At 43.3% G+C, this 72,089-nt stretch overlaps 1 protein-coding gene across 2 annotated transcripts; it reads left to right on the top strand.

Annotated features, from left to right (window-relative positions):
- The first annotated feature begins 233 nt into the window (after window positions 1–233).
- EPN3 (epsin 3) lies at window positions 234–47,974 on the top strand. 2 transcript variants are annotated; one of them, XM_056549429.1, is made up of 11 exons: window positions 234–305; window positions 392–495; window positions 22,341–22,932; window positions 24,677–24,789; window positions 30,162–30,242; window positions 31,639–31,743; window positions 38,705–38,837; window positions 41,351–41,530; window positions 44,096–44,191; window positions 44,289–44,501; window positions 47,448–47,974. In XM_056549429.1, exons 3-11 carry the CDS (start codon window positions 22,422–22,424, stop codon window positions 47,825–47,827), a joined length of 1,812 nt encoding a protein of 603 aa, XP_056405404.1. In that variant the 5' UTR covers window positions 234–305; window positions 392–495; window positions 22,341–22,421; the 3' UTR covers window positions 47,828–47,974. The 2 variants fall into 2 exon arrangements, with proteins under 2 accessions (XP_056405404.1, XP_056405405.1); XM_056549430.1 differs by lacking the exons at window positions 234–305; window positions 392–495 and adding an exon at window positions 3,753–3,839.
- The last annotated feature ends 24,115 nt before the right edge of the window (window positions 47,975–72,089 follow it).

Consider the following 72,089-nt stretch of genomic DNA (forward strand, 5'->3'; position numbering starts at 1 on the left):
CCTTTATTTTTCCCCATTGTGCTGATAATCATATGTGGCTGAAGTCACGGGAGAGCGTGAGATCTCTTGTATAACTACCTGTAGAAACTCGCCTGTGCTTAAAGTGTTAAATGTGGGCTGTATTAGCGTCTGACCTGCCTAACTGGCCCAACAACTTCTAGTCAGGGTGACACATTAGAAAAAACACTGACTGACAGAAACCATTGGTAAAGACTCCCACAGACCGGCTCAGGATACATCCGAGGACATTACATCGGGAAAGACCACACAACTAACTAAAAGGAGACACAAAGATACAATGACAAGTAATCACACTATAGCCAATGGAATTCTATTGCTTTAACGTATTGTCCTGTATGAGACATTTCTCGTTCTATATTACTACATCAAGGTGTGTTCATCCGTAACGTATTGAGGATTCAGACAGACTTTGGACTGTGGAGTTATGGATTTTAGCATTGATCCTGCATATTGACGAAGACTGAGAAGGAACAGGTAAGGAACTTAATATAGTTTTATATATATATATATATATATATATATATATATATATATATATATATATTCAATAAAGTCATTGACTATAAAATAAATATTTATATATATATATATATATATATATATAAATATAAATATATATATATATATATATATATATATAAATAAATATACAGTGGTCCCTCGAGTTACAATATTAATTGGTTCCGGGACGACCATTGTATGTTGAAACCATTGTATGTTGAGACCAGAACTCTATGAAAACCTGGTAATTGGTTCTGAAGCCCTAAAATGTCATCCGAAAAATAGTAAAAAGTGAGGATGAAAGAAAAATAAGTAGATAACTAATATAGATAAAGCAAATCCTTATATATAAAAGTAATAAAGATCTGCTGGGAGCTGTAAATCACTGTCTATGTCAGTGTTTCCCAAACAGGGTGCCTCCAGCTGTTGCAAAACTACAACTCCTAGCATGCCCGGACAGCCAACGGCTGTCCGGGCATGCTGGGAATTGTAGTTTTGCAACAGCTGGAGGCCCCCTGGTTTGGGAAACAATGGTTTATAGAGAGGACAGGAGCTTCTTCAGGATCCTATACAGTACACACAGTGTCCCAAATGGAGCCGCCCTTACTTGGTGTCCAAAGAAGCAGCTAACCCTGGCACATGTAGTTCCCCCATGTACTGTAGGGGGCGCTACCAGTCACCAGTCAGTGCATGCACTTCAGTAATACAGGTGATTTACCGGTAAAATGCCCATTCTGATTGGTCAGTTCCTCCAGTTGTGACATGTTTCACAGATCTGGACTGTTTGTAGTATTGTATGTTGAGTCTGGTTTCAAGTTACAATGGTCCAGAAAAAAACATTGTATGTTGAAACTATTGTATGTAGAGGCCATTGTAAGCTGAGGGATCACTGTATATATATATAAATTAGTATTTGCATGTTGTGTCTATGCTTTCCTATGGTATCCATTATAATTGATCAGGCTATTTTGATGACTATAGTATTGGTAGGGAATGGATGTTTGTCTGTAGAAGTAATGGGCATATGTATTATGAGTAGTGACTTAAATGTGCACTGTCACTTTAAAAAAATTTGATGTGTGGCAGAGACATGTCGAAAGTTAGGGTCTCAGTGGCCAGCCCCCAGATATAGTCAGTGATGTCCGAGATGGACATAGAAAGTCTATGGGACCGTCTCCTAGGCAGGAGCAACGCTCCACCAGGTGGTCTCCTCCTTGTTCTAGCGATCAATGGGGGTCTGAATACCCAGGTTCCCACTGATCAAAACTACTGACATGTCTACAACAGTGGTCTCCAAACTCAGTACCTCCAGCTGTTGCAAAACTACAACTTCCAGCATGCCCGGACAGCCAACGGCTGTCCGGGCATGCTAGGAGTTGTAGTTTTGCAACAGCTGGAGGTCCACAACTGAAGACCACTGCTCTACAGCATAGTTTTTTTTTAAAAGGGACTATCTTATTGTATTTGTCGTCTTTACTGGTCACTAGAACAAAGTAGCCGCAGTTTTAGGAAAGCACCTTGAAACTTCGTTACCCAACAGCTTTCCATATGGGCCGACCATTAACTTTAGGGTATGTTCACACGGGCGGATTACCTGCTGAATTTCCGCAGCGTATTTGCTGCTTAAAATCTGCAGTGTATTTTGCTACCATTGACTTCAATGGGTCAGCAGAAAATCCGCAATAGAGGCAGATTTGCAGATTTTCCTTCAGACCCATTGAAGTCAATGGTAGCAAAATACGCTTCGGATTTTCAGCAGCAAATACGCTGCGGAAATTCCGCAGGTAATCCGTCCGTGTGAACGGACCCTTAAAGGGAGTTTCCAGTTTGGAAAATACATTTTTAAAACTAATATGAAATCTTAAGTAAGTGGGAGGAGCTTTAGAGCCCAGGAGGTATCTCTAGAGGATCCAGCCCTTGCTCTGTGTGTGCTTTGCGGACAACCCATCAATGGGCGCTTTATGTCGTTCTTAAAGGGGTACTCCGCTGGAAAAAAATAATTTCTTAAATCAACTGGTGCCAGAAAGTTAAACAGATTTGTAAATGACTTCTATTTAAAAATCTTAATCCTTCTAGTACTTATCAGCTGCTGTATGCTCCACAGAAAGTTATTTTCTTTTTGAATTTCCTTTCTGTCTGACCACAGTGCTCTCTGCTGACACCTCTGTCCATTTTAGGAACTGTCCAGAGTAGGAGCAAATCCACATAGCAAACCTATCCTGCTCTGGACGGTTCCTGACATGAACAGAGGTGTCAGCAGAGAGCCCTGTGGTCAGACAGAAAGGAAAAAAAAAAAAAAAGAACTTCCTCTGTAGTATACAGCAGCTGATAAGTACTGGAAGGATTAAGATTTTTTTTTTTTTTTTTTTTTTTTACTTTCTGGCACCAGTTAATTTAAAAGAAAATATTTTTCAGTGGAGTACCCCTTTAATGGCTCTGCCAATTCCCCCCCACAGATTACAATGAATGGCTGGAGCATCATTGTGTCAGACACCCTGTCATGAGCTTTCGGTTTTGGGGGATCCTTTTATCAAACAAGGGTTGTCTTAGGAGAATAAACACTTTTTAGTGAACCTTTTTAAAGTTTTGCAATATCTTGACCCTCAAAAGTCCGTTCCCCGTACTGGCATTGTATTGGCACCCTACAGGCATTGGTGGTGACTGTGGTCTGTGGAATTTCGGTCCTTTGCAGGGTCAAAGGTTACATAAGGGAAATAAATGATGTGACCTCATACATCCAATGAAGGAGGCAAATATAAAAGCCAGGGTCCCTAGCAGGAGTGACTACAGTAGGTAACCAAATCCGAGGGCTCCTCCCTTCATTGTTTTACCCCGTAAGAAAGAAAGTAGTTCCGTGAAGTCAGGGATGTTTTTGAAGTATTTGGGTCACATTTTGTGTGGAATTTCTTTTTTTTAAACTTAACTAAAGAAATGGCCTAGCCCCCCGATTCTGTTTCGTGCCGACCTACTGTACCTTCACTCACCTCTGGTCCCTAGTAGTGATGGATTCTTTCGTAGTTTGCATGTGGTTTCTGCACATTGGGGAAGATTTATCAAAACCTGTCCAGAGGAAAAGTTCTCCAGTTGTCCATAGCAACCAATCAGATCGCTTCTTTCATTCTTTCACAGGCCTTCCTAAAAATGAAAGAAGCGAGCTGATTGGTTGCTATGGGCAACTGCACAACTCTTCCTGTGCACAGGTTTTGATAAATCTCCCCCATTGCGAGAAGCTTTCTTTTTAATATTTTTTATGTTTTTTTCCACTATACTTGCCTTCATTTATTTTTCCTTGGAGTGTACAGACCCCGTAAAATAAGGTATGGCCTCTAGGAACCGCTATAGGATCGAGACTATAGAGCCCAGTGGAGACATGGAGGTCTGTAATGTGAACCTGAAGCCACTACAGGACCCGCCATTAAGGTCCATGTACAGAGCGTTACCCATATATCACAACCCTAATAAATGCTTGGCCAGTGGTCTCCAAACTATGGACCACCAGCTACAAGTTGGAGACCACTGTGCTAGGCCATAAGGTCGTTCTCCGTCATCATTCTAAAGAAGAGTTCTTGGGGTATTTATGACATAATTTTGAATTCTAAGCACACTGGGGGAGATTTATCAAAACCTGCCCAGAGGAAAAGTTGCTGAGTTGCCCATAGCAACCAACCAGATCGCTGCTTTCATTTTTAAATTTTTCAGAGGCCCCCACTGTGTGTGCTTTTCTAGATACTGTTATAAGAAATAAGGAAAAGAACAGTCGTGGCCTCGTGAGGTAGAGAGCAACACCTGAGAAAGACCAGAGCACAGCGCTTCCTCCCGTGGATATACGTAATGTCTAAAGCCGTGCCTAACTGTATAAGCCTTTAAAGGAGTAGTCCAGTGGATAGGGGACTAAGGATAGGGGATAAGTTTCAGATCGCGGGGGGTCCGATCTCCTGTACGCGGGAAGGGGGTGTGTTGACCACCGCACAAAGCGTTCGGCTGACATGCCCCCTCAATACAACTCTATGTCAGAGCCGGAGCACTGCCTTCGGCAATCTCCGGCTCGGCCATAGCACTGTATTGAGGGGGCGTGTCGGCCGCCTCTTCGTGCGGTGGTCGACACCCGCTATCTGGGCAGCAAGCCGGGGCCCCGTACAGGAGATTGCGGGGGACCTCAGTGGTCAGACCCCATGCAATCTGAAACTTATCCCCTATCCTTAGTCCCCTATCCACTGGACTACTCCTTTAAAGGCTTATACAGTTAGGCACGGCTTTAGACATTACTTACATAATTAGGATAAGGGATAAGATTTTCAGCACTGGGCTACCCCTTTAATGGTCAAACAGCAACGCGTTTCGAATTCACAGGGAATTCTTCATCAGGCTGTATGTACTGCTTTGGGAGCATTTTTTATGTGCTCAAATATCTAGATACTGATATGGACAGACTTGGCTATCACTATTGAATCCACGTGTTAGTATGTGAATGAATGTTATCACAAATAAAAAGACTTTCAAGGTGAACAGCAATGTTCCACTGCGGAGTTCTGCTTCCAGACACCTTATCTTCATGTGGTTCCTGCCTCTTGTTAGCCGCTTTGCTGAATGTAAAACTCTTATCTATCAAAACATTTTACAAACATCTAACATAACCATTGGCTCATTCTGCCTAATACACTGGTATTCTTTGATTTATGAGATATTACAAATGAAGCAAAAATCTAAGGCTGGTTATACACATTAGATCTAGATGTCTGAAGCCTCCCAACTCTCACCCAACTCCAGACATTGGGAAGAGAAGGATTGGATGTAAACATGCCCAATATTTTTAGTACTTAACCCCTTAAAGGGGTACTCTGCCCCTAGACATCTTATCCCCTATCCAAAGGATAGGGGATAAGATGTCAGATCGCCGGGGACCCACTGCTGGGGACCCTCGGGATCCCTGCTGCAGCACTCCGCTATCATTACTGCACAGAGCGAGTTCGCTCTGCACGTAATGATGGGCAATACAGGGGCCGGAGCATCGTTACGTCACGGCCCCGCCCTTCCTGACGTTACGGCCCGCCCCTTTCAATACAAGTCTATGGGAGGGGGCGTGGCGGTCGTCACGCCCCCTGCCATAGACTTGCATTAAGGGGACAGGCTGTGATGTCACGAGGGGCGGAGCCATGATGTCACGCTGCTCCGTCCCCTGTAACGCCCGTCATTACGCACAGAGCGAATTCGCTCTGTGCAGTAATGATAGTGGGGTGCTGCAGGGGGGATCCCGGGGGTCCCCAGCAGCGGGACCGCAGCGATCTGACATCTTATCTCCTATCCTTTGGATAGGGGATAAGATGTCTAGGGGAGGAGTACCCTTTTAAGGACTCAGCGTTTTTCCGTTTTTGCATTTTCATTTTTTCCTCATCACCTTCTAAAAATCATAACGCTTTCAATTTTGCAAATAAAATTCCATATGATGGCTTATTTTTTGCGCCACCAATTCTACTTTGCAGTGACATTAGTCATCTTACCAAAAAATCCATGGCGAAACGGAAAAAAATTAATTGTGCGACAAAATTGAAGAAAAAAATTTCATTTTGTAACTTTTGGGGGCTTCCGTTTCTACGCAGTGCATTTTTCGGTAAAAATTACACCTTACACCTTTATTCTGTAGGTCCATACGGTTAAAATGATACCCTACTTATATAGGTTTGATTTTGTCGTACTTCTGAAAAAAATGCAGGAAAATGTATACGTTTAAAATTGTCATCTACTGACCCCTATAACTTTTTTATTTTTCCGCGTAGGAGGGCTAATTTTTTCCGCCATTTTTGCACTGATCTGACTTTTTGATCGCTTTAAATACACTATTTTGGACTTTGGAATTTTTTTGCGTATACATCATTGACCGTGCGGTTTAATTAACAATATATTTTTATAGCTTGGACATTTATGCACTCGGCGATACCACATATGATTATTTTTATTTTTATTTACACTGGGTTTTTTTATGGGAAAAAGGGGGTGATTCAAACTTTTATTAGGGAAGGAGTTAAATGACCTTTGTTAACTTTTTTTTCCACTTTTTTTTGCAGTGTTTTAGCTCCCATAGGGGCCTATAACACTGCACACACTGATCTTTTACCCTGATCCCTGCAAAGCCATAGCTTTGCATGGATCAGCGTTCTAGGGGCACGATTGCTCAAGCCTGTAGCTCAGGCTTGGAGCAATCAAACGCCGATCGGACATGACGGAGACAGGTGAAGGGACCTCCACTCGCGTCCTAGCTGATTTTATCGCAATAGTCCCAATCAGCCCGACTGAGCTGCCGGGAAGCTTTTACTTTCGTTTTGGATGCGGCGATCAACTTTGATCGCTGTGTCTGAAGGGTTAATAGCACGTTGCACAACGATCTGTACCGCACGCTATTAGCCCAGGGTCCCGGCTATCATTAGCAGCCAGGACCAACCCGGTGTGATGTGGGGTCACGGCGTCACCCCATTTTAAACACCGGGACTGGGCGCGGGGCGTACAGGTACAATCAAACTGATTTGTAAATTACTTCTATTAAAAAATCTTAATCCTTCCAATACATTTTATGAGCTGTATACTACAGAGGAAATGCTTTTCTTTTTGGATTTCTCTGATGTCACGACCACAATGCTCTCTGCTGACCTCTGCTGTCCAGAGCAGCATATGTTTGCTATGGGGATTTCCTCCTGCTCTGGAGAGTTCCAAAAAATGGACAGCAGAGGTCAGCAGAGAGCACTGTGATCGTGACATCAGAGAAATCCAAAAAGAAAACCATTTCCTCTGTAGTATATAGCCCCTAAAAAGTACTGGAAGGATTAAGATTTTTTTTAATAGAAGTAATTTACAGATTTGCAAATTACTTCTATTAAAAAATCTTAACTTTCAGGCACCAGTTGATTAAAAAAAATAAATAAAATAAAAGTTTTCCACCGGAGTACCCTTTAAGACAAATTCTGACCCTGTTATCAGGCAATGTTTTTCCAGTCTTCCATTGTCCAATTAAGAAGTGCCACCTGGTGTGGTCTTCTGCTGCTGTAGCCCATCTGCATCAAGGTTGGATGTATTGTGTATTTAGAAATGGTATTCTGCATACCTTGGCTGTAACAATGTGTTGTTTTAGTTACTGTTGCCTGCCTTCTCAAACCAGTCTGCCAATTCTCCTCTGACCAACAAGGCATTTTTATTCATACAGCTGCCACTCACTAGATATTTTCAATTTTTTCAGACCATTCCCTGTAAACCCTAGAGATGGTTGGGCTCCAAAATCCCAGTAGATCAGCAGTTTCTAAAATATTCAGACCATCCCGTCTGACACCAACAACCATGCCACATTCAAAGTCACCTAACTCCCTTTTCTTGAACTTTAGCAAGTTGTCTTGACCACGTCTATGTGCCTAAATGCAATGAGTTGCTGCCATGTGATTGGCTGATTACCGTATATACTTGAGTATAAGCCTAGTTTTTCAGCACAATTTTTTGTGCTGAAAACGCCCCCCTCGGCTTATACTCGAGTGAACAAAAAAACGCTTCTGGCTTAGCTGTCAGGGGATGGGCCAGGCCATCCATCTTTGGCCATCTATGCTGCAGGGACCGTCCGGTGGGGAGGGTTAGTCGTTCTGGGCTGTCCATCTTCACCGGGAGGCCTTCTTCTCCACTCCGGGCCGACTCCAAACTAGTGACGCGGCATTGACATCACCACACAGGGATGTTCATGCGCAGGGACGTCACAGACGTCTGCTGCGCATTGACGTCCCTGCGCGTCATCGTCAATGCAACGTCACTAGTCTGTGGCCGGCCCGGAGCCGAGAAGAGGGCCTCCCGGTGAAGGTGGACAGCCTGGAACGACTAACCCTCCCCACCGGACGGTCCCTGCAGCATAGATGACCGACGATAGACGGCCCGGACCAGCTCACCCTTCCTTCCCACCGAGAAAGCAACCACTGGGTAGGTGAGTAGAAAACAAAAGGGGGGTCTGGATGATGACGAAGGGATTGACAGACGGTGATGATGAAGGGGGGGATGATGACGAGGGGGATGATGATGAGGGGGATGATGACGAGGGGAAGGATGACAAGGGGGATAATTACAGGGTGATGATGACGGGGTGATAATGACAGGGCGATGGTGATGATGACAGGAGTGATGATGACGGGGGTGTTAATGACGGGGGTCTGGATGATGACATGGGGGGATAATGTATTTCCCACCCTAGGCTTTTAGTCGAGTCAATAACTTTTCTAGGGGGAAATTAGGGGCCTCGGCTTGTATTCAGAACGGCTAATACTCGAGTATTTACGGTAGTTATTTGTGTTAACAAGTGATTAAACAGGTGTACCTAATAAAGTGGTGCTTATTGTAATGAGTTCCTTTATACTAGCACAGTCGACTTTCTATCCTGATAAAACTTTGAATGTTGGCCCTAGACATTATTGAGGACAGGGTGAAGTCACAGTAGCCGCAAAGAACTTTTGCCATTTATGCGTTTTATGTTATTTTATGTTAACCAGTTCCTGAATGTCAGCAATACATCTAAATAGTGAAGCAATAGTAGATTCCTCCTCACTGTGCAAATACGGATGATAATTTGTGGGTTGTAATGTCCTCCCCGACTATTTCAGATACACACCTAACACTGTCTTACCCTTAAGTGACTCATCGGGGAGGAAATATAAAATATATTTTACCTATATTACATGATACTTAGTCACAGGATCACATTAGTACTCTAATTGAAAAAAAAAAAAAAAAAACTTTCTTTTATATTGTTGTTGAAGTACAGTGTTCCCTCAAAATACGGTGGTAATTGGTTCCAGCAGGACCATCGTAAGTTGTAACCATCATATGTTGAGGGAACACTGACACTATACATGGAGGCACACAGATAGGTACTCAATGATACTCACTTGTCTCCACCGCTCCAGCCCGTCAGCCCCTCCTCTGCTGCCGTATCACTTTGTCGCCGCTGCCCTGCGTCGTCGCCGTCATCACTTCTCCCCTATTGGACAACGGGGCGGCATGAATGGTGATGGAGAGGGGCGGTGCAGGGCAGCGGCAGCAGAGGAGCGGCGAACTTACAGACCAGAGCGGCAGGGACAGGGCTCAAGTCCTGCAGGAACTCGTGGGAACTGAGTTCCTGCACTTTTTTCACAGTAGGAACACCGTTCCCATTACAGGAGTCCTACAGGGCTAGCCCTTGGGTGGAAATCTTGGGTGAGTTCCCACCCTTTTTCCCCAGGACTTGACCACTTTGGAGGGGAGGACTTGTGAGTATCATTGAGTGGGGCACATGGGGCACATTAAATGGCTATTTGGCGGTAGCTGAAGCTGTCAGTGCTGCCGGATAGCTGTTTTTTTGATGGCCCCGATACACAGAAGCATCATATGTTGAAACGATAGTATGTCGGGGGGATCACTGTATTAGATCAAATGTTACTGATATCTTTTTGTTAGTAGTTTATGTGCTGTTTTGAAAAATAAGTGTGCATATTAAAGGAGATCTGCAGCGCTGGTACCTAAAAAAAAAGGTTACCTTATGTAATTGGTCTTGACCTATCCAATGATGTGTCTTAGGTCCAAATTGGTCCAACCATTCTCCCGTTATTGCTGCCCAAAAGAGTGAGAAGCTACGTCATAGAGTTTACTTCCTGTAAGCTGCTGCCCTCCAACAACACGCACTCTCTCTGGGAGCCGGGGCCCCGTTCTGGATATTGAGAGGGGAGGGGGTTGCACCCTCTGTGATCAGACACATCCCCTCATCAAATAGCAAGCAAAAAATCAGGATTATAATCAAATCAATCAAAACCTAGAAAATCTAGTCCCTAAGGCTAGGTTCACACTGCAGAATTTCTGGGCAGAATTTCTGCCGGAGATCGTGACGGCGACGCTAGGACCGAGCAGACTGCATTGCTGCCCCCATAGACTCCGATGCATTTCTGGGTTGATCTTTTGGGAGATCTGCTCAGAAGTGCATTGCCATCTATGGGAACGACAATGTAGTCCATGCAGTCCTAGTGCCGCCGGCTAGATCTCCGGCAGAAAATCTGCCCAGAAATTCCACAGCGGGAACCTAGCCTAAGGGTCTATTCACACGGCAGAATTTCCACTTGCGGAATTCCACCTCAAATTAAAGCCCATAGACTTCTATGGGATTCCGCACTCCCATCCACACTTCTGAATTTCAGCCTCAACTTAAAGCCCATAGACTTCTATAGGATTCCGCACTCCCATTCACACTTCTGAATTTCCGCTTGCGGAATTCCGCAAGCGGAAATTCAGAAGTGTGAATGGGAGTGCGGAATCTCATAGAAGTCTATGGGGTGTTATTTGAGCCGGAAATTCTGCCATGTCAATAGACCCTTACACAGTAATCCACAATGTCAACCTTAAAATGAAACAATACAATTTAAACTATGAAAACAACTGCGATAGGTAGATAATAAAATCCACAGACAATGGAAAACGCCAAGAAGGGACGATAGTTCAGAACTCAATACATTAAAGTTATTCCTCGTTCATTGGTTACAATAAGAGTTCTAAATATTTATAACAGCCAAATAACACATAACAGGGCAACATACTGGAAAACGCATAATACAAGGCAGAATAATTATTGGATGTTTACAGATAATAAAACAGAAAGAAGCAAAGGGTCACGATGTCAGGGACTGGAATGTAGCCAGCCATAAGAAGACACTAGAAGGCAGATGTTTAGCCCTGTGGACATGAGTGTATACTTACCTAATGAGAGGGGATCAACACTACAGTATAATGGCTCCTCCAAAATCCTCTGAAGATCAAGAAAGGGCATTGCCTACACTCATATGTGTCACACTCCTTCTATTCTCTTTGTCAGGAGTGGTGTCTAGGACATGTATTATCAGAAGTCCCTGTATTATCGCCTTTAAAGGGGTACTCCGATGGAAAGCTACTTTTCTTTTAAATGAACTGGTGCCAGATTAAACAGATTTGTGTATTACTTCTATATAAAAATCTTAATCCTTCCAGTACTTATCAGCAGCTGTGTAGTTCTTTCCAGTGTGACCATAGTGCTCTCTGCTGACACCTCTGTCCGTGTCAGGAACTGTCCAAAGCAGGAGAGGTTTGCTATGGGGATTTGCTTCTACTCTGGACAGTTCCTGACATGGACAGAGGTGTCAGCAGAGAGCACTGTGGTTAGACTGGAAAGAACTACACAACTTCCTCTGGAGCATACAGCAGCTGATAAGTACTGGAAGGATTAAGATTTTTAAATAGAAGTAATTTACAAAACTCTATAACTTTCTGGAACAAGATGATTTAAAAACATTTTTTTTGTTGCTCCGGAGCAGCCCTTTAATGCATTGATCCTGTTTTGTACCTTGGTTGTGCTTTACACAATAGTCACTCTGTTTTTGTATAAACTTTACCTGAAGCAAATTCCATATTCATGAAGTTGAAAAACACTAAACTTCACCTCTGGTTTGAATTCAGAGTCTAAATAATAGCCAAAAAAATAAACCATGATCACATTGGGACGTATTGTTGCTTTTTGTGTATCAATCATTTAATGACTACATGGTCTTTGCCTGGAGGAACCCTTCAAAATGATGTGGGCTCTGTTTGACCAGTCCAATCTGTAGCCAACTACAATGCTAAGAGCTTATTTACACTACGGAATTTCCACTTGGAGATATTCGGGGCAGAGATTCCATGTGCATTGGGCGCCGCCAGAATCAATCAACAATATGACTTTGCAGACATGCGCCATCCCCATTGATGGCAATGCAGCTCCGCCGGAAGAAATTAATATTTCTCACTCTTTGGTAGAGGCTGGAATCTGCAGAAATTCAGTGTCATGCACAGTGGAGCAGAATGGGAGGCTGCTGCCCCGGAATGTCCAAGCAGAATTCCTCCACTCTGAATATCCATAGTGTTAAAGGGGTACTCCGGTGGCACACATTTTTTTTAAATCAACTGGTGCCAGAAAGTTAAACAGATTTGTAAATTACTTCTATTAAAAAAATCTTAATCCTTCCAGTTTTTATTAGCTGCTGAATACTACAGAGGAAATTCTTTTCTTTTTGGAACACAGAGCTCTCTGCTGGCTGACATCACGAACACAGTGCTCTCTGCTGACATCTCTGTCCATTTTAAGAACTGTCCAGAGTAGGAGAAAATCCCCATAGCAAACATATGCTGCTCTGGACAGTTCCTAAAATGGACAGAGATGTCAGCAGAGAGCACTGTGCTTGTGATGTCAGCAGAGAGCTCTGTGTTCCAAAAAGAAAATAATTTCCTCTGTAGTATTCAGAAGCTAATAAGTACTGGAAGGATTAAGATTGTTTTAATAGAAGTAAATAACAAATCTTTTTAACTTTCTGGCACCAGTTGATTCTAAAAAAAATGTTTTCCACCGGAGTACCCCTTTAAGGACATATGTTTACATTTCCTGACCTCTGCCTGTCAGACTACCCAATTTGTATTATCCATCTGGGATTTATGGAATTTTTTCAGCTGTCAGCTTAGAATACATGACACAATCCAATGGTATGAGAGCAATGTCGCTATCCTTAGGTGTTTGCTTTTGAGGGAAACAAGGTGTGTCAGATTGGAATTTAACATACTGAGATATATTACTGGGATCACCTTTGCTGGGGTCAAAGGACTTGTGCTTGTATCATAAAAACCAGGCCAGCAGCCAAGAAAACTCCTTGCTCGTCTTGGCACACTTTGGGCCCCTTAGTACCAACTGAGCATGGTATAAACACCACGGCCTACTGACCATGTCCATCCCTTTATGACCACAGTCGACCCATTTTCTGCTGATACTTCCAGCAGGATAATGCCCCATGTCACATGACTTCATTTGAGATGAGCGAATTTTGGAAAAATTCGATTCGGACAATTCGCTGAATTTTCCCCCCAAAAATGTGTTTCAGTCCGAATTTAATTGCGGCAAATCCCTATTAAAAAGGGATATTTCTGGCCTACAGGGAGCCTCAATAGGGGTGTAGAATACTTGGCCTTGCTGTAACACGCATAGTGATTGTGCTGGGCTAGTGAAATAATACTGAATACCAATTCAGTATGACATGCAGATTAGAGGCGTCATTATTAGAATCACTGTTGTAGAGCAGCACAATGACAGAGCCTGGAGGTGGCATCAGTATGAAGTGACCATATAGTGGCTGAATGACACAGTGTGGAGGTGGCTGAAGCATGAGGAGACCATATATTGGCTAAATGACCCAGCCTGGAGGTGGCAACAGCCTGACGAGACCATAGGGCCTCACAAATGAAAAGATTAAACATATTTTTTAACATTTAAATTGAAGGTTTCAAATAGATGAACCTAAAAAGTTATATTTAATGTGCCAGCAGCATGAGGTTCAAATCATTTTTATTGAATTTTTCCAGAAAAGTTTTTCACAAAACAGAATTGACCAATAGATAACAAACACAGCCAAAAGAACAATACAGAAATAAATAGAACAGAATCATACAAATTCTTTAGAAATGATCACTCAGTTTAGATACACTTTAAAAAATAAAAATAATCAGATCCATCGGATATTGCATAAGCATATCCGGAATGTGTTGGAAAAATCTATAAGATTTACCATTAATTAAATGAACAGATAACTAATAAATTTACTATACCTGAAGTAGTCCATCAGCAACGAGACCACATGATGGTACAGTGACATAGCCTGGAGGTTGCAGCAGCAATCAGAGACCATATAGTGGCTGAGTTGGCGGCATATAGTGGCTGAGTTGACGCCTGTGATCAGTGTTATCGGCGCTTGACTGCTCCTGCCTGGATCTCAGGCACGGAGCAGTCATTCACCGATCGGACACCGGGGAGGCAGGTAAGGGCCCTCTCGGTGTCCTGTCAGCTGTTCGGGACGCGAATTTCACCGCGGCGGTCCCGAACAGCCCGACTGAGCAGCTGGGTCACTTTAACTTTAGAAGCGGTGGTCAGCTTTGACCGCCACTTCTAAAGGGTTAATACCGCACATCGCCGCGATCGGCGATGTGTGGTATTAGCCGCGGGTCCCGGCCGTTGATGAGCGCCGGGACCTACGCGATATGATGCGGGATCGCGGCGCGATCCCGCTTCATATCGCGGGAGCCGGCACAGGACGTAAATATACGTCCTGCGTCGTTAAGGGGTTAAGACGAGTAACACTTTCCTCGAAAAGGTGGAAGGGAACAACGTATTGTCCATTGTAGCAGGTGGGGGTACAAACTTCCCCTGTAAGGCCCTACTCTCGCCCTATTAATTCCCTTCTTGGCAAATAAGAAAAGTTAAGTTTTAGATAATGCATATCCTCAAAACTTACTTGTGGTCTGATGCAGAGGAATTTCCGTGAGGCTGCATTCACACCTCGTTTTCAGTCTACGGTTGCCGGATCCGGCTGGGGGAGGGGAAAACCGGGCGGTCCCGCACACCAGCCGGACCGGCGCTGAAATCCATTTACTTTAATGAGCCGACTGGAGTCAAACTGTGACTCCGGTCCGCTCATTTTTTGACCCGTACCTGGTTTCCTGACCGGACCTAAAACCATAGTATAGTACGGTTTTAAGTCAGGTCACAACTCTAGGCTGAAAACAAGGTGTGAATGCAGCCTAACTGGGCAGCACCTTATCAGGTATTGGGGGGTAGAAATCCTGGCTGATCCATGCCTGATTTATCTTCACAAAGGTCAGTCTCTCCACATTTTTCGTGGACAGAAAAATTCTCCTTGGGGTGACTATGGCCTCCGCTGCACTAAACACCCGCTCTGATGGCACACTACTGGCCAGGCAGGACAACTTTTCCAGGGCAAACTCTGCTAGTTGCAGCCACAAATCAAGTTTGGCTGCCCAGAAGTCCAGTGGATCTTCAAGGTGTGTTGGCATGGTCATGTCAAGGTATGCCACCACCTGCTGGTTCAGGTCCTGCTCTCTACCTTCTGCTGATGAGTTGCTTCACTATGCAGGTGAAGAAAGGTACTTATCAGCGACTGTAGACACAGGCTGCTGCTGATGAAGCTGGTACTGCTCCTGCCACCCCACCTCTCCCCAGCAGCCATGGCAGTGGAAGTTGAGCACAGAGGGCCCTCCAAGTCAGACCTGCGAGAGGATGGACAATGGCGCACATAGGCATCGGCCAACTAACTACGTAGGATGTCTACATAGGAGGTCAGTTTATCCTCCCTCTCAGTAGGTGTAAAAAAGGCCCCCATTTTGTGCCGATAGCAAGGGTCTAATAAGGTGGAGAGCAAGAAGTCATCCCGCTGCCAAATGGTGACAATTCAGCGGTCACTACGCAAGCAAGGGAGCATGCATCGTGCCATTTGTGTATGTGACTCGGAGGGACTCCCTGCCTCCATCTCTACTGCATATTGCCACGGTGTGTCTGGGTCCTCTGTCTTGTCTTGCTCATCAACCTCTAGCTTCTCTGGCTGCTCCTGCTCCTCCTCTCCTGTCAGATGACAGATAAAAACAGCCCATTTCACGAAACCTAAACTGTGCTCCACTGTCCCCCTCCCCCTCCTCCTCCTCCAGTTCAGCCACCACAGGGCTCATGTGGCCATGAGATGTAAGCGTTACGTCTCCAGTGCCCTGACCAGCCATCGTTTCCAACATGTGCTGTATGAAATGAAGCAGTGGAATGACGTTGTTCATCCCGTTAGGCAGGTGTCACATATGCGCTGCCACTGGCTGACATTGAAGTTACACTGGGGATTCCCCCTATCCGCTTGGATCCTCAAGAAATCAGTGATGGCTTTTCTCTGTTCGTATAGTTGGTCCAACATATGGAGGGTGGAATTCATTGCAAATCAGACTATGTTGGGGGATGCAGTTCTGAAGCTGCAGCTCAAGGAGGGTGTGTTTTGCAGTGTATGAGTGGCTGAAGTCCATGCAAAGTTTCCTTCCCATTCTTCCTGTTTGTCGGTCACCATAGTTCCCATTTTCAGTTTTCCTGGAGTAAGCCATGATTCGATTTCTTGATGAATGACTTTTAGCAGTTCCTCCCCTGTGTGACTGTTCACCAAGGCAAACCATGGGAAGAACAGCATGACACCGCCATGCCCTGCACATATGGTGTTCTGGAGGGGCACTGAGACATGATGTCCCTCGGGTGAGCGGATCAGGACAGCAAGATCTCGTCGCCTTCCGAGGAGGGATGTTGCCCCGAGATCACCATGGTTACATGACACTTTATGTGCCACGGACCATGGTTTACGCTCCCATTGTTACACATCCCAACCCTCCGCGATGTGCTGGTAAATCCAGTCCAAGTACAGTATGCTCTCTTTGTATATAGGAATATAGGAACTGCAGAGCCTTACAGTATACCACAGGATCTGAATAAGATGCCCTTTGTTAAGATGGCGCTGATTGACATAATTCTATATGCACACAGGGGCACGGCTTAGTCACTGGCTTAGAGATTGTGCATTCCAGATGACGTAACTTCCTCCCCGCCACCCGGAAGTGCTGCACACATGGAGTGTGTACAATATATCCTGGCGTTCCACGTGGAATATTGTGGACACTGTGCATGCTGGAGCTCCTCCCCTCCCCCTTCACTGAGGCATTTTGTGTTGGCGAACTGAAAATAAGGTGTTGCTTAAGGAACTTACAATATTATTAAATGTATCATACAGTCCTAACCTGACTCACAGGCCATGTTCACAAGACAGAATTTCCAATGCGGAGTCCCATTGAATTCAACAGGATTCTGCTGCTCTGCAGAATATCCATGCCAAATGTTTCCAGCACGGAAATTCTGTTTTCTGTATCCGCAGAAAGAATGAACACGTTAATTCTTTCTGCAGACACCTTGCGGACATTCCGTATTGTGAACATGGCCTTACATTACAAACAGATAGGATATGTTTAAACTGGTATATCAATATTACAAAGATCATAAGACATTTTAAGCAGCTTACGTATAATATATTAGAATGTTTACATAAACAGGACTATACATAGGACATGTGGTCACACACTTAGACTGGAAGAAAGGAGATTTTGTCTAAGGCAAAGGAAAGGGTTTATTACACTAAGAACAATGAGGATGTGGAATCTTCTGCCTGCAGATGCAGTTTTATTAGAGTCTGTACAGACATTTAAACAGCAACTGGATGAATACTTGCAAAAACATAACATTAAGGGATATAGGCTCTGATTTTTTCTGATCATGTTGTGATGCCTGCGCCGTAGCACGTTGCAGAAAATTATTTCCAGTATAATAATCAAATATACCAACTGCCATAGAATGGGAAAGTGCTAAAGAAGTTTTTACCATTTAAAACTACAGCTCCCAGTGTGACCTTAAGTATCTGGTAAGGTTATGCTGGGAGTTGTTGTTTCACCCATCATTACTGCAAAACTTACAAACGACTCCAGCTCTGATGGGACACTCAGGCATCATACACAATGATATCAGTGACTACAGGTGACATCTTCTCTATAGTGAGGAGAATACACAATGATATCAGTGATTACAGGTGACGTCTTCTCTATAGTGAGGATAATACACAAAGATGTCAGTGACTACAGGTGACGTCTTTTCTATAGTGAGGAGAATACACAATAATATCAGTGACTACAGGTGACGTCTTCTCTATAGTGAGGAGAATACACAATGATATCCGTGACTACAGGTGACGTCTTCTCTATAGTGAGGAGAATACACAATATCAGTGACTACAGGTGACATCTTTTCTATAGTGAGGAGAATGTACAATGATATCAGTGACTACAGGTGACATCTTCTCTATAGTGAGGAGAATACACAATATGATATCAGTGATTACAGGTGACGTCTTCTCTATAGTGAGGAGAATACACAATGATATCAGTGATTACAGGTGACGTCTTCTCTATAGTGAGGAGAATACACAATATCAGTGACTACAGGTGACGTCTTCTCCATAGTGAGGAGAATACACAATGATATCAGTGATTACAGGTGACATCTTCTCTATAGTGAGGAGAATGTACAATGATATCAGTGACTACAGGTGACGTCTTCTCTATAGTGAGGAAAATACACAATGATATCAGTGACTACAGGTGACGTCTTCTCTATATCTCTATAGTGAGAAAAATACACAACGATATCAGTGACTACAGGTGACGTCTTCTCTATAGTGAGGAGAATACACAATGATATCAGTGACTACAGGTGACATCTTCTCTATAGTGAGGAGAATACACAATGATATCAGTGATTACAGGTTACATTTTCCCTATAGTGAGGAGAATACACAATGATATCAGTGACTACAGGTTACGTCTCCTCTATAGTGAGGAGAATACACAAGAATGGAGCAGCGAGTAAGAAAGGTGAGGAAAAAGAAAGCTGACAGCTCCCGCTCCACCATGCTATAGTACAGGAGGAGCAGCAACTGCTATCTTCTGTCTATCTCTCCGTTTTTAATTATCCAGGATCACAAGGATCACGTATACAGGTAGCTCAGACAATAGTCATATCCTATTATTTTTTTATTGTTTTCTGTCCCCAAAGTGTAATAGATGACTGGGGATGTATGTGCCACTAGTGCACAGAAGGAGTTACAGCTGCAGCCTGTAAATGTCTGTAAGGAATAAATAATCTCATTGTCTAAATAAATATAAGAGATTTACATATCTGAAATTTCTTATTAACAGATTTCCCCTGAAGGGAATGATATGATTTTGTTGCGGTAATTCTCCCTGATTAAAACTCCCAGTGATTATTAATATTATAATAATAACATAAATTCATTCATTCAAAGAGGGTCGCATATATTCCACATGTTTTACATATTAAAAAGCGAGAGATAGAAAAAATGATAAGGAAGCTAAAATTAGTCGGGAGACGTTTCAGGTCAGCGAGTTGCGCTAAATGATTCATTAGCTTTTAGGTTTAGAAAATGTCAGGCTTTTGAAGTATCTGCTTATTTTCAGTGTATTGTATTGTGGCCGCATATAATGCTGATTTACATGCAAAATGGCAACAGAACTTTGTCAAAGGGCAAAAGACTAAACATTTTCGTGCCCTACATGACCCCTCTGTATCAGGTATGAAGACCCTGGGTTCATTTTCCAGAGGGGGTCACATATTATTTGCTCAATCAGTCAATATAGCAGCTCAATAGATCATTACTATACATTTTTATGGGACAGCTGTGATATATATGGCTTTATTTTATGTCATTTGTTTATTTTTGTGCTGCTAAAATACTTAAAGGGATTCTCTGGTGCTAGACATCTTATCCTTTATCCATCCCCTATCACGCCACACCCCCTCCATTCATGTCTATGGGAGGGGGCGTGATGGCCATCACGTCCCCTCCCATAGACATGAATGGAGGGGTCATGACGTGACGTCACGACGGGGCGTGGCATGACGTCATGACCACGGCCTCTCGAACCTGGCATTCTGAACATAATCTGCAAAGAGATTGCTGTGGTCCCAGTGCCCAGACCCCCGCGATTAGGCATCTTATCCCCTATCCAAAGGAGTACTCCTTTAACATTGTGTCCCCTCTCCGTTAAAGCTGTTTTTTTTTTATATGGGGCATATACTGTTTTAACCCCTTAAAGGGGGTACTCCGGTGAAAACCTTTTTTCTTTTAAATCAACTGGTGGCAGAAAGTTAAACATGTTTGTAAATTACTTCTATTAAAAAATCTTAATCCTTCCAGTACTTATCAGCTGCTGAATGCTACAGAGGAAATTCCTTTCTTTTTGGAACACTGATGACATCACGAGCACAGTGCTCTCTGCTGACATCTCTGTCCATTAAGGACAACAATAAATAAAGCGTTATTATTATTATAATAATTTATTAATTTGCTTAATAAAAGCTATGTTTTAAGGGTGGGGGTAATAATAATATAGGGTATTGACCCTGGGTTTTTTGCCCATGGTCTCTGGTTGTATATATTGACAAACATAAAACCCTATAACACAAGATATTTTTATACCTGAAAACTTTTTGTTTTTATTATACGGTACTTGTATTCTTTATATTATGGAGTAAAATATTTAATTATCTGAAAATCTCGTAGCGTATTGTGCATTTTCATACAACTGACTGTCGAGCAATGTTTCTTGTTACAGGCTGAGACATGTTGTACATAGAGATTCTGTCACTGAAATACACAATTTGATGGATTTCAGGTTCCAGTTTTCACATTCTTTCCTCCAGTTTCAACTCACTATGAAAACCTTATAGAAAATAATTACAGGAAAAATAGATATTACTTTATTTACTTGATAATGCTTCGATATGATAGCAGTGGAGACTAAGGCTGGGTTCACATCACGTTTTTGCCATACTGTTTTCAATCCGTCTTTCTAAAGAAATCCGTATGGCAAAAAAACGGATGGAACAGTATGGAAAAAAGTAAACCGTATGCGTTTTTAAACAGTATACTGTTATTAAAAGTGCATACAGTTCCGTCCGTTTTTATAGAAAAATCAAAACAAAAGTTTTTGAAAATTTTGTCCATTTTTTATGGGAGGGGTCTTTAGGATGCAAATGCCCATGTGCAAAGTAAAAACGTATACGTTTTTCCCTTATGGAACCGTATACATGTGCGTTTCCCATTGATGTCCATGTTAAAAAAAACGTATGCGGTTGCAGTACGGTTTTTAAACCGGAGTCAAAACCGTGGTTGACAACAATTTTGTCTCTGGTTTAAAAACCGTACTGCAACTGCATAGGTTTTTTTTTTTAACATGGACGTCAATGGGAAACGCACATGTATACGGTTCCATACGGGAAAAACGTATACGTTTTTACTTTGCACATGCGCATTTGCATCCTAAAGTCCCCACCCAAGACCCCTCCCATTTAAAATGGACAAAATTTTCAAAAACGTATGGTTTTTTTTTCTATAAAAACTGACGGAACTGTATGCACTTTTAATAACAGTATACTGTTTAAAAACGCATACGGTTTACTTTTTCCCATACTGTTCCATCCGTTTTTTTGCCATACGGTTTTCTTTAGAAAAACGGATTGAAAACAGTATGGCAAAATGGTAATGTGAACCCAGCCTAACCTGGAACATGTCGAATGGAAATAGAGTACAATAGATCAGAACTGCACAGAACAGAATGGAATCCGGAATGGAAACTTGTCATGGGAATAACAACCAAAAGCTGCCGCAATGTAGTAACTATAATAATATACTAAAATGCGGCTTTGCTAAGCTAAAGGTGACAGAATTCTGGCTAATTGTGCTTAAAAACTGTAGACGGCTTGAACCACGTTTTATGTGTTTTAGATACTTTTTTGCGCCTCGTTTGCTTAGTGTGAAGGGACACCGAAGGTGCCAAAATCCTGCCACAAAATATTGGCCTAAAGTAGGCTAACCAAAAGTTGGTATAAAGTTAGACAAACGTGTCTTGCACGTCTAGCGAGGTGCACCAAGATGATCCTTCAGGAAGAGACAGCTTGGCACATGTTAAAGGGGTACTCCGCTGCTCAGCGTTTGGAACAAACAGTTCCGAACGCAGGAGCCGGCGCTGGGAGCTCGTGACATCATAGCCCCACCCCCTCACGACGTCACACCCCACCCTCTCAATGCAAGTATATAGGATAGGTTTTGTGTGGGGATTTGCTCCAACTCTGGACAGTTCCTAAAATGGACAGAGGTATCAGCAGAGAGCACTGTGGTCAGACTGAAAGGAAATTCAAAAAGATAAGAACTTCCTGTGGATCATAATAGAAGTAATTTACAAATCTGTTAAACTTTCTGGCACCAGTTGATTTAAAGAATTTTTTTTTCCAGTTGAGTACCCCTTTAAGTCTACACTTCATGCTTCTCATTACTGCATTTATTTTACAGATATCAGAAAGTTTCAACAGAAAGTGAGTAACTACCCAGAATTTTTCACAAACTGATAGATAAGCGTCAAAACAATCTATCATGGCTACTTCATCTATACGACGTCAAGTAAAAAACATCGTCCACAATTATTCTGATGCTGAAGTTAAGGTTCGAGAGGCGACTTCAAATGACCCATGGGGACCGTCTACTACACTTATGGCAGAAATTGCTCAAATGACTCACAGTGCAGAGTACCCCGAGGTCATGATGATGGTATGGAGGAGACTGAATGACAGTGGAAAAAATTGGCGTCACGTTTATAAAGGTCTGACGCTTTTGGACTATTTGATCAAAAATGGATCCAACAAAGTGGTGCAAGAATGTAATGAGAATCTCATTGCTGTACAGACTCTAAAAGATTTTCAGTTCTTGGATCGTGATGGAAAAGACCATGGAATTAATGTGCGGGAGAAGGCCAAACAGATAGTATCCCTGCTAAAAGATGAGGAGAAAATAAAGCAAGAACGGGTACAAGCTCAAACTACCAGAAGAAGGATGTCTCAAGTCACTGCCGCCATTGACAGCAGCCATAGGCTACGATATAATGAAGGTAATGTGTAGAAAAAATGGTAAAGCTTTGTTTAAAGGGGTATTCCACCCCTAGACATCTTATCCCCTATCCTAAGGATCCATTGGGACCCCCGCGATTTCCCTGCGGCATCCAGCGTTCTTTTAGAGCACCGAGTACAGCGCTGGAGGCTCGTGATGCCACGGTCACGCCCTGCTCGGGACGTCACGGCCACTCCCCCTCAATGCAAGTCTATGGGAGGGGGCGTGACAGCCGTCATGCTCCCTCCCATAGACTTGCCTTGAGGGGGCATGGCCATGACGTCACGAGCGGGGCGTGACGTGACGTCACACGCCTCCGCCCCAATTCGTCAGTCCTCCATTCGTATTGAACCATGACAGATATTATGGTTCTGTTTTTTGTTTTTTTAATGGATCCTGGAAAGTTCTGAATTTGTTGACTTGGTGTCCATCAGGTTTCTGCTCGGGTTCCAGTATTTTTGACCGCATGAGAAGTATTGCAGACCTTGATCTTCTTGCTGTCAATAATCCTGGAACCTGTTCCTTCCCCAGACCATGAATACATTTACAACTGGGTGTTACCGATTCCTTTGTCCATGGCATATTTCCTAACACTCTCCTGTCAGTGCTGTCAGACTGCGAAACAACACACCCCTTTAAAAAAAGAAATCAGTGACACCTAGTTGTCTATTAATTGATTTCCAGAATAACAGAGGGATGGCACAATCTTAGAGTTCCATTAAAAATGCTTCAGAATAGTTTTTTTTTTTTATTGGAAATGTATGAGAAGTACTCACCAAAACAGACACATCAGAAAGGTGGTCAGATCCTCTTTAACTTTTCCTAAAGCCAACCAATTTGTACAAGGAAACCACTGGGCTTCTTTAGGGTATTGGGCTATCTCTAGGGTAGTCTGTAGACAGCCCAACATGATGGTAATTTACATGTTGTGCCTTTTTACTGAATGCTTCTCTGTCCTGGCCCATTGGCGGGGGTGGGGGGGAGTGGCGGTGGTACGGGGGTACTGATGTTTATACAATCTAGTAGGCCTGGGGGTGTTTCCCCTGGAGTATGATGAGCTCCTCTCCTCCTCCCTCCCCTCTCCTTTGTCATGAGGTCTGCACAAACATATTAACATTTGCAAAGCATATTGTCTAAATGCATGCTCTACATAACTCTAATGCAGCCATGTGAAACTACTGTGCATGTAAATGCTTCTCATCTGAAGAGGCTGCATCTTGTCTATATCCAGTTGTAAGCTGGATTATACACTGTACTGAGTGAGCAGAGGAGAGAGAACCCCCCCACCGCCTCCCTTCAGAATTTTGGTCCCTTTTCTTGTTGTCAGGACCAAAGAGCCCTAGATACCAGGGTTTCTTTTCAAAATTAAAGAGACAGAGACCCCTAGTGGCCATGTTTTTAAACATTTATTTCACATCTTTAGCAGTAACATTTTTTTAAATAAAATATATTACAAAAATGCTTTGTTTTTAAGGAAGTATTAAATGGAATAAAGTTTTTTCTAATGACAGTAACGCTTCAAGTGTCCATGTTACCCAGAACATGTTGCCATTGCAGTTTGTGATCCATGAAATGCACTTCTCAGAACAATAGGTGTAAAGTGTTATAGGAATACACAAATTCATGAATCATAATAACATTATTCCCTTATAAAAATACTTTATAGGGGTTTGACCTTCTATAGGGAGTACTCAGCAATTAGAATTAGGAACCACGGATGACTGGATGTCTGCCTTTTTTTTCAGCCTCCGTTTCAGACCTTTCTCCAGAATTGGAGCACGCGAGACCTCAGAGTACTGGGGAGGAGGAACTACAGCTGCAGCTTGCTTTGGCCATGAGTAAAGAAGAAGCTGAAAAGGTACAATAAAAGTTTTTACACATTGTTATTATATTTCTCAGAACTGTGCTATAACTAGTACTGTGTGAATAAGACCTCAGGGGGGGGGGGAGGTTATATTATAAAGCCATCTATATGGCTGTATAATGTATACAGTGATGAAAGTACTAACCATTTCATTGCTGGTCCAGGAATTTTCTTGGTGATGCCATCACTAGACCCGCCCCTAGCGATTACGTCAGAATAACTTTTTCCTTTATATTTCCCATTCTTTTAAAACCCACTTTATGGCCTTGGCTCAAAATCTGTAGCGGCAGCTTTAATAAAAAAAAAACAAAAAAAACCTGCAGCGCCTGACACCAGCATAAGGGGCCTACGAGATGGCTTGATGCTCATGTAAGCAAGTGTTGATCTCATAGATGTGGCGGGTACTTGCTGGTGATTACTTTTCAGATGATCAACAAGCGTTGGCCAATCACTGGCCCCATTACACAGGACAATGCCGGCCTGTTTGGCCAATAATTGCCCCATGCAATAGGGCCTTAAAGGGGTACTCCACTGGCCCTATGAAGTCATGACCACGCAAAGCTGTGACATCACAAGGAGCGCGGCCGACCCCCACAGCGTGAAATCAGCGTTCGGAACATTTACTTCCGAACGCTGGCCAGTGGAGTACCCCTTAAAGAGCAGATTCTGTACAGTAAAGCTCACAGATAGCTGATAAGGTGAGAGCAAACCCAGTGTTCCAGGGATGAAGAGCATAGTAGAGGCAGCCTGATTTTTGTAAGTAATAGGGTTATAAAAGGATAATGAGTATAATTATATTATTATTATGACTATAGCTCAGTAGTCATGTTAACATTTCTACAATGTGTCACTCGACTCACGTCCTTCGGTTGCTCAATTCAGTCACCACCCAGTGAAGTAATTTCTTCATGGATTAGGACAGTTCAACACCATTTATTTCGCCCCCTATAGCCCAAGTATCAGCATTGCTGCTGTCTGGGAGGCACAAAGAAAACTGGGCTAGCAAGGCCCAGATGAAGGTTGGTGGGGGACACTGGGTCTAAATTTGGTTGCCAAGTTCAAGGGGTACTCCAGAGGAATACAATGTTTTCACATCAACTGGTGCCAGAAAGTCATACAGATTTGTAAATGATTGTCTATTTAAAAATCTTAATCCTTCCAGTACTTATCAGCTGCTGTATACTGCAGAGGAAGTTGTGTAGTTCTTTCCAGTCTGACCACAGTGCTCTCTGCTGACACCTCTGTCTGTGTCAGGAACTGTCCTGAGTAGAAGCAAATCCCTATAGCAAACCTCTTCTGCTCCAGACAGTTCCTGACATGGACAGAGGTGTCAGCAGAGAGCACTGTGGTCAGGCTCGAAAGAACTACACAACTTCCTCTGGCGCATACAAGCTGATAAGTGCTGGAAGGATTAAGATTTTTAAATAGAAATAATATATAAATTATTATAATTATTTGTCACCAGTTTGAAAACATTTTTTTACCTTCCGGAGTACCCCTTTAATACAACAAAACACAGAAGAATTGTCAGTAAATCCCGCCAGTGTTGACAGGATGCACTGAAATTCCTATATGTGTAGGGGCAACCAGTTTCTGATGTTTTTTGTTGGGATAAACAAGACTTAGGCAGGGTTCACACCACATTTTTGCAATACAGTTCCCGACTCCTCAAAACCAGACTAAACTGTATCAAAACGTGTGTACAAATTTTAATCTGTATATGGCTTCAAAAATTATGTCCTGTTGCATCAGTTTTTTAAGAAAAAAAAACGTATAGGTTTTTAACTTTTCACTTCATTGTGAATAAAGTTTCACTTGTTTGATTGCAATTCCAATAAATGGAGCAGAGCTGGCCCCATTACACAGGGCGAGAATGTTCACACAATAATCATCCCATGAACTCTGACTTTTATTCTAGTTACCAGTACAGGAAGGTGGGTACCTGACAAAGGAAGTAAGTTCCTGTTCACATGCATATTTATTATGTTTTGTAGACCCTTTTATGTAGTATAGCAATTTTTAAAGGGTACCTTTCATCTAAAAACTTTTGATATATAGTATAGATTAATGTATGCAGAATAACTTTCCAAATGCATGTTATTAAAAAATATGCTTCTTTCTATTTAATTTTCCACTTTGAAAAAATGGCCACTAGAGGTCTCCTTACCAGTCCTGGCCACAAGCCCCTTTTATAGATTTCAGACTCATGCTGGAGTCCTAAATCTCAGACTGCAGCCAGGACACAGACAAGCTCAGCTGGCAGCTCTGAATCTTCTCCTCTCTGTTTACAACTGCATGTGCAGAGAGAAGAAAGATCGGAGCTCAGATAGTAAAATGAATGAGGGCATGCAGTAAGGCAGAGATAGGAGTATGCTCTGCTGTGCTATAAGCACAGTGCTGGCTCCTGCCTGTCTGATTGACAGGCAGGGAGCAGTGCTGAGCTTGTCTGTGTCCCAGCTGCAGTCTGAGATTTAGGACTCCAGCATGAGTCTGAAATCTATAAAAAGGGCTTGCGGCCAGGACTAGTAGGGAGACCTCAAGTGGTTATTTTTTGAAAGTGGAAAATTTTTATAGAAAGAAGCATATTTTTTAATAACATGCAATTGGAAAGTTTTTCAGCATACATTAATCTATAATATATCAAATGTTCACTCCCCTTTTCTAGCTTGTACTTGGAAAAAATGGACATAAAATGGGGGAAAATTATACCAAAATACAGGTATAAAAGGAATAATTAGTTCCCTTTACTTTTTACCTCAAGTGACAAGAGGGCATGAATGTGGCTTAGAGGACAGGGGCGAAACTTGAAATGAGACATCAGGCACCACAGTTTGCTCCCAAATCACAAAGGGACCTAATAGGTGGTAGATCAGTATCTAAGGATATGCCAGATGTTTTGGAATAGCATGAGCCACTGTGATACATGTGGTGCATTCGTAGGCTACCTGTAAGTTTGCATTGTCTTAGTATGAGACAGTTTTTGTAAATCTGCGCCAATGTGTTTAAATACTGTAAATATCCTTTTTGTTGACATTAAAGAGGGAATTCAGTCTGTGTTATATTTTCTTTTGTAAATAAGTAGCACAAGCACCGCAACTTCCCTGAGATCTTTTCACTTTTGCGCTGCCCTTACAACAGATGAATCAAGTTTATTAAAAGGCCTACTAAATATGTAGCAACTTACTCCAATGTACTTGGAGTGTTAAACGTTAAAGGGGTAATCCAGGAAAAAACTTTTTTTTATATATCAACTGGCTCCAGAAAATTAAACAGATTTGTAAATTACTTCTATTAAAAAATCTTAATCCTTTCAGAACTTATGAGCTTCTGAAGTTCTTTTCTGTCTAAGTGCTCTCTGATGACACGTGTCTCGGGAGCCGCCCAGTTTAGAAGCAAATCCCCATAGCAAACCTCTTCTAAACTGGGCGGTTCCCAAGACAGGTGTCATCAGAGAGAACTTAGACAGAAAAGAACAACCTTAACTACAGCAGCTGATAAGTACTGAAAGGATTGAGATTTTTTTTTATAGAAGTAATTTATAAATCTTTAAATTTCTGGAGCCAGTTGACATATAAAAAAAAGTTTTTTCCTGGATAACCCCTTTAAGTCTTGATTTTGCAGCTTTACTATATATCAGATCATTAAATGTGGGATGATATTCTACTGATACCAGGAAAATACTAGATGTGACTAGAACATCAAACAGATGTAATATAACTTTGATATGGTGCAGCCCACCACTTTAAAGGGGTACGCCACTAGTCAGCGTTCGGAAGTTAATGTTCCGAACACTGTTTTCGAGCCGTGGTGGCCACACCTCTTGTGACATCATGGTCACGCCTCCTCAATGCAAGTCAATGGGAGGGGGCGTGACGCCATGACATCACAAGGGACATGGCTGACCCCTGAGGCTCGAAAACAGCATTCGGAACACTGGTCAGTGGAGTACCCTTTAACCATCTGTTTTTTACTTGTAGTCGAGAAGTTCTGTACAATATTTAAATCATATAGAGGTACAGAAAAGCCCCATAAAAGTCTATATGTGTCACTAGAGGTCGCTTTGCTGAAATACAGAGGCCAAGCTGGGCCATGCTGGAGCCATTGTGCTTTAACGGGGTTGCCCAGTAAAAAAGCATCTTATCCTCTATAAGAGAGAGAACAAACTGCAGACGACCGTGCTCCATTTATTTCTATGAGGACAGCATTGGGTATTTCCAGCACTACCATAGAAATAAATGGAGCATGTGCCATCTGCAGCATGTTCTCTGGAGGTCGCAGGGGTCCCAACAGTCCTGTGGATCGGGGATAACATGTTTTTTGCCGAAAAAAAACCTTTAATTTCCTTTAGGATCCAGTTTAGTTTAGTCTTGGTTTAAAGCGCTACTGTCATTTCTTGCAGACATGTCAAATGTTTTCATCAGTTGGGGTCTCAGTGTTGAGACCCCCACAGATCCCTGGATATAGCCAAGAGAAGTGTTCAGCAGTGCACTTAACTCTCTGGCTTGGTATTTGCATATACTATAATTAAAGGGGTACTCCTGCGGAAAACTTTTTTATTTTTTAAATCAACTGGTGGCAGATTTGTAATTTAATTCTATTAAAAAATCTTAATCATTCCAGTACTTATTAGCTGCTGAATACTAAAGAGGAAATTCTTTTCTTTTTGGAACACCGAGCTCTCTACTGACATCATGACCACAGTGCTCTCTGCTGACATCTCCGTCCATTTTAAGAACTGTCTAGAGTAGAAGAAAAAATATGCTGCCCTGGACAGTTCCTAAAATGGACAGAGATGTCAGCAGAGAGCACTGTAGTCATGATGTCAGCAGAAAGCTCTGTGTTCCAAAAAAATTAAATAATTTCCTCAGTAGTATTCAGCAGCTAATAAGTACTGGAAGGATCAAGAAGGAAGGATTTATTTTTTATAGAAGTCATTTACTACTCTGTTTAACTTTCTGGCACCAGTTGATTTAAAAAATAAAAGTTTTCCACCGGAGTACCCCTTTAAGCCTGTTAAAAGTTGGATGGAGCAATAAGCCGGGGAGTGAAGTGCACAGCAGTGTGCTTCTCTCGCTTCTGTCTAGTGATTGGTGGAAGTCTCATCACTGAAACCTGACTGATCAAAACTTTTAACATTTTAATGATGTGTCAAAGGTTTTTAGAAACTAAAGTAAAACTTTAAGGAAATGCATTAAAATCGCACCACACTGCCCTGTGAGAACTTGATTTTATTTAACTCGATATTCAGGTTTTATGAACTGGGAAACATTCCAGATGTTATAAAGTCCCAAACTATATAGTCTTGCATTACAGTATTTTTTGCAATGTATAATAGATTTAGATGACTTTTTTTTTTTTCAATAAAGAAAGTCCCATCAGCCCCAGACGAAGAAGAAGAATTACAGCTGCAAGCAGCACTGAATCAAAGTAAAGAGGAATATGAAAAGGTATTTAATTAACACAGCATGTACGTTGCCTCCAGTCATTCAGGCATTTACACCTACCATTAATAGGCTACGTTCACACAAGAACATTATTCTCCACCTTTTATATAGAACAAACACCAGAGAACAGGGCTGTGAAAGGGGGATTTTGTGATTGATTTTAGGTTGGTTTAAATGCATAAGATTTCGAATATGGCTACGAAATTATCAGTGAATTAGTCCATATCCACAATGAGCCGGAGGTGACAATATTTTCATATAGATCTATCTATCTATCTATCTATCTATCTATCTATCTATAAGGAGGAGAATACAGCAGCACACTGCAAGCACAAAGATACAGATAAAACATGAAATGCTATATTGCTACAATGAAAAATGAAAAATTGAGGTGCTTCACTCACCATTTGGCCAAATAGTTTGGACCATCCCACCACGATAAGGTGACCTCATTGGGAAGGACCCTACTCTATGAATATGCCTCTGTGCAGTCAGTTACTAGGCTTGTAAGGTCTGAGACATCCAGCACCTTATAAGATGGGTGGGGTGCTGGATCCAACATGGAGGAAGCCACTCCCCCCATTTGTACAACACAAAAAAGAATAAGTTGGCCAGCACATACTGATACCAAACTATTGCAGTAGCCTAGCAGCGTACACCTTTATGCCGGGTCCATGCAATAGTTTGGTATCAGGATTCTTTTTTATCTATCTATTAATCTATCTATCTATCTTTCTATCTGTCTACTGTATCTATCTATCTGTATCCATACATAACACATCATGAAGAAGTCCCATGCACAGACTCAGTAGAGCCAACCAGTAGACAACTGAAAAATGTTCAAATGAAGTTAAGCACGAGTATCTTGTATCTTATCTTTTTTTATTGTACAACATATCAGACAAATGCATACGCTTAACGTGTTTCAACCCATGAGGGTCTTAGTCAAAAGCTTATGACTAAGACCCTCATGGGTTGAAACCCGTCAAGTGTGTTTGTCTAATATGTTGTACATGTGACTAATAAAAGGAAGATTTTACCTAATTTCAAACCCAAACCTATACATTGAATTTCAGTGTTCTAATTTGTTACTCCCCAAAATATTCTATAGCGGAATTCAAGCCACGAACATTATTATTATTATTTACATACTGCAATTCTTACCCCTGGTAAGATGATAAATGTTTGTATTAAAATGTAATTGTAATTTATTTAACGTGGCCCCCTTCTCATGTAAAGGTCATCTATGGAGAACTGAATTGTGACAAGGGGAATTGTGACCAGGATGTGAAGTCTACACATTATACATCTAAACTCCATTTAGATACATTATAGGCAAGTTTTTGGTCTTTATGTTTCTTGCCGTGCAAATGGTTCTGATAGTGTGATTTTTATGTAGGAACAACAGTCGAAACAGGGGGAAATATCATTGATCGAGAAGGCTTTGATAGAGACGCATTTGACAGGAGACAACGATCAGAAGGAAACGGCGAAGAAAAATGAGGTAACGTTACATCTATCTCTAAACTCACCCAATCATATACAGTACACTCAGCTACATTGTTAAAATCATAGGCATTATATTTTCTTTTTTTTCGCGACACAGTGTCATATGAAGAAATGTGTAATGTACATTTTGCATCTTGCCTTAAAGGGGTACTCCACTGGAAAACATTTTTTTTTAATCAACTGGTGCCAGAAAGTTAAACAGATTTGTTAATTACTTCTATTAAAAAATCTTAATCCTTCCAGTAGTAATTAGCTGCCGTATGATCCACAGGAAGTTCTTTTCTTTTTGAATTTCCTTTCTGTCTGACCACAGTGCTCTCTGCTGACACTTCTGTCCATTGTAGGAACTATCCAGAGTAGAAGTAAATCACCATCGAGAACCTCTCTTGCTCTAGACAGTTTCTAAAAGGTGTCAGCAGAGAGCACTGTGGTCAGGCAGGAAGAAAAATTCTAATAGAAAACAACTTCCTGTGGATCATACAGCAGCTGATAACTACTGGAAGGATTAAGATTTTTTAATAGAAGTAATTAACAAATCTGTTTAACTTTCCGGCACCAGTTGATTTAAAAAAAAAAAAAAAATGTTTTCCAGTGGAGTACCCCTTTCCAGTGGAGTACCCCTTTCCAGTGGAGTACCCCTTTCTAGTGGAGTACCCCTTTAAAGGGGTACTCCACTGTTCAGCGTTTGGAACAAACTGTTCCGAACGCTGGAGCCGGCGCCGGGGGCTCGTGACATCATAACCCCGCCCCCTCATGACGTCACACCTCGCCCCTTCAATGCAAGTCTAAGGGAGGGGGCGTGACAGCCGTCACACCCCCTCCAATAGACTTGCATTGAGGGGGCTAGGCATGACTTTATGAGGGGGCAGGGCTATGACTTCACAAGCTCCCGGCGCCGGCTCCAGTGTTCGGAAAAGTTTGCTCCAAATGCTGAGCAGCAGAGTACCCCTTTAAAGAGCCATGGACACCCATGTCTTTCCTTCTTTGTTTTTTCTTCCTCAAATCACTGTTGCTACATACCAGACACCTTATACTGGCAAAACTGCACAAGACCGGATGTATTGGAGATTCTCTAACCAAGTCATCACGCCATCACAATCTGGCCATTGTCAAATCTGCGGAGATGCTTGCGCTTGCTCATGTTGCCTCATTGCATACGTCAACTGCCAGAACTGAACGTTCACTTGCTGCCTAAGGCCATGTTCACACAGTAAAATTGACAGTTTTTTTTTTTTTTTTCTGCTGTAGAATATCGTTTTTTTGGTAAAAAAATAGTTTCGAAACCGGCTATTTTATTTTTAATAATGTGTTCCATTGTTGACAAATCATCTATAAATGCCCACATAAGTTAATACCGTGGTCCCTCAAGTTACAATATTAATTGGTTCCAGGACAACCATTGTATGTTGAAACCATTGTATGTTGAGACCATAACTCTATGGAAACCTGGCAATTGGTTCTGAAGTCCCAAAATGTCATCAAAAAATAGGAAAAAAGAGAGGATTAAAGAAAATTAAGTAGATAACTAATATAGATAAACAAAGATCGTACATATAAAAGTAAGAAAGATCAGCTGGGAGCTGTAAATCACTGTCTATGTCAGTGTTTCCCAACCAGGGTGCCTCCAGCTGTTGCAAAACTACGACTCCCAGCATGCCCGGACAGCCTTTGGCTGTCCGGGCATGCTGGGAGTTGTAGTTTTGCAACAGCTGGAGGCACCCTGGTACGGAAACGCTGGTCTATGTAGAGGACAGGAGCTTCTTCAGGGTCCTATACAGAACACACAGTGTCCTAAAAAAGTATCATGGAGCCGCCCTTACCTGGTGTCCAAATGAGCAGCTAACCCTGGCACAGGTAAAGAGTAGTACAGAACATGTAATTCCTCCCTGTACTGTAGGGGCGCTACCAGACACCAGTCAGTGCATGCACTTCAGTAATACAAGGGTTTTACCAGTGAATGTCCATTCTGATTGGTCAGATCTTCCAGCGATTGACACGTTCCAGGATTGTCTGTACATTGTATGTGGAGTCTGGTCTCAAGTTACAATGGTCCAGAAAAGACCATTGTATGTTGAAACTATTGTATGTTGAGGCCATTGTAAGTTGAGGGATCACTGTATAATGGCCGTAATATCAATGGCCATGAAATTCAACAGTATGTTCTTTATTTTCAGCTGATTTTGGTAAAAAAAAAAAAAAACCAGCTGAAACAAAAAAATAATTCTGTCAAATGTTTAAAAAATTTACCAATTTAGCTGCTCACTATGACTTGATATATAGGTACTGGCATATGACTAGTCTGATTTGTATTAAATCCAGTAATAGCCACGATATATCTGACTAATGGGAAGGTTTACAAGCTGTACATGCTCATCCTGTACCTAGCCAGATACCTAATCCCTGCCGTGCGCTGAGATGACCTCATTACACAGAAAGAACAGCAAGTAAACCTGAATACAAATCTTAAAAGGATAGCAACAAATTTTTGTCGCAATAGTTTGCAAAATATCGTGACGTCATGGGAGTATTGTTAAACTTCATGTAAACGTGGGATGGATAAAGAATTTTTCATTGAAATAAAAGTACCGTACTTTAATTAAAAGATAAAAAAAATGGGTTGCCTGGGGAAGCCAAAAAAAATCAGCTCCAATGCTGGGTGTAGTAAATAAATAATAATCTATACTCACCTCCTCTGGTCCGTAGCTGCTGCACCGACACTTGGTTATTTTCTTGGTTATTGTGACATCCTGACCCCACAGCACCTTGCTTGATCACCTTGCTTGATCACGGACTAAGACAGAACACCGCTACAGCTGCTGATTGGCTTGTGGGCCAGTTCCTGTGGGGTCAGGATGTCACAGGAAATGGAAGAAAAAGGACCAGCGAAGGACTGGGAGCATCGGTGCGGCAGCTGCAGGGGTTCAGAATAGGTGAGTATAGTATGTAGAGGAACTTATTGTTTTTTCCCCCAAACAACTCCATTATTGTTTGCTTAGGTAGCTAAGCTACAGAATCTAAAATGCCAAGACTATTATTATTATTATTATTATTATTAATAATAATAAAACAAATGATTATAATATCAATATAATGATTTATTTATATAGCGCCAACAGATTCTGTAATGCTTTACAATTTTATAGGGGCATTCCGCTGCTCAGCGTTTGGAACAAATTGTTCCAAACACTAGAGCCGGCATCGGGAGCTCGTGATGTCATAGCCCTGCCCCTCGATGCAGGTCTATGGGATGGGGCGTGACGGCCATCACGCCCCCTCCCATTGACTTGCATTGAGGGGTGGGGCGGGACGTCATGAGGGGGCGGGGCTATGAAGTCACGAGCACCCGGCTGGAGATACACATGTTACTTATATGTCAATTAAAATATAGTAGAGTTAAATCAAAGCTATGTGTGGACCGCTCTCTTCTTCATGCTCCAAAACAAAGGCGCACGGACTAGCCAGCAGCGTCCCCGGACTAGATCAACAAGAACAGAAGGGAATGTCCAGCGCCGAATGCGGTAAAACACAGGTACTTTATTGTAGGATCTTCGGATACAAGCTTGCATCAGGACAGAGGCCGACACGTTTCGGACCGTTACAGGTCCTTAGTAATGGCATCATGCCATGACTAAGGACCTGTAATGGTCTGAAACGCGACAGCCTCTGTCCTGATGTAAGCTTATATCCGATGACCCTACAATAAAGTACCTGTGTTTTACCGCATTCGGCGCTGGACATTCCCTTCTGTTCTTGTTAAGTCAAAGCTAACCCGCCTCCATTTGCGAGGATGGGGTTTCTTTGTCTAAAGTTTCATGCAACTCTAAGGGACTTCCGGGAAATCTCCCGATTGTGTTACTCTCAGGCTGCAGAGACTTATAAACAGCCTGCCAACGATCCGGCAGGCAGGTGCAGAAAATTGTTAGTGCTGGATATGGGATATGAAGTTGGAATATGTGGATGGGATATGAGAATGAGATATAAGGACAGTATATGAGGAGTGGATTTGAGGTCGGGATGTGAGGATGACGAGACGTATGATGACGAGATATAAGAGCAGGATATGGGGATGGAAAATAGGGTTGGGATATGAAGACAAAATATGAGGATAAGACCTTTATTGTTACTTTTACTCTTCACAAGGTCTAGGTAGGAAGACCTGGCAATGCCGGGGTATTCTGCTGGTAGGGGAGATAACATAAAGGTGGGGACTCCAGTCACCAACCCATCTCTGAATGTCTAAAGTGCATAGAGGGAGACTGCCCAAAGGCAGTGGAGGATTAAAGTGGAGGAACATAGTGGAGAAACATATTAATAGTATGGATAGTAGGGGAGACCAATTAGGAAATGTTATAGACCTGATTGAAGAGATATTTCTTTAGGGCATTTATAAAACTGTGGATGTTGGGTATAAATCTGATGGTGCAGCAAGAGGCAAAATCTTGGAGATGGGAGTGAGAGGTTCGGATAATGGAAGTTAGGCTGCATTCACACTTCGTTTTTACATTACGGGTACCGAATTCGGCTGGGGGAGGGGCAATCCGGGCTCTCCCGTACCCCAGCCGGACCAGCGCTGAACTCCATTTACTACGTATACTACGGTATACTACGGTTTTAGGTACGGTCACAAAACTGGATACGGGTCAAAAATGAGCCGACCGAAGTCAAACGGGGACATTAAAGTAAATGGAGTTCAGCGCTGGTCCGGCTGGGGTACGGGAGAGCCTGGTTTGCCCCAGCCGGATCCGGCACCCGTAATGTAAAAACGAGATGTGAATGCAGCCTTAGTTAGTTTTAGATAAGTGGAGAGCACGTGTGGGATTGTATACAGAGATAAGGGAGGAGATTTAGGGAGGTGCAGCACTGGGAAGAGCTTTGTGGGTGAGAATTCATATTGTATTTTGACCAGGTAACCAGTTTAGTGACATGGAGGAGGTATCGGAGAGGGGAGAGGTTAGGGAAGGTCTATAAGAAAAGAGTAGTAGCAAATGTAGTAGTTGTAGTTTTGTAACAACTAGAGGGTCACAGTTATTTGTGCGTCTTAAAGGGGTACTCATGATGTCATAGCCCTGCCCTCTCATGATGTCAAGCCCCACCCCCTCAATGCAAGTCTATGGGAGGGGGCGTGACAGCCGTCACGCCCCCTCCCATAGACTTGCATTGAGGGGATGGGGCGTGACATCGTGAGGGGGCGGGGTTATGACGTCACAAGCTCCCGACTCCAGCGTTCAAAACAGTTTGTTAAAAAAACTCAACAGTGGAGTACCCCTTTAATTTTATGCATCATGGGAAAACTTAGTTGGAAACCATCAGCAATCAGACTAGTTGATTGTGTTCTTGTCTTTTTCCTTGTTCAGTACCTTCGGCGCACAGTGACGCGCTGTCTCCAATGGGCTGTCGGTTTGACAGACTCATCATTAACCCATACAGCCCTGCTCATTAACATATGTATAACCAACACCCATCATACTTTTTATCAACATCTGAATATAGATGCAAGTATTATGGATATATATGTTAATTGGGCTATTTTAAGTTTACTTGTTCAGAAGTCATAATTAGAATAAAAATACAGTCAAAGCAGCCTGACTAGTTACAGCTATTCATGGAGTGACAGGATTTTACATATGATACAGTGTAAAAAAAAAAAAAAAAAAAAAGTGAAACAGCAAAATATGAATAAAACAGAAATATGAGAAATGAGATGTTAAAGCTGCAGATACATGGCCAATGGTTTTAAAACCTTCATTGAAATGTATAAACTGATTTGTATTGGCACATATACCGGTGTATATAACATATATTGATATTTCCATTGTCACCATGCCCACCCATTTCTCTTCTCTGACACAAGTATGTGCCTATTGGCCAACTCTGGTAAGGTTGGGTTCACATCACGTTTTCAGCCATAAGGGACCGCATACGGCTGGGGGGAGCTTAAAGGGGTACTCCCGTGGAAAACTTTTTTTTTTTTTTTAATCAACTGGTGCCAGAAAGTTAAACAGACTTCTATAAAAAATCTTAATCCCTCCAGTACTTATTAGCTGCTGAATACTACAGAGGAAATTCTTTTCTTTTTGGAACACAGATCTCTCTGCTGTCATCATGACCACAGTGCTCTCTGCTGACATCTCTGTCCATTTTAGGAACTGTCCAGAGTAGCATCTGTTTGCTATGGGGATTTTCTCTGGACAGTTCTTAAAATGGACAGAGATGTCAGAAGAGAGCACTGTGGTCATGATGTCAGCAGAGAGCTCTGTGTTCCAAAAAGAAAACCATTTCCTCTGTAGTATACAGACCCTAAAAAGTACTGGAAAGATTAAGATTTTTTTAATAGACGTAATTTACAAATCTGTTTAACTTTTTGGCACCAATTGATTTAAAAAAAAAGTTTTCCATGGGAGTACCCCTTTAAGCTCCCCCCAGCCGTATGCGGTCCCATATGGCTGAAAACGTGATGTGAACCCAGCCTTACCAGAGTTGGCCAATAGGCACATACTGGTGTCAGAGTAGACGACCACGGTTTTAGGTCTGGTGGGAAAACCCCATACGGGGCAAAAATTAGCCGACAGGAGTCAGCATTTCCCTCCGGTCGGCTCATTGAAATGAATTACTTATGGGTGGCATACGGCAGGGATACGGGGGCGCAAGGTTGAAGCTTCCCCCAGCCGTATACGGTCCCGTATGGCTGAAAACGTGATGTGAACCCAGCCTAACACTGGTAAAAGATCCGGTTGATCTCCAAAATTCTCAACTAAGCTCATCACAAATCCTTCGATCTGTCCAAGAATTCTCATAACAGCCGTATTGTTTGTACTTCCAGTATGAGGAGATCCCTATGCTTTTGCCTGTTGCTCCCTCACTGTAGGGATCTCTCTATATTGCAGCTAGAGATTATTTTTATTGCTGATGGGAAAATCTATTTATTTATTCCTTTCCCTCTAACATTCCTTTTCCAGACACATATTTATGACCTCATTGATATATTTGGGCCTCCCCAGCCACCTGCTGCAGATATCTGGGATTCCCAAGTTTCCAGCTCTTACCCACCAACCAACACAGGTTCTTTCTTTCCAGCCTGGGGCCAAACAAGTAAGTGGTATCATATAGTGATAGACTGGGGACCACCCATAGGACAATGGGATTATATCTCTCATAGACGTAATTGTTGCTTGATTCATGACTTTTCTGAATTGTCCTCTTCTTTCCAACACTGAATAAAAGTTTTGTATTGTTTTGTATTAGTTGTATCTTGTTCTGGGAAAGCTGGGGGGCAACCATTATGACCATGATTACAGTTCCCTTCGATGTTCTCTTTTCATCCTTCATTTATAGACTCTAAACAGCTATTCCATGGTGATGAACGGCATAGGCCATGTTTGAATTTGCGATATTTCGCAAATATATGGACGAATATTCTTCCTATGTTCGTGAAATTCGCATATTCGATATATTCGCAGTTATTTTTGCATGCACGTTTGTGGATAACTATCTACCTATCTATCTATAGTATCTATCTAGCCATCTATCTATCTCCTAATATTCTTTAGTGACGATATTCGCATATTCGCATATTTGCGAAACTTTGCTCTCCAGTCTAATACAGTAAATAGTATAGGAGCCTTCTTTAGACCACAAGCTGGAAGCAGGGAGGGAGGAGATCACTGTGATGTGTTCTGTGGGGAAAAAAATACGAATATTCGTAATTGAGAATATATAGTGCTATATGTGCATTCACCGAACCCTTCTTAATTGGAAAAATAAAATATGATTTTTCAAATTCAAAACATAGGTAAATATTTAAGCATATATTTATACATAGATGCACAAAATGAACAAAACCATTAAGAACAAAGAACAAAACCATGAAAACATGATTTTCACACAAAAACATAATGAATATTTACTACAAATCATTGACTTCTGCTGTTGTCTTTCAGAGACCAGTTCAGAAATGCGCGTCTTTACTTGGCAAATGCCACTCTCATGTCATTTTCGCAACAAAGTCTGTTCCTTTTCTTCGTTTTTATGTCCAGCATCCTCAAAAAGGATTGCAGTGGTGATTCAGTGTAAGGATAGGGTTAACTATGAACTAGACACAGTTAGCCAGGCATTGAGTGAAGGCAGTGGTGGTTCAGTGTGCCTACCTGTTCCTGCGGCAACCGTGCGTCCAGGCTGTCCGCTTGTCAGAGGAACCGTCTGGCTGAGCCTGTTTAAGACCCCGCAAGACCGGAAGTGCGTCACAGGAGGCCGCGCCGGAAGTGGTGCGTTCCAGCGTGGGACGCATGCAGTTGATCACGTAGGAGCGGAGCCACAAAGTAGGGTAAAACAGTACTCCGAGATCTGTTAGGTGGGACATGATCACCTGCAGCCAATGATGGACAAGCGGGGCGTGTCAACACGAATCAAATGAGTCGGGTGTGTGTCTTGACCTCCGCCGAACCTACGAGACTGACTCACCGAACCCCTGGGGTTCGATTGAACCCAGGTTAAGAACCACTGTTCTAGGAGATCTGTATCAAGAACTCAAAAAGACTTCCTAGAGTTTAAAATCTAGCAATATGTTTAAGCGAAAAAAGGCCTAATGGCCAAATGGCATTTCCTTGCAGTTGTGTAAATAACAATTCTATACAATGCCATCACCAGACATTGCAAATGTAATGTGCTGCACAATGCCATACCACCAAAGCAATATACAAGGGACCAAATAACAGCTCCCTAAAGTAAACTAATACCAGTGCAATAGAACGCAAAAAGGAAAAGCTGCAGCAAAGATCGCAGAGGCCTGGTGCATATCTATGACTAGACAAGCCTCATATACCTTGCCTGCCCTGCCCTCACTCTCCCCATGAATGAAGCGGTGTCGACCCTCCCACGAAAGAGTGGCCAACACGCCCCCTCCCTGCATCTTTATGGGAGAGACGGAGATACAGCAGTGGCTGTCCATAGAGATACTTGGAGGGGACGTGTTGACCAACACTTTGTGTGGGAGTTGAAAGACTCCATGCACAAAGTGAGCGGGGTGCTGGGCAGGAGATTGGGGGGTGGGGGGCTCCCATCGGTCAGATCCCTCACGATTAACACTTATCCCATATCCTTGGGATAGGGGATACATTGTTTAGTACCACAAAACTGCTTTAAGCATCATTTACCTGCCTCTGATGCCTTCCTCAGGTCTAAACGTATAACAGCACTCTTCCAATGCTGATGGGTGTGAGAGATGCTGGTAAGGATTCCTCTGTGTTGCGGCGCTGGCGTGGTCCCTGGCGGAGACCACGCCAGCGCTGCAAAACACAGAGGTATCCTTACCAGCATCTCTCACACCCATCAGCATTGGAAGAGTGCTGTTATACGTTTAGACCTGAGGAAGGCACTCTGTATGTGCCGAAACGTGTTGTCCTTTTTGCAAATAAAAACTACTTGTCCTGTGCTGGCTTGAGTCTCTCCGTTTTGTGATCTCCTAAGCAGCGCCTCATAAGACCACTTTTGCCTCTCTTTGAGAATTTCGTATCCCACCATTCATGTCTGGTGGCCGACTACTATATAGCCAAATGTTCAAGCCGATATCAAAGGCATTAATGTCTATCTTTGTATTGTCATTTCAGATCAGAATGTAAGGGTAGTCACCTCTCCTTTACCCTGGGATACGATTTCTCAGGGCGCGCAGTTAAAAACAGATAACCCAAGTCAAAGTATCATTTTTGGCTCAGATGAACCAACAGCCTGGCAAGAGACAAAAGCTGCAAAGAGCTCGTCATCTGATCCTTGGGGAGATAACAAAAACAGTAAGTATATGTGCACAGCTCGGCAGGAAAACCTGTACTCTAATCCCATTTGTTTCTTTAGCAAAATCGCAGCAACGTCTTTTACATATTTACAATGTTTGAACGTTGTATCAAAACTAGAGATGAGCAAACCGGACACGAGAAAACCGGGTTTGGTCCAGACTTTGTTAAAAGTTAGATTTCATGCAAACTTAGGCTGTTTGTTTTGGGTGAACCTGCTAAAATAACCTCAACGACATGGCAATAAAGAAGGAGGAAGGATCACATAACCTCAGTTTAGCCCATAACGCCTTTCAAATAGTTCTTCAAGCCAATCAGGAGGCAGTATAGGGGTTAACACTAGCGCCTATAAATGCCTATGCGCCAAGCTTCAGCATCCATATTAGGTAAGATCTAGAATACTTAAGTTATTCAGACATCAGAACAAACTTCTAAAATTAGTTAAGAGCCAATAACAGACTCCTAAAGATATTTGACCCCAGAATAGCCTTTAAAACTATTTCAGACTTCAAAAGAGCAACTTAAAGGGGTACTTCGTTGCTCAACGCTGGAGCCGGTGCCGAGAGCTTGTGACGCCATAGCCCCGCCCCCTTGTGATGGCCGTCACGCCCCTCCCATAGACTTGCATTGAGGGGGCAGGGTATGATGTCATGAGGGGGCAGGGTTATGATGTCCCGAGCTCCCGGCTCAAGCGTTCGGAACAGTTTGTTCCAAAGGCTGAGCAGCAGAGTACCCCTCTAAGTTAACCATACCCTAGAACAGCTCCCTAAAATTAATCAGACCCCCAAACCAGACTCCAAAAATAATTCAGACTCCAGATTAGACAGCTAAAATGAATTAGGGCTCATTCACACTATGGAATCTCCCAACAGAGAGTCCATCTGTAGCAAAGTCTGCTTAAAGAATAAACATGTTCGTTCTTCCTGGGATCCGGAATTTCCGCATCAGAACGTCAGCCGCAGACATTCTGTAGTGTGAATAGTACAGCAGAATCCAACTGAAAACAATAGGAGGCTGCTGCACCGTAATTTCTGAACTGAATTCCTGAAAATGCGTACTGTGAATGGGCGCTTAGACTCCAGACCAGATCCTTAACATTAATCAGACCCCAAAATAAACCTTGAAATCAATCAGACCACAGACCAGACCCTTAAAATGTATTCAAACCCTCAACCAGACAAAAAATACCAAAAATATATACTTACCAGTCCCAGATACTTTTCATTTCTAGATGCTTTTATGCTCAATGCCCTGACAATGATCAGCACTTTGTGGTGCCGGGCCTTTTTGGTATTACTGCATCTGAAAGCAGACTTGGAGTCATAGATGAATGAATGGAAGGTCTATGTCAGTGTTTCTCAAGCGCGGTCCTCAAGACCCCCAACAGGTCATGTTTTCTGGATTTCTTTAGTCTTTCACAGGTGATCATGGCAGTGTGAAAGAAGCCTAAATAATGCAGCTAAAACTGAGTGCACTTAAACAATTCACAAGTATATGTAACTGCTAAGACCCCCAGACCCCAATGATGCCGATCTCTGGAGCTGTGTAACAATTGTAATAGACTTGTTTTATCTGTGAGGCCTTCTAAAAACTGCTCTTCGAGATGGTTGAAAACAATGGGAGGCTGCTGCAGAATTTTTGCATGGAATTTCTGCAGATGGGAACAGGCCCTAGTTCCATAAGAAACAATGCCACTTCTGTCCATGGGCTATGGCTATTATTGCAGCTCATTCCTATTTGTATGTTCACACTACGGATTATGAATGGAATCTCCGCTCGCAGAATTCCACGAGCGGAGATTCCATTCTGGCGGTGGCCGCCGCAATACTTCGGCGGTAGGACCGCGCAGCACTGCGCCGTCACCATTGATGACTATGCAGTGTTCGTGGACTTCCGTGCAAAGAATGAACATGTTCTTTCTTTGCGCGGAACAATTTCAGCAGCGGAATTGTCGTGATCGGGTCTCGCGGAAACCCATTCACACTGATGTTTATGTTCACAGCGCGTAATTCCGTAGTGTGAACATGGGAATTAGGTAGTGTGAACATACCCTAAATATTAAGGGTACGTCTAGATGAGCGGATTCACAGCGCTGAAGGACCTCTGTATGGTGCCTTTACCGCTGCCTGCTCGGAGCGGCAATACGCCACTACGTGCAGACACACTGAAGCGATGCCCGGTGTACACATCGCGGCCGCTTCCCCTGCTCAATGAGCTAGGCCGAGAGCTGCCGCGATATGCCAGTATACTGCGCATGCACGCAGCGACTCGCACATCGCAGTGTGTCTGCTCATAGCGGCGTATTGCAGCTCCGAGCAGGCACATGTAAAGGCAGCATATAAAGGTCCTTCAGCGGCGGATCCGCAGCGAAATATGCGCCAAAAATCAGCTCATGTGAATGTACCCTAATACCGGACACGGTTCAGCGTGTTACGGAGATGCGTCTGTAATTCAGACATTTAAATATGGCTGCAATAAGAAAGACTACAAACGCTGAAGAAGAAAACCTGTAAAGCCTTTAGAAAATAATTAATTAATTATTAATATAAATTTTTCTTTATTTAGTTCCAGATAGTCTCAGCTACGACATATTTTCAACTTCTCCAACTGCAGACAAAGAGGTCAAATCCCTATCTAGTCTAAAGACGGAAAACTCATTTGGTAAGGTATTCAATTGTAGCTGCGTACACTGTAGATGTATATAGTATAGCTACCAAATTTACTGTATTCTATACATCGTTGTATTTCTGTATTACAGACTTGGATCTCTTTGGAGATGTTTTACCTGCTTCAAATCCGTCTGCAGACAGTACTGAGCTAGTGTCTGAAGAACCCGATCCAGATACCAATGTTAAGCCTCGTAGTAATACTCCAGAGTTGTTTTTGGAACCTGCTGCCCGGTCTTTAGTAAACCTGGATAGCCTCGTATCCTATGGAGACAGTGTCAAAACCAAAAATCCCTTTTTTTCTGGTGAGTAGATATATAACTGAGCGTCTAGATAGTAAGAACAAGAAAAGTGTCATTTAAAGGGGTAATCCGGGCAAAAAATGTTATACCCTATCCAAAGGATAGGGGATAAGATGTCCGATTAAGGGGAGTCCGCTGCTGGGACCCCCCGTGATCTCCTTGTAGAACCCGCATTCTATGCGGGTTCTTAATCTCCAGTTTCGGAAAGCTCCAGGTTTTCGAGACTGGGGACGTGACGTCACGCCACGCCCCCTCCATTCATGTCTATGGGAGGGGGTGTGACGGCCGTCCCGGATGTTTCCAAAACTAGAGACTCAGTCCCCGCATAGAATGCGGGTGCTGCAGGGAGATCGCGGGGGTTCCCAGCAGCGGACCCCCCGCAATCGGACATCTTATCCCCTATCCTTTGGATAGGGGATAAAATGTTTTTGCCCGGAATACCCCTTTAGGGTGCGTTCACACGTCGGAATTCTCGTGGATGAACTCCGCAAGCGTAGCTTCCGCCTGGCGGCGGCCGCCGAAAGTACTTCGGCGCTAGGGCCGCGGGGCACTGAGCCGTCACCATTGACGGTTATGCAGTGATCGCGGAATCCGCACAAAGAATGAACATGTTTTTTCTTTGTGCGGAACACTTTCAGCGGCAGAAATGTCCGCCGCGGAAATTCCGCAGTGTGAACGGGTCTCGCGGAAACCCGTTCACACTAATGTTAAAGTTCACACCGTGGAATTCCGTAGTGTGAACGGGGCCTTAAAGAAACATTTCTTATGTGGTAGAGATCACTAGATAGAGCTGAGAGAAGTGCACACTAAGCATGTTCTCTCACGCCAGCACACCTGACAAATGGGCCAACATTATAAACAAACAAGTTTTAAAGGGGTACTTCGGTGGAAAACATTATTATTTTTTTTTAAATCAACTGGTGCCAGAAAGTTTGAAAGATTTGTAAATGACTTCCATTAAAAAATCTTTACCCTTCCAGTACTTTTTAGCAGCTGTATGCCACAGAGGAAATTCTTTTCTTTTTGAATTTCTTTTTTGTCTTGTCCACAGTGCTCTCTGCTGACACCTGATTCCCGTATCAGGGACTGTCCAGAGCAGGAGAACATTTTCATAGCAAACCTATGCTACCTCTGGACAGTTCCTGACACGCACAGAGGTGTCAGCAGAGAGCACTGTGGATAAGACATAAAAGAAGATTCAAAAAGCAAAGAATTTCTTCTGTAGTATACAGCTGCTAATAAGTACTGAAAGGATAAAGATTTTTTAATAGAAGTAATTTACAAATCTGTTTAACTTTCAGGCACCAGTTCATTTAAAAAAAAAAATTTCAACGGAGTACCCCTTTAAATACGAAACATAGATAATTGGGGGAAAATGAGGATTAAAATAGGTATGAGATTACCCTAAGAGGGAGACAAGATGGTAAAATAGCGAGCCCATGGAATAGAAAACTAGAATGGAAATAAAATGGAAAGGAAAAATTGTGTTAAATTAATGTTATTAATGCACAACGGGGGAGATTATCAAAAAGTGTACAGAGGAAAAGTTTACCAGTTGCCCACAGCAACCAATCAGATTGCTTCTTTTATTTTTTTCAGAAGTCTTTTTAAAAAATGAAAGAAGCGATCTTGTTGGTTGCTATGGGCAAGTGATCATTATGGAGTCCTCATTAGGTGACAGGGTCTGAGGCTCAAGAAAATTATTAACGCTCTTTCAGTTATGATATTAAATATCTGATCCGGAATGACAACCTTCCCTCGAAAACAAAAGGCCAATACTCAACCGTGGTTGGCAGAGTGTAAGGCTTACATTAACTTTTCGCATGGTTGGGTGGACCTGGCCACTAGGGACCCAGACTACTTCTGCAGAGCACTTAGATGAAGTAATGGTGCTGGTCAAAGTATTACAGATGCCCTGGGAATCTATGGTATGGTCCTCTTGCCAGGTTGGAGATCTTGTCAGGACAAAATCAGCAGGCAGAAGAATAATCAGAGACAATCTAGAGGTCAGGAGGTCACATTAATGCAAAAACAGCAGATGACGGGTCAACTAGTAAACAGTCCAACAGTCAAGGTCATGTGGCATGTAATGTCAGTATTGGGTAGGCAAATCAACAGAAGATGGCTGCTTCTCGTCTCGCCTTACAAGACAATATCCTGCTGTGCCAGCACTGAATGTGTCCCTGCTAACATGTGATCTCATCCCAGTCTGCTAAAAAGTGGGGAGATGTTCAATGCTGGTAGAGCGGGACGTACAGATACGCCGCACACGTCATCAGGGCAGCGTACTGTCTTGTGAGGCAAGACGAGAAGCAACCAAGCCCCCTGTGATCATCTGACTTATGACGCATTGTCTTGAGCCGCACTGCAAGCTGGGAAAGACGCTGCAAGACGCTGCAAGCTGAGACTATGCTAATCCCTAGTGCTGACGAATGAAGAACTTCCGGGGGCATCAAAAAGACAAAAAAGTGGACAAACCCCCCCCTGACAAGTAGTCCAATAAAATTCAAAGTTTCATCCCTTGTCATCAGGGGCTGATAGCTTGAAATTAGTAAAAATCTCCCTATGGGCAACTAGTTCATCAGGGATTAAGTTTGGTTTTAGGAATATATGTTTTAGGATGTCCTGTCATTCCTTCTATTTATTGGACTACACTTACAGTACATATAAAAAGGGGGAACACTAAAAAAAAACAATACCAAAAGAACAAAAAAGGGCAAAATGCCGTAATATTGTTGATCCAACTATGTATTGTTGTGCACAGAAAGTAGATATGGTGGGGTCGGGTTGACTGAAAGATAATATAGAGCAGTGGTCTCGAACTGGGGTAGGAAAAGCCAGAGCCCAAAAATTTTGTAGGCAATACTACCTTCTTGCTGACTGCCATATTAAAATAGTTTTATATTCACATGTTTGGGCTAACAGATTTATTTTCCAATTCTCCAATAGGTTTGAGGGAACCATCACCTACCAACCCATTTCAGTATGGAGACCAGAAACCCTCTCTCAACCAAATTCGAGCTGCCTCCCCATTGCCAACTACAGCAATACAAATGCCAGGGCAAAATGCCACGCTTTTGCCAATTAACTCAATGGATTCTGGAATCAATAATTTAAGGACCATTTCCCCAGTGCCTGGAATCACAGTCCCATCCACCATACCACTTCCAATGCCGCTTCAAAGTTTCCCCCCTGCCATCGGCCTTTATCCCTCATTGAATTTCGCATATGCACCGATGGCGCCATTGAGTCAAGTCCCCGTTGTTTTGCCTCAACCAATACTACCAAACCCCAATCCTGCACAAGCTTCGAATAATCCCTTCCTCTGAGGGGGTGAGGGGTTGGTTCTCGTATTTGTCGATGAGCTTTACTTATTTTAGTGCACACACTCTATGACTTCTTGTAACAGGGATAAAAGCAATGTAATCATTCTGTATTATTGCAGCATACAAATCATAAAACAATATATTTTCAATAGAAACAAATGCTAGTTGTTGTTGTGAGTTTAATTATCTCTAAAATGATGTTGTCGTTATGTGGTATATAGGTTTTTAATGAGTAATAATTATGAATCTGGGTCACCGCTAAGTGGAAGGGAATTATTTAGAACTATGAGATTTAGGGTAACAATAATTGCCTGTCAAATTGTTATTATTACAAAGTTTATTAACATAATTGCTGAATCACAGCAACAATCATTCTACTGGACTGAGGCTATGTAACAAAAGTTTTCTGGTAGACGACAATCTATGAAAAGTCCAGTTTTTCCCCCCCATGGCTAGCCCCCATAAAAAAGACCGATTACATGACCTAGACATAATACATAATACAAATGCAAATACATAATACAAACATAATATAATACAAATGATAAAGCATAGGTCTTGACAACAGACAACACCAAATCGAAATTTTTGGCATATTTTGGCAAAGTATTGGCATATTTTGGGGCTTTTAAACACCTAATTGAAATTTTATCCCATCCAGATCACACTGCTTTAGGGTATAGCATCACCATTTTAATGGGGTACTCCACTGCTCAGCTTCTGGAACAAACTGTTCCGAACGCTGGGAGCTCGTGATGTCATAGCCCCGCCCCCTCATGACCTCATTCCCCGCCCCCCTCAATGCAAGTCTATGGGAGGGGGTGTGACGGATGTCACGCCCCCTCCATAGACTTGCAGTGAGGGGGCATGACATCATGAAGGGGCAGGGTTATGACATCAAGAGCTCCCGGCGCCGGCTCCAGTGTTTGGAAGAGTTTGTTCAAAAAGCTGAGCAGTGGAGTACCCCTTTAAAATGGTGACACTATACCCTAAGGCAGTGTGATCTGGATGGGATAAAATTTCGATTAGGTGTTTAAAAGCCCCAAAATATGCCAATACTTTGCCAAAATATGCCAAAAATTTCGATTAGGTGTTTAAAAGCCCCAAAGTATGCCAATACAAAGGCAATATATGTAGTATATGTTACGATGGATATATCTTTTACCAAGGAAAAGGAAAGTTGGATCCTTTGCTCAAGGGTATTTTAATAAAGGGTTTATTTCTATTGAGCATGCATTAAAACAAGATGTTACAGCAACAATAATGTGTTTCATGACCGCACCAGTCACTCCCCAAAGTAAAATATCCTTCTAATGTCCTGATGCTTACTCCACGTCCCAAATAAAACTGATTGAATATTTAGGCCTATCACAGAACTCTATGCTCCACCATAGGAACCAAAACTCAGAACCTTTTGAACTGAAAACCAGACATCAGCTACAGTCTTCTGGATGTCCAGTTTGTGGCTCGCAAACATTTATCTCCAGGCAATGCAAGTGCAGAGTTGCAAAGATGCAAGCACACGGGGGGACCTAGTCAAGCTGTCATTGTTAACCACTGTAAGGCTGCGTTCACACGGCCGTCTAGACCCGTCCCGTTCTTCTCCCATCAAAAATAAAGACTGACTATAAGGGATGCAAACGGATGTTATCCATTTGGATCCGTTATTGTTCAGTTAATAAACGAAGAAACTTTTTTATGTTCTGAGCATAAAAGTAAAAACGGATCAAAAAACAAAGGGAAGACATTAAAGGCTCATCCATTTTCCATAGACTTCAATGTTAATGTCACGAATCGGCTGGCAGGAGGTGGATCCTCTGTGCCAGAGAGGGATTGGCGTGGACCATGCTAGTGGACCGGTTCTAAGTTACTACTGGTTTTCACCAGAGCCCGCCGCAAAGCGGGATGGTCTTGCAGCGGCGGTAGTAACCAGGTCGTATCCACTAGCAACGGCTCAACCTCTCTGACTGCTGAAGATAGGCGCGGTACAAGGGAGTAGACAAGAGCAAGGTCGGACGTAGCAGAAGGTCGGGGCAGGCAGCAAGGATCGTAGTCAGGGGCAACGGCAGGAGGTCTGAAACACAGGCTAGGAACACACAAGGGAACGCTTTCACTGGCACGATGGCAACAAGATCCGGCGAGGGAGTGCAGGGGAAGTGAGGTATACATAGGGAGTGCACAGGTGAACACACTAATTAGACCAACTGCGCCAATCAGCGGCGCAGTGGCCCTTTAAATCGCAGAGACCCGGCGCGCGCGCGCCCTAGGGAGCGGGGCCGCGCGCGCCGGGACAGGACCGACGGAGAGCGAGTCAGGTACGGGAGCCGGGGTGCGCATCGCGAGCGGGCGCCACCCGCATCGCGAATCGTATCCCGGCTGGAGGCGGTATCGCAGCGCACCCGGTCAGTGGATCTGACCGGGGCGCTGCAGTAGCGAGGATGTGGCGAGCGCTCCGGGGAGGAGCGGGGACCCGGAGCGCTCGGCATAACAGTACCCCCCCCTTGGGTCTCCCCCTCTTCTTGGGGCCTGAGAACCTGAGGACCAGACTTTTGTCAAGGATGTTGTCCTCAGGTTCCCAGGATCTCTCTTCAGGACCACGGGATGGGGGTAAGTCTGTAATAAAATCCATACCAATCAGAGACCAAGGCTGATCGGGGACAGGTAGAGGATGAAGGAGACCAGCAGGCCTCTGGCGAGGAGTCTTATCCCGGGCACAGACAGTACAGGCCCGCACAAAATCAACAACATCCGTCTCCAGAGTCGGCCACCAATAGAAGCGAGAGATGAGTTGCAAGGACTTTTTGATGCCTGCATGGCCAGCGAGGTGGGAGGAGTGACCCCATTTGAGAATCCCGAGACGTTGGCGTGGAGAAACGAAGGTCTTCCCTGGAGGAGTTTGCCTGATGGGGGCTGGAGAAGTGGAGATCAGACAGTCAGGAAGAATGATGTGTTGCGGAGAGACCTCTACTTCCAAGGCATCCGAGGAACGAGAGAGAGCATCGGCCCTAATGTTCTTGTCGGCAGGGCGAAAATGAATTTCAAAGTTAAAACGGGCAAAGAACAAAGACCACCTGGCCTGGCGAGGATTCAGCCGTTGGGCAGACTGGAGATAGGAGAGATTCTTGTGATCGGTGTAAATGATAACTGGAAATTTTGATCCCTCCAGCAGATGCCTCCATTCCTCAAGTGCCAATTTAATGGCCAGTAGTTCTCGATCCCCGATGGAGTAGTTCCTCTCCGCCGGAGAGAAGGTCCTAGAAAAAAAACCACAAGTAACAGCATGCCCGGAAGAGTCTTTTTGTAGAAGAACCGCTCCAGCTCCCACTGAGGAGGCATCAACCTCCAATAGGAAGGGTTTAGATGGGTTAGGTCTGGAGAGCACGGGAGCAGAAGAAAAGGCAGACTTGAGCCGTTTAAATGCGTCTTCCGCTTGGGGAGACCAGGACTTAGGATTGGCATTCTTCTTGGTTAAAGCCACGATAGGAGCCACAATTGTGGAAAAATGTGGAATAAATTGTCTGTAATAATTGGCAAACCCCAAAAAACGTTGGATAGCACGGAGTCCGGAGGGGCGTGGCCAATCTAAGACGACTTATTTGTAGTCCCTGGCCAGAGACCAAGTATCCTAGGAAAGGAAGAGATTGACATTCAAACAGACATTTCTCCATTTTGGCATAAAGTTGATTGTCTCGAAGTCTCTGAAGAACCATGCGGACATGCTGGCGATGTTCTTCTAAGTTGGCAGAAAAAATCAGAATATCATCCAGATACACAACAACACAGGAATATAAAAGATCACGAAAAATTTCATTAACAAAGTCTTGGAAGACGGCAGGGGCGTTGCACAGGCCAAAGGGCATAACCAGATACTCAAAGTGTCCATCTCTGGTGTTAAATGCAGTTTTCCATTCGTCCCCCTCCCTGATGCGGATAAGATTATAAGCACCTCTTAAGTCCAGTTTGGTAAAGATGTGGGCACCTTGAAGGCGATCAAAGAGTTCTGAGATAAGAGGTAGGGGGTAGCGGTTCTTTACCGTGATTTTATTAAGTCCGCGGTAATCAATGCAAGGACGTAGGGAGCCATCTTTTTTGGACACAAAGAAAAATCCAGCTCCGGCAGGAGAGGAGGATTTGCGGATAAACCCCTTTTTTTAGATTTTCCTGGATGTATTCAGACATAGCAAGAGTCTCTGGGGCAGACAGAGGATAAATTCTGCCCCGGGGTGGAGTAGTACCCGGGAGGAGGTCAATAGGACAGTCATAAGGCCTGTGAGGAGGTAAAGTCTCAGCTTGTTTTTTGCAAAATACGTCAGCATAGTCCATATAAGCCTTAGGGAGACCGGTTACAGGAGGAACCACAGGGTCACGGCAGGGAGTACTGGGAACCGGTTTAAGACAGTCCTTGAAACAAGAAGTACCCCAGCTCTTGATCTCTCCTGTGGACCAATCAAGGGTTGGGGAATGGCGTTGAAGCCACGGTAGTCCAAGGAGAATTTCGGAAGTGCAATTGGAGAGGACCAAAAACTCAATTTTTTCGTGATGAGGTCCGATGCACATTAGGAGGGGTTCCGTGCGGTAACGCACGGCACAGTCCAATCTTTCATTGTTAACACAATTGATGTAGAGGGGTCTGGCGAGACTGGTCACAGGGATGTTGAACCTGTTGATGAGAGAGGCCAAAATAAAATTTCCTGCAGATCCGGAATCCAAGAAGGCCTTAGTAGAGAAGGAGAAGGTAGAGGCAGATATCCGCACAGGCACAGTAAGGCGTGGAGAAGCAGAGTTGACATCAAGAACTGTGTCACCTTTGTGCGGAGTCAGCGTACGTCTTTCCAGGCGGGGAGGACGGATAGGACAATCCTTCAGGAAGTGTTCGGTACCGGCACAGTACAGGCAAAGATTCTCCATGCGGCGTCGTGTCCTCTCTTGAGGTGTCAAGCGAGACCGGTCAACTTGCATAGCCTCCACGGCGGGAGGCACAGGAACGGATTGCAGAGGACCAGAGGAGAGAGGAGCCGGGGAGAAAAAACGCCTCGTGCGAACAAAGTCCATATCCTGGCGGAGCTCCTGACGCCTTTCGGAAAAACGCATGTCAATGCGAGTGGCAAGATGAATGAGTTCATGTAGGTTAGCAGGAATTTCTTGTGCGGCCAGAACATCTTTAATGTTGCTGGATAGGCCTTTTTTGAAGGTCGCGCAGAGGGCCTCATTATTCCAGGATAATTCGGAAGCAAGAGTACGGAATTGGATGGCGTACTCGCCAACGGAAGAATTACCCTGGACCAGGTTCAGCAGGGCAGTCTCAGCAGAAGAGGCTCGGGCAGGTTCCTCAAAGACACTTCGAATTTCCGAGAAGAAGGAGTGTACAGAGGCAGTGACGGGGTCATTGCGGTCCCAGAGCGGTGTGGCCCATGACAGAGCTTTCCCAGACAGAAGGCTGACTACGAAAGCCACCTTAGACCTTTCAGTAGGAAACTGGTCCGACATCATCTCCAAGTGCAGGGAACATTGTGAAAGAAAGCCACGGCAAAACTTAGAGTCCCCATCAAATTTATCCGGCAAGGATAGTCGTAGGCCGAAAGCGGCCACTCGCTGCGGAGGAGGTGCAGGAGCAGGCGGAGGAGATGATTGCTGAAGCTGTGATAGTAGCTGCTGTAGCATCACGGTCAGTTGAGACAGCTGGTGGCCTTGTTGCGCTATCTGTTGCGACTGCTGGGCGACCACCGTGGTGAGGTCGGCGACAACTGGCAGTGGAACTTCAGCGGGATCCATGGCCGGATCTACTGTCACGAATCGGCTGGCAGGAGGTGGATCCTCTGTGCCAGAGAGGGATTGGCGTGGACCGTGCTAGTGGACCGGTTCTAAGTTACTACTGGTTTTCACCAGAGCCTGCCGCAAAGCGGGATGGTCTTGCAGCGGCGGTAGTAACCAGGTCGTATCCACTAGCAACGGCTCAACCTCTCTGACTGCTGAAGATAGGCGCGGTACAAGGGAGTAGACAAGAGCAAGGTCGGACGTAGCAGAAGGTCGGGGCAGGCAGCAAGGATCGTAGTCAGGGGCAACGGCAGCAGGTCTGAAACACAGGCTAGGAACACACAAGGGAACGCTTTCACTGGCACGATGGCAACAAGATCCGGCGAGGTAGTGCAGGGGAAGTGAGGTATACATAGGGAGTGCACAGGTGAACACACTAATTAGACCAACTGCGCCAATCAGCGGCGCAGTGGCCCTTTAAATCGCAGAGACCCGGCGCGCGCGCGCCCTAGGGAGCGGGGCCGCGCGCGCCGGGACAGGACCGACGGAGAGCGAGTCAGGTACGGGAGCCGGGGTGCGCATCGCGAGCGGGCGCCACCCGCATCGCGAATCGTATCCCGGCTGGAGGCGGTATCGCAGCGCACCCGGTCAGTGGATCTGACCGGGGCGCTGCAGTAGCGAGGATGTGGCGAGCGCTCCGGGGAGGAGCGGGGACCCGGAGCGCTCGGCGTAACAGTTAAATTTACTGTACTGTATTGTGATGGAAGAAAAAATACTGCGTGTGCTGTTTTTTCTGCCGTCAAAAAAACGGAAATTAATGCAGAAGGGTACAAACGGATGTAAACGGATTGTAAAAAAAAAAAATCCCATGGACATGAATGGGATTTTTTTTCAAAACCGTTTTTAATCTGTTTACAGCCTACGAGAACGGAACCGAAACGGGGATAAAAAAAAGCGGGGACAGACGCACCGCAAGGCTATCGCAACTAAAGGGGTAGAACAATTTTAAAAAGATAACCTGCCTGCTCAGCCAACCATTGGCTGCAAGCTGTGTCCCCCACAGTCAGGATTTGATCGAGTTTTCAGATCCCGGTAAGGCTTGTGTCAGCAGATAGAGAACCAAGGTAGGTAAGTATGACTTACCTACTAATGACCAATGGGATTCCAAAATCCTGTACTACCTTCTCAATTGTATGCAGTATCACCAAGCATATGTCCCTTGGGGAACCAACACAAAGAAACTTGTCCAAATAGTGAATGACCATTGAAAAGTCAGAAACCTCTTTGATCCTCCATTCCATAAACCAATTTAACTTTTCAAAACAGACAAGGAAATTTAACGACACATATAAAACAGGTGACAAATTCTGGTCTATTATCTTGTTAAATAGTACCTGTCATTCATAATAAAGTTAATATATTATAGATTAGCCTGTCATTCATAAAAAAATTAATATATTATAGATTAGCCTATTTGAATTACTTTTCTAATATACTTCTTAATAAAATGTTGTAATTTTATGTGTTGAATTTACCCCTAAAAGTCTGGCCACCAGGGGTCCTCCTTCTGATCCTGCCTTTAGTCCTTCTTGCAGATGTCTCCTGCAGCAGCCTGGCAGAGACAGAAGTCAGGAAATGCAGGTGGGACCTAAGCTCAGTACAGTAAGGGGTGTTTGTGCGGTCTCTGCTACACACAGCCAGGAGCAGTTCAGTGTGAGATGGGCTGTGATTGACTAAGTGAGGGAGGAAGTTCTCCCCTATATGGCTTCAGATGATGTCACACCTCCTGGGGAACGCCCCTTCCCAGTGTGTAGTGGAACTGACTGAGCAGAAAATACACAACAATATAAAGGTTGAAAACTAAAAAATAATAATAAATAAAGGCAGGGGGTGGTTTATCATTATCGTGGAGTAAACTGGACTGATTATAAAATGTATTAAGATCATGGCAGGTACTCTTTAACCAATTCCCTGCCACAAATAACATGTGGGATATTATTCTAAACCTGTTAAGATCATTCTTACCTATGACTCCCAATGGGAAAACCCACGGATCCTGGGACACCTCAGAGAAATGGCCATACCACTGGTTCCATGACCAAATCAATGTAATACCCAACTGTTTTGCTGGAATGAAGACTACGGGAATGCATTATGCCACCACACACAAAAATTCCGGAAATAAGGCCTCTTCACGGTGTTGTCCACGAGGCCATCTGAACAATCTCCAGGTATCATTGCATCTGAGACTAAAGCAAGGCTCATTACAGAAGAGGATAGCTCTCTAGTTATCTCTATTCCATTGCCATCTTCCTCACACCACTGTGAGTGTTCCATTGACCTTCTAGTGGTGTGAGGTCAATGGAACACTTTTAGCTGAACGTCTGGCTCATAGCCCATGTCTTACAAACACCTGCTACTTCCTCAATTTACATAACCTTACGGCTTGTCCTTCTTGGTGTAGAAAGTATATTGTTGATGAAAGTATAATAACTATATGAAGTAAGATAGCAACACATTTCTCCCCGGTGCTGGCAGTCTCTCACCTCAAAATAGACTCTGAGGGGATTCTGTGCTCCCATTCACACTGCTGAATTTCCGCTTGCGGAATTCCGCAAGCGGAAATTCAGAAGTGTGAATGGGAGTGCGGAATCCCAGAAATGTCTATGGGCTTTAATTTAAGGTGGAATTCCGCAAGCAGAAATTCAGAAGTGTGAATGGAAGTGCGGAATCCTATGAACATCTATAGGCTTTAATTTAAGGTGGAATTCCGCAAGCGGAAATTCAGAAGTGTGAATGGGAGTGCTGAATCCCATAGACGTCTATGGGCTTTAATTTGAGGTGGAATTCCGCAAGCAGAAATTCAGAAGTGTGAATGGGAGTGTGAAATCCCATAGACATCTATGGGCTTTCATTTAGGCTAGGTTCACACTGTGGAATTTCTGGGCAGAATTTCTGCCGGAGATCAAGCCGGCAGCACTAGGATCACGCAGACTACGTTGCCGTTCCCATAGATGGCAATGCATTTCTGAGCAGATTTCCCAAAGGATCCACCCAGAAATGCATTGCAGTCTATGGGGGCAGCAATGCAGTCTGCTCGGTCCTAGCGCCGCCAGCACGATCTCCAGCAGAAATTCGGCAAAGAAATTCCACAGTGTGAACCTAGCCTTAAGGGGAAATTCCGCAAGCGAAAATTCCGCCGTGTGAAAAGACCCTTACAGATTAGAAGCAGGAAGTCTCGCGGATGTGTCAAGCTGGTGCTTTTTTTTTTTTCTTTTTTATTGTTGCAGACTTCAACCTGACTTTAGTCTTCTTGTCTTAAAGGGCCAGTGCTTTATTATTACTTTAATAAAGAAATCCTCCACTCTCCTTAAATATTTTTTTTTTTTTTTATTTACTTATTTTTTTTAAGTTTAAAAAAAAAAATATTTTAGTCTACTATGAATTCAAGAGGTTTCCCAGGAGGTGATCGATCTACTTTAATTGTAAGACTAGGTAGACTTGTATACAAAGATGGGAATATTGGATTTTGCCTTATGGGGCCTTTTCCTTTCTCTGCATATTAGGCTGAACAGGATGGACTTATGTTTTTTTTTTTTATTGTTTCAGCCTTACCAACTATTATTTTAAGTATTTCTGTATCACTATGAATCTAATAGAAATAAACTATTTACATGTTTCCTTTTTTTCCACCAAAATGTGTAAAGCCTGGTGAATATATTACAATTTTTACAGTTTCCTTATAGTCTCTCGTTGAGTAAATATATGACATTTTCTATAGTGATCCTATTTCACAGCCTTTATTGTAGCCCTGGGCTCCATTCACAAGGCTTCAGAGCTGTAATCTCCCTGCATTCCTTCCTGGTTCAGCATTCCCTTTGATGATTTTTATTCTGGAATGTGGCGTCTTTACACCACACATTATGTTATTTGAATTAGGAAAACATTGCTTCCTTACTGCATTGCATAGCCATTCTATTACCAACAAACCTATCCATTGTACTTCAGGATCAGAAATGGTAAGTTAAATAATGTAAAGTATTTACAGTTACTATACTGTTTTTGTAGGTTTACTGTTGAGAGGTGAAGACATTCTAGGACATCTAGAATTTACAGAGATAAGCAGTACAGTGACCCCCCCCCCCTGACCTACAATGGCCCCGACATACGATCATTTCAACATACGATGACCTCTCAGAGGTCATCTCATATTGAAGGCAGCATCAACATACGATGCTTTTGTATGTCGGGATCATCGCATAAACGGCTATCCGGCAGCGCACACTGCTTCAGCTGCCACCGGATAGCCGTTTACGGTGCCCCGTGTACTCCGCTGACGATCACTTACCTGTCCTCGGGGCTCCGGCGCGTCCTCTTCGGGATCCCTGCATCGTCGGCTCTCTCCATCGTAGTCATCACGTCGCTGCGCACGTCGTCCCGTCATCCAATAGGAGCAGCGTGCGTAGCGACGTGATGGCGGCGACGGAGAGCGAGGATGCTGGGGAAGCAGAGGCCTTGCCGGGGACACGGCGACAGTGATGGACGGCGACATCCAGGGCAGTGGTGATGAGCGGTGATGGTCTGGAGCGGTGGGGACACGTGAGTATAAACTCCTATACCAGTGGTCTTCAACCTGCGGACCTCCAGATGTTGCCAACGGCTGTCCGGGCATGCTGGGTGTTGTAGTTTTGAAACATCTGGAGGTCCACAGGTTGTAGACCACTGTCCTATACTTTACATTGCACGGATCCCTCAACATACGATGGTTTCAACAAACGATGGTCCATTTGCAACGGATTACCATCGAAAGTTGAGGGACCACTGTATACGCTTTGTTAAGTCCTGCTGCTCCCTTATAGATTTTCCTATCAATGTTCCCAGCCATCGCAGTGCAAAGAACTTCAAAGGAGATTAAGGCTAGGTTCACACTACGGAATTTTCGCCTGCAATCCCGCTTTGAAATTGCAGGCAGAAATTCCGCTTGCTAAAATGTATAGTGTAGTGAATGGGTTTCCGTTCACAAATTCACACTTCGGAATTCGTGAAGCCGAATTTGTGAACGGAAAATCCGCTTTAAAATTTCCGCCTGAAGAATGGCGTTGCTCATTCTTCAGACGGAAATACTCGCGGAACACATTGTGGTTTATTGGAAACTGCAGTGTCTGCACGGTCCTAGCGCCGACTGATTCACTCGGCGCTGGCCGCATTTGGAATCTCCGGGCGGAAATTTTCTGCCCGGAGATTCCGTAGTCTGAACCTAGCCTTGCTGTGCACCTTATACATTTTTTGAGGACAGCCTCTATCCTTATATACTCATAGGAGAGTTTACCGATTTCTTCCATTGTAAAACACTGGGGTGGATGGTTCCCCCATCCACCCCAACGCAATGGCTTTACGCCCTAGAAAAAATCCTGTTGTGATGATACCAAATCCTCTTTGCTTAAAAACCTGAACAGGTAAATCTTATAGGGGTTATCCTCCATAAGGTGATTTTAGTATGTACCTGGCAGACAGTAATGGACATGCTTAGTAAGGATCTGCGCTTGTCTTGGGGCTAAATGGCTATGTTGTGAGATTACCATAATGCTGTGGCTAGCTTTTTGTGAACTGGTATTTCCTGTTTGACTTTTCTGTTTTTTAATACAAATCCCACAATTCCCTTTTCCTCCCTCCCACACATCAGCCACCCCACCCATTGAAACAAAAGACATGTGGTTTTCAATCAGGGTGCCTACAGCTGTTGTATTAGTTGCAGATTGATCTCCCTCCCACCAAGCGATCCCTCCACCCATTGAAGCAGACAGGCTCCCTGTCATCAGCTGACTAGTGAGTCAGGTCTCGGCCACATTGCAAGCTGGGAAAAATCTGAGACAACAGTAATTTTGTATGCTGTTAAAAATAAATATTGGGGTGAAAATCACAGAAGAATTGTGAGAAAGCCGTCACACACAGGTACAGACACTATATTATGAACTACACAAACTTTACAGCCCCTGTAGCATAGTCAAATAAAAACAATTCCTGGAATACCCCTCTAAAGGGGTACACCAGTGGAAAATGTATTATTTTTTTTTTAATCCACTGGTGCCAGAAAGTTAAACATATTTGTAAATTATGAATTCCAGAGTAGGAGAAAATCCCCATAGCAAACATATGCTGCTCTGGACAGTTCCTAAAACGGACAGAGACATCAGCAGAGAGCACTGTGTTCCAAAAAGAAAATAATTTCCTAACTAGTATTCATCAGCTAATAAGTACTGGAAGGATTAAGAATTTTTTAATAGAAATAATTTACAAATCTGTTTAACTTTCTGGCACCAGTTGATTTTAAAAAAAAGTTTTCCACCGGAGTACCCCTGTAAGGGCATAGGAGACAGTAAGATCCATGAGAGCTGATAAAATATACAACAGCCCTGTCCAGAATTGTTGAATAAATGAACAACCCCAGATTCAATGCCAGGAGTCAGGACGAGGTGTACAACATCTATGGCTACAATTATAAGACATTGTACCCAATCTAAAAAGGATATCATTGGTGAATAATGTACAATTGTATAATCTGGACAGCAGCTGGAGATACATACAGATGAGATTCAGTGACTTACTCCCAATCCTCATCAGAAAGAGAAGGAATTAAAGGGATATTCTGGCCTCAGACATTTTATCTCCTATCCAAAGTGTAAGGGGCAGGAGTTAAAGGGGTATTCCAGGATATGGAATAAGATGTCTGACTGTGAGGATCCCACTGCTGGGACCCCCGCGATCATTCTGTGCCAGGTGCTGCTCCCAAGATGGAGAAGTAATGTCACTCCATGCCCCCTCCATTCATGTCGATAGCCCCTGGGCCCCCTGCACCTGTTCCCCTTGTATAGTTATCTTTATGCTGTGTATTGTATATAAAAGTGTTATGTCTTTAAGAACCGTTGACAAGTGATTAACCGGTGTCATGTGATTGTAACCCAGTGAGGTATGAGTAACCATGTGACCTTAGGGTGACCTATGGGACCCCCCCCTAGTCTCCCCCATATAAGCCCTGGGAGGAGCTAGCTCGCTCTCTTGATTTCCAGTTAAAGGAAAACTGTCACCAAATCGCCCCCCCCCCCCCCGCACTAACCAGAGGTACTAGCTGGTAGTGCGGCGGATGCTGATCAATATGAAGCCTTCCATGCCCGGATCTGTCGAGCCGTTCGCCTGATATCTTCATTTTTAATATGCAAATCATCTTCTAACTGGCACGGGTGGGGTTACTGCCTTCATCAGGCACTGTGAAGTCACCGCCGCTCGGCCCGCAGCACCGCCCGGCTAATGCATATTCATGCCCTCCCTCCTTATCTCCCTCTCCTCCCAGCTCTGTATGTGACTCCACTGCGCATGTGCCGGCTTCCTGTGTACACCCGGAAGCAGCCTCAGCACAGTGGAGTCACATACAGAACGGGGAGGAGAGGGAGATATGGAGGAAGGGCATGAATATGCATAAGCGGTGCAGAGCGGTGGTGACTTCACAGTGCCAGATGAAGGTAGTAACCCCGCCCGTGCCAGTTAGAAGATGATTTGCAGATCCGGGGATGGTAGGCATCATGTTGATCAGCGTCCCCCACACTACCAGCCAGTACCTCTGGTTAGTGCAGGGTGGGGGTTTTGGTGACAGTTTCCCTTTAAGTCTTTGCTGAGGTCCAGTGCAGTCAAGTCCTAAGAGTGTGTCTGGAGTCTGTAGGAGGCCTCAAGTCAACCACGCAGCCACAAGTCTACAAGTCCACTACCCCCAGGTACCAGTCAGAGTCTGGTAAACAACAAACGGGGTATATAGTCATAGTCATTTTTGGTAAATAAAATGATTCACAAATATGTTAGGAATCAGATCATGGTGGAGTGCTGTTTGACATGACAGTGCTCTTTTAATTCATTCATTAAGTCATATGTGTGCAAGCTTGGAATTGTAACCATTAAAGGAGATGTCCGGTCCGGACTTTTCCTATTCCATCCTGCCCGGGCTGCAGAAAAAGAGACTCTCACTTACCTTTCTATGTTCCCCCGGAGCTCCGCAACATCTGATCGGTATTTCCTACTTACCTTAGCACGGTACGTCACGCAGCACTTCAGCCTATCACCGGCCGAGGCGGGACATCGCTGCGGCTGTTGATAGGCTGAACCCCCGTGTGACGTACCGTGCTAAGGGAACTAGGTAGTAGACAGCCCTGCCAACCTATCAGCTGTTGCAGAGCTCCAGGGGAACATAGGAAGGTAAGTGAGAGTTTGTTTTTTCTTTTTTTGCAGCCCGGTCCGGATGGAATAAGAAAAGTCCGCACCGGACATCTCCTTTAAGAGAGGCAGTTCTTCAAGAGCATTTTATATTAGAGCAAGAGCTTTGACAAATTCAATTAACTGAAAGAAGTATTTTGTTGTTTATTTTGATTTCCCACTTTCCATCCGTCTTACATCTTCTAAAGCCTCTCTGAGATGGTTGGATAAGGCAGGATATAAATTCCATATATTCCTGTTCTAAAGCTGCTTGATACCCTTTGAATGTCTAAAACTCGACCTGCTTTTGTTAACAGAGCACTCAAAGAAGCAGTTTCCCACTGAATTGTGTTTTTGTGAGACTGATTGTAAAGGGCATATATGCTTTCCATAAAAATCGTAAAATGTTTGTGTTCACAGGGCCGTCCTCAGCTGCTGCAAAGATCTCCAGCTTCCAGGGCTGGACGGTCTGTGACGCATTAAACTATAAGCGCATCTTAAAGAGGTGCCTATAGCTCAATGCGGCGATCAGGCTCGGCTGACTGTCAATCACTCGTAATATAGGGGCGCCAACAAGAGTCCCAGGCGTCCTTCCTTTGTGCGCCGGAGCAGAGACCGGAGGAGAAGACAGGAGAGAAAAGGCGATGGACCACTTTGCAGCCAGGAAAATTATTATTATAATTTTTTTTAATCTATTGTTACATAAGGGGCTGCTGGATATAACTACCTAAGGAAGCTACTGCCATTACTACCTAAAGGGGCTACTGGCTATTACTACATAGGAGGCTGCTGGCTATTACTACATAGGAGGCTGCTGGCTATTACTACCTAAAGGGGTCTACTGGCTATTACTACCTAAAGGGGGCTACTGATATTACTACCTAAAGGGGCTACTGCTATTACTACATAAGGGGGGCTGCTGGCTATTACTACAAAAGGGTGTCTGCTGGCTATTACTACCTAAGGGGGATGCTGGTTATTACTACCTAAGGGGGGGGGGAGGCTGCTGGCTATTACTACCTAAGGGACTGCTGGCTATTACTACCTAAGGGAGCTAGTGCCATTACTACCTAAAGGGGCTACTGGCTACTACTACATAGGAGGCTGCTGGCTATTACTACATAAAGGGGTCTACTGGCTATTACTAACTAAAGGGGGCTACTGATATTACTACCTAAAGGGGCTACTGCTATTACTACATAAGGGGGGCTGCTGGCTATTACTACCTAAGGGGGATGCTGGTTATTACTACCTAAGGGGGGGAGGCTGCTGGCTATTACTACCTAGGGGGCTGCTGGCTATTACTACCTAAGGGGGGGCTACTACTATTAGTACCTAAAGGTGCTACTGCAATTACTACCTAAGGGGGGCTGCTGGTTATTACTACAAAAGGGGATCTGCTGGCTATTACTACCTAAGGGGGATGCTGGTTATTACTACCTATGGGGGCAGGCTGCTGGCTATTACTACCTAAAGGGAGCTGCTGATACTATTACCAAAGGAGGGCTGCCACTACTACTACCTAAAGGGGGCTGCTGGTAACACCTACTTAAAGGGGGGGCTGCTGGTAACACCTACTTAAAGGGGGGCTGCTACTATATACTGGGGGGGGGGGGGCAACTATTTACAGGAGGCCACTATCTACAAGGGGATCTACCTACAAGGAGTAACCCCAACTTATAAGCGGCTGCTACGGCATACAGGGAGTAACTATCTACAAGGGGCAGCTATCTACATGGGGACCTACATACAGGTGGCACCTTTCTACTCTGGACCACATTGTAATGGGGGAAAATATGTGAAGGGACCTGTCTACTTTCTGGAATGACCTAACTACCTAATGGCTGGTGGACAGACCTACCTAAACTCCCCCATCCGACTTATCTAGCTGGGAGGGGAGGGGGGCAGTCAGGCATTGAGCTGTGTAAGGGGCCCCAACATTTCTGAAGGCAGCCCTGTCATTGCGAGGTAATGACAGAATTCTGATCCAGCTGTTCCTTCAGTAACTAAGCAATTCCTAGTTTCTTCTGAACCATGACACTATCTCGGTCAAGGTTTTATTATAAATATTCCTGTGAGAAGTTGAACATTTAAAAACTGCATTAGTTGTTGTTTTTGCTTTTTGGTTTTCTAAAGAACCCAAATCCCAAAAAATTATTCATTTCCTGTCCCTATGTGACATTTAAGCTAAACAGGACGTTCAAGAAAGTGCCGTAGACTCATAAATCAAAAATGAAATTGTTTTTTCAGCACTTGCTAAATTTGATAAACTAATTTGTTTTCCATATAAAATCTGTTGATAATTTCCTAGTATGTTACATGAATGAAGGGTAAATCCTATCTTAACTATATTTAAGGCGGATCATAATGGGTGTAAATAAGAACGTGGCCAGACTACTGCAATTTAAATATTTTTATTGAGTTTTCACAAAAATGTTACATAATACAAAAGAAAAAAAAAAACAACAAGGAAGGAAAGTTAGGGGAAGGGAAAACCAGGAAATATAAAGAAGGCACATATGGTACAGTGGGGCTCTAGGACCAAGCACGATAGACAAGACTGACATTAGCTGGTGCAAATCAAAATGTCTCCAATTAATGCACCGTAATCATATCTAAAGGCACTAAACATTTTATCAACACATCAATATCTACACATCAATATCACAAGATGGACAATGGGAAGAAAAAAAATACCAAAAGAATAAAAAAAAGCGGTGAAAAGAAACCCAATTCCCGATTAAGAAAGGCCAATTGTTCCATATTCATCCGACTGGGTAAAGGGGATCCATGGTTGCCATAAAAGTTTGTGGCTAATGAACTAGCGAGGGAGCCAGCTCTAAATGTGATGGATCTCCTGTATCCAGTCGGAGATAGACAGAGGTGATGTCTGTATCCAATATCTGGGTATAACCGTCCTAGCTGCCCTTAGGAAGAAATGGTGTAAAGATTTAGTGACAGTAATGTGACAACCAGAACGAAAAAAGAAGTAGAAATGAATTGGCACTGACTCATCAACATTGTTAACATGTGGACAATAAATGGAGATGGAGCAGGTATGTCCCAATTTCGGATCCTAGGGGGTGCTTCACGGAAACAAAGACTATGCCAAATTTATCGATGCCAAGAAGATTGAAAACGGAGCACTCACCCGGTAGTTGTCCTCAAAGATGGGCTGATTCCCGAGCAGGGTCTTCGGCAGGGAGGCGGTAGATGGAACGGGGGGAGCTCAGACCTGAGGTCTGAGCTCCACCCGTTCCATCTACCGCCTCCTTGCCGAGGACCCCGCTCGGGAATCAGCCCATCTTTGAGGACAACTACCTGGTGAGTGCTCCGTTTTCAATCTTCTTGCCATCGATACATTTAGTGACAGTACTTGTGCGTGGCCAGATTTTTTATCAGGATTCTGGACATATCTTTTTTCTATTGTTTATTCATTCATTTATTTATTTATTATTAATTTAATTTATTAACATTTAATCTTCATAGTCCTTTCCAGGCTTTGATATAAGCCATATCACACAATATTCATCTGATTGCCCACATTTTCATAGGTGGATTCATAGGTATATTTTCCCTTCAGCGTGCTCCAAGGGCTATTGATGTGTACATGTGTAATGTGCTTATATCCGATGCTGAGTCAATGCTAGATAAAGACACTTAGCTATGAAAGGAATAAGATCATTGTCATCTGTCACTTGGGCAGCACATACAGCATACAAATGAGATGTCTGTGAAATGACAGTATGTAGCCAACAGACGTGTCCAAATGTTCAAATCTCCGATTTCTGTCTCTTTCATCGTTGTAATTTTTATGCTCATAACTATTATTATTTGCTATAATATGGTGGATAAAGCCTAACTAGTGCTTCAAATAGGAAAGTAGATGTGCAGGAGAAAAAGTGAGATAACAATAAGATGGGAAAAAGTATTACTTAAAGGGAACCTGTCATCAAAATCTAGCATATAAAACGGGAGGGAACATATGACAACTCATGTCATTCTAAATCCTACCATGTACTGAAATGTTTAGCACAGGGAAGGCAACACTTCCAAACATATGCAAGATTTCGACCTGGAGCTGATGAAGGTGTCCCACCTCAGTTGGGGATTAGCTGAGCGGACCGCCATTGCTTCGTATCGGAAGGTTGCTACCGAAGCACTCAGCAGGGAGAGTCACAAAGAAAGTGGGGCCATTCTTCATCAATGGAAACCTCAAGGCCACTGGATATGCAAAATTGCTACATGATGACGTGTTTCCCTCTTTATGCACTGAAGCTGACACGTTCCCTGAGTTTTTCCAGCAAGATGGTGACCACCACATGATGGGTGTCAGGTCCAAGCATTCCTAGATGAACAGTTTCCTGGAAAGTGGATTGGTCGTCGTGGGCCAGTTGAATGGCCCCTAAGGTCTCCCGATCTGACCCCTTTAGACTTTTATCTTTGGGGTCATCTGAAGGCAATTGTCTATGCTGTGAAGATAAGAGGTGTGCAGCACCTGAAACTACGGATACTGGAAGCCTGTGCTAGCATTTCTCCTGCGGTGTATATAGTAGTATATAAAGCAGTGTATACGGATACTGGAAGCCTGTGCTAACATTTCTCCTGCGGTGTATATAGTAGTATATAGCAGTGTATACGGATACTGGAAGCCTGTGCTAGCATTTCTCCTGCGGTGTATATAGTAGTATATAGCAGTGTATACGGATACTGGAGGCCTGTGCTAGCATTTCTCCTGCGGTGTATATAGTAGTATATAGCAGTGAATACGGATACTGGAAGCCTGTGCTAGCATTTCTCCTGCGGTGTATATAGTAGTATATAGCAGTATATATGGATACTGGAAGCCTGTGCTAGCATTTCTCCTGCGGTGTATATAGTAGTATATAGCAGTGTATACGGATACTGGAAGTCTGTGCTAGCATTTCTCCTGCAGTGTATATAGTAGTATATAGTAGGTATACGGATACTGGAAGCCTGTGCTAGCATTTCTCCTGCAGTGTATATAGTAGTATATAGCAGTGTATACGGATACTGGAAGCCTGTGCTAGCATTTCTCCTGCGGTGTATATAGTAGTATATAGCAGTGTATACGGATACTGGAAGCCTGTGCTAGCATTTCTCCTGCGGTGTATATAGTAGTATATAGCAGTGTATACGGATACTGGAAGCCTGTGCTAGCATTTCTCCTGCGGTGTATATAGTAGTATATAGCAGTGTATACAGATACTGGAAGCCTGTGCTAGCATTTCTCCTGCGGTGTTGCTATCAGTGTGTGAAGAGTGGGAGAAGAGGGTTGCATTGACAATCCAACACAATGGGCAGCACATTGAACACATTTTATAAGTGGTCAGAAACTTGTAAATAACTCATGAAAGAATAAAGTTAGGTTAAAACCAAGCCAATCATTGTTTTTCTTGTGAAATTCCCAATAAGTTTGATGTGTCACATGACCCTCTTCCTATTGAAAAAACTAAAGATGGATTCAAAATGGCCGACTTCAAAATGGCCGCCATGGTCACCACCCATCTTGAAAAGTTTCCCCCCTCACATATACTAATGTGTGACACAAACAGAAAGATAATATCACCAACCATTCCCATTTTATTATTAAAGGAGTATTCCAGGAAAAAACTTTTTTTTTTTTAATATCAACTGGCTCCAGAAAGTTAAACAGATTTGTAAATTACTTCTATTAAAAAATCTTAATCCTTTCAGTACTTATGAGCTTCTGAAGTTAAGATTGTTCTTTTCTGTCTAAATCCTCTCTGATGACACGTGTCTCGGGAAACGCCCAGTTTAGAAGCAAATCCCCATAGCAAACCTCTTCTAAACTGGGCGTTTCCCGAGACAGGTGTCATCAGAGAGGATTTAGACAGAAAAGAACAACCATAACTTCAGAAGCTCATAAGTACTGAAAGTATTAATATTTTTTAATAGAAGTAATTTGCAAATCTGTTTAACTTTCTGGAGCCAGTTGATATGTATAAAAAAGGTTTTTTTCCTGGAATACCCCTTTAACCCCTTAAGGACTCAGGGTTTTTCAGTTTTTGCACTTTAGTTTTTTCCTCCTTACCTTTTAAAAATCATAACCCTTTCAATTTTCCACCTAAAAATCCATATTATGGCTTTTTTTTTTGTGTCACCAATTCTACTTTGCAGTGACATTAGTCATTTTACCCAAAAATTCACGGCGAAACGAAAAAAAAACGCAATTTTGTAACTTTTGGGGGCTTCCGTTTCAACGCAATGCATATTTCGGTAAAAATTACACCTTATCATTATTCTGTAGGTCCATACGGTTAAAATGATACCCTATTTATATAGGTTTGATTTTGACATACTTCTGGAAAAAATCATAACTACATGCAGGAAAATGTATACATTTAAAAATGTCATCTTCTGACTTTTTTATTTTTCCAGGTACAGGGCGGTATGAGGGCTCATTTTTTGCGCCGTGACCTGAAGTTTTTAATGGTATGATTTTTGTTTTGATCGGATTTTTTGATCACTTTTTATTCATTTTTTAATGGTATAAAAAGTGACCAAAATACGCTTTTTTGGAATTTTGAATTTTTTTTGCGCGTACGCCATTGACCGTGCGGTTTAATTAACAATATATTTTTATAGTTCGGACATTTACGCACACGGCGATACCACATATGTTTATTTTTTTTTTATTTACACTGTTTTATTTTTTTTTATGGGAAAAGGGGGGTGATTCAAACTTTTATTAGGGAAGGGGTTAAATGACCTTTATTAACCCTTTTTTTTAACTTTTTTTTGCAGTGTTTTTGCAGTGTTTTGCACACACTGATCTCTCATCCTGATAACAGGCGTGTATTAACACGCCTGTGATCAGTGTTATCGGCGCTTGACTGCTCCTGCCTGGATCTCAGGCACGGAGCAGTCATTCGTCGATTGGACACCGAGGAGGCAGCTAAGGGCCCTCCCGGTGTCCTGTAAGCTGTTCGGGACGCCGCGATTTCACCGCGGCGGTCCCGAATAGCCCGACTGACTAGCCGGGATAGTTTCACTTTCACTTTAGAAGCGGTGGTCAGCTTTGACCGTCGCTTCCAAAGGGTTAATATCGCACATTGCTTCATATCACGGGAGCCGGCGCAGGACGTAAATATACGTCCTTTGTCGTTAAGGGGTTAAGGAACCAGCAATTTTACACCTTAGGACCCGGCCATTTTTTGCACATCTGACCACTGTCACTTTAAGCATTAATAACTCTGGAATGCTTTTAGTTATCATTCTGATTCCGAGATAGTTTTTTCGTGACATATTTTACTTTAACATAGTGGTAAAATTTTGTGGTATCTTGCATCCTTTCTTGGTGAAAAATCCCAAAATTTTATGAAAAATTAGAAAATTTAGCTTTTTTCTAACTTTGAAGCTGTTGTAAGGAAAATAGATATTCCCAAAAAATTTTTTTTATTCACATATACAATATGTCCACTTTATGTTTGCATCATAAAATTGACGTGTTTTTACTTTTGGAAGACAAGATATGTCTATGTAAATTGTTCGGCGGGCGCAGTAGAGGGCTCAGAAGCGAAGGAGTGACAAGGGAATTTTGAAGAGTACGTTTTCTGAAATGATTTTTGGGGGGCATGTTGCATTTAGGAAGCCCCTATGGTGCCAGAACAGCAAACCCCCCCCCCACATGGCATACCATTTTGGAAAATAGACCCCTTGAGGAACGTAACAAGGAATAAAGTGAGCCTTAATACCCTACAGGTGTTTCACGACTTTTGCATATGTAAACATTTTTTTTTAAATTCACTAAAATGTGTGTTTCCCCCAAATTTCACATTTTTGCAAGAGTTGATAGCCGAAAATACCCCCCAAAATTTGTAACCCCATCTCTTCTGAGTATGGAGGTACCCCATAAGTTGACCTGAAGTGCACTATGGGCGAACTACAATGCTCAGAAGGAGTCATATTTGGCTTTTTGAGAGCAAATTTTGCTCGGGGGTCATGTCCCATTTAGGAAGCCCCTATGGTACCAGGACAGCAAAATAACCCCCTCATGGCATACCATTTTGGAAACTAGACCCCATGAGGAACGTAACAAGGGGTACAGTGAGCATTTACCCCCCACTGGTGTCTGTCAGATCTTTGGAACAGTGGGCTGTACAAAATTTTTAATTTGCACGGCCCACTGTTCCAAAGATCTGTCAGACACCAGTGGGGTGTAAATTCTCACTGCACCCCTCATTACATTCCGTGAGGGGTGTAGTTTCCGGAATGGGGTCACATGTGGGGTTTTGTCTGAATACATTATACGTGGGTGACCAGGGTTCTAATCCTATCCTCTCCCATTTTTTTTGACCACAACTTTGTGAATAATTCTCTTTCATCTCAATAATGATGTTGAGAATCCTTTGTGTGTATACATAGGAAGGAGTCAGTGGCTCATGGGCTAAGCAGCTGGAAAAACCAACTAGGGCTCTGTGGACCCTGGTTCACATCCTGAAAATACTCCATTGAAGTGTGAGGTCTCTGTTGTGGTTGTGTTGACTTCAAAGACAATTTTTCTAAGTTGACACTTAAACATTTTTTTAAAACATCCCCAGGAACTTCTTCAACACATACAGACTTCTATAAAAATAGTTACTCACTTTTGGGATTCTGACACTGCAGCTACACTTCACACATTATAAGAAGGGCATGAACCTGTGTCCCCTGCACCAAAAGCAGAGAACATAACCCTGAGATATCGTACTGCTTCTTGACAGCCTATTCATTTTGGTAAACATGACACTTTGATTCTAGAGGAACTGTTTTTCTAGAATATAAATATCATGCTTCCCAAAATGTAGAGGCTGTAAACAGGCAGCCTGATAGCTTAGAGGATACCCACAATACCTTTCACACTGGAGAACAACGTTCAAGTCTCCTCAAATCCCTTACGTTCTTATAGCATCACTTTTCCAAAATTGCCTACTAATCTATGACTTTGGGTAAGACATCTAAAATTTGTTAGTAAAGTTCCTGGTCGAGCTCTTGGTATCGGCTCCTCAGAGTAGTTTTGTCACTTTGTTCTCAGGTCTGGTTGACTAATGCTACATAAATAACTTAGAGGAAAATTGGTCTTATAGATGTTTTTATGAATGTAGGAACATGGGGGCAGAGTTGATCCACCTCACCATCAGCATGTCATCCTCAGGTCTATGAGGATTATTCCTTTAGAATCAAAATGTTGTGTTTACCAAATTGTCTTACCTAATAATAGGCAGCATGATAGTTCAGGGGATTTCTGCTCTGTCTCTCATGCTGGAGACCCAGGTTCAAATCTTCTAAGGTCACTTGAACCTCAGCTGCAGAAAAATCCCTACAGCTGAGAATTCAAGAAAGTGGAAAATGGTGGATTTTGTTATAACCAGCTGCCCCACTAGACAGGGTCTGCCAGCATCTATTATCCAGTTATCCCTGGCACTTTACCCCCTCAGCCAGCTCTGGCTCTGGCTCTGAGAGAATAATTGAAGTTTTTTTTAATGTCATTCTTCAGATGCAAGAGAATAATTCACAAGGTTGTGGACAAAACAAAAGAGAGCAGGATTAGAACCCTGGGTTCCCACATATATTGTAAACAGACATTGCATTGACCTATAGGCAGAACTGAGTATCTTTGCTGATACTTCTCAGTGTCATCTGTCAAGTTACTTATAATTAATCCCATAACACATTCTTTTCCATCTCGATAATGACATAAGGAAACCTTCACTTGGTCTCCAGTGTAATGGCTGGCTGAGGGGGTAAAGTGCCAGATACATGTAACTCAGACAGTAGAGACCCTGGTTCAAGTCCTTATCCCTATTGTGGTTTTGATTCTCAATAGTATACCTAACTGGAAAGTGTGTGCGCTTCATGAAAATGTTTAGGTTATATTTAGATTAGGACTATATAACAAATCTTCAAACATAAAGGGTATTTTACACAGCTTGGATTAAATCAACTATAGTTGAACCTGAGTCTCCAGCAGGAGAAGCAGAGCAGATATGCCTTGAGCTATCATGCTGTCCATTAAGAGGGTCTATATGGCTCTCAGCAAGCCGATGCACTGAAAAGTGAAGGTTTCTTAAGGTCATTATCTAGATGGAAGAGACTGGGTTGTGATTACTTTTAAGTAACTTGACTGATGACACTGAGAAGTATCAGCCAAGGCTTCTAGTCTTGCCTGTAGGGCAATGCAATGGTTGTGTGCATTATATGTGGGAAACCAGGGTTCTAATCCTGCTCCCATTTATTTTGTCCACAACCT

The sequence above is a fragment of the Hyla sarda genome, chromosome 13, assembly GCF_029499605.1.
Source record: "Hyla sarda isolate aHylSar1 chromosome 13, aHylSar1.hap1, whole genome shotgun sequence".
Classification (NCBI taxonomy): Eukaryota; Metazoa; Chordata; class Amphibia; order Anura; family Hylidae; genus Hyla; species Hyla sarda.

What these genes read in the sequence shown, in the direction of transcription:
- EPN3 (XM_056549429.1), top strand. Translation starts at nt 22,422, where the DNA reads ATGGCTACTTCATCTATACGACGTCAAGTAAAAAACATCGTCCACAAT. An exon ending in GTAAAGAAGAAGCTGAAAAG is followed by an intron (nt 24,790 to 30,161) that starts GTACAATAAAAG and finishes TTTTCAATAAAG; the next exon opens with AAAGTCCCATCAGCCCCAGA. An exon ending in TCCAGCCTGGGGCCAAACAA is followed by an intron (nt 38,838 to 41,350) that starts GTAAGTGGTATC and finishes TTGTCATTTCAG; the next exon opens with ATCAGAATGTAAGGGTAGTC.